General features: G+C 40.2%; 2 protein-coding genes across 2 annotated transcripts in view; both read left to right on the forward strand.

Annotated features, from left to right (window-relative positions):
- The first annotated feature begins 7,466 nt into the window (after positions 1-7,466).
- Positions 7,467-44,353, forward strand: ANKUB1 (ankyrin repeat and ubiquitin domain containing 1). Its single transcript, XM_036756842.1, has 6 exons — positions 7,467-7,556; positions 18,458-18,601; positions 28,941-29,157; positions 36,102-36,216; positions 40,425-41,363; positions 44,251-44,353. The coding sequence occupies exons 1-6, from the start codon at positions 7,467-7,469 to the stop codon at positions 44,351-44,353; spliced, it is 1,608 nt and encodes a 535-aa protein (XP_036612737.1).
- A 12,178-nt stretch (positions 44,354-56,531) lies between these two features.
- COMMD2 (COMM domain containing 2) overlaps positions 56,532-72,089 on the forward strand; it is a 17,095-nt gene continuing 1,537 nt past the window's right edge. Inside the window, exons 1-5 of the mRNA XM_036756844.1 lie at positions 56,532-56,702; positions 57,526-57,603; positions 63,079-63,161; positions 63,732-63,905; positions 72,082-72,089. The exon at positions 72,082-72,089 is cut by the window's right edge and continues 1,537 nt beyond it. Of these exons, the coding sequence (XP_036612739.1) occupies positions 56,636-56,702; positions 57,526-57,603; positions 63,079-63,161; positions 63,732-63,905; positions 72,082-72,089 (410 nt within the window). The 5' untranslated portion in view covers positions 56,532-56,635. The remainder of the gene's footprint in view (positions 56,703-57,525; positions 57,604-63,078; positions 63,162-63,731; positions 63,906-72,081) is intronic.

Genomic DNA, 72,089 nt, shown 5'->3' on the forward strand with positions numbered 1-72,089 from the left:
TCGTTAATTCCCTTCCTTAATTATTTTGAATGTACCAGTAGAGATGGAGACACACACATGTATGCATGTATATATACATAAATATATACATATATACATGTGTGTAAATACATATATACATTTGTGTGGATACATGTGTGTATATATACATACACATGTGTGTCTATACACACATATCTTTTTTCAACTCTTTGCCTCCCTAGAAATACTCTGAAATACTTCAAAGGAAACAAAAGTTACTAGTGAATTTTAGTAAAAACCAAAAAAGTTGTAGGTATCAATCATTGAGCCAAACATCCAGTAGCTACAATCTTGTCTCACTATTACTGGGCTTGATGATCTCTCAATAAGCCCTCTGCTGCCATAGCGACTTTAGTTCTTCCTCTCATTCTATTATCAGAGCCAGTACTATATATAACAGCACCACTGACTACATGATGAATATCAATATTATATTTATTATAATATATAATAGTATATAATTGTGATTTAGTATAAATGTAATAATAAATATTTGTGCTATGATATATAAAAAAGAAAAGAAAGCCAAAGGTAATGCCACCTCCAACAACCTTGAAAAGGAACAGAGAAGATAGGAAACCTGCAGAATATGGCAATGTGATTCCCTTTACTTTCCCAAAGGCTTGAATTTGCTAAAAAAGAAAAACGAAACCCTTTTTAGGGTTCAGCGATCTGAACTTGAGTCACTTTTGTAGCATTTTCTCAACAGAATGAAGTTCAGAAGGGACAGAAGCAAGTAGGGCAGAGTTAGCACAACCCTACTAAATATATTCTATACTTAAAAACAAGCACAACAACACGCTACATATAGTAGTTATGTAGTTTCATATACAGTCCTCTTTTTCTACTCTATGGAAATATTTGTGATTGTTGATGTTCGATAAATTCATAAATAAAAAAATAAAAGAAAACACATTTCTGATCACTTTCTGTTAATTTGCTTGGTGCTAAATGCTGCGGATTTGAATATAGTGGTCTGTGTTTCAGGTATGAGCCTGCCTGAAACAATTTTAATTAATTTGACATTATTCCAAACTCAAGCATTTTTCTGCTTGGAGAGAAATGTCCAAACTGGCAGAGTCCCCTCGTGCCCTCTGACGTGTCTTTGACAGATACTTCTTAAGTAATATTTACAGGATTCTTAAACAAAGAACAAGGAAAATCCCACAATATTTCACAGTTCAGGGTTAACATTCTACTTCATCTAATAGAAAATAGTACTTTGATCTCTCCAGAATAACCCTGGAGAATCATTCTCCTAAAACCACACAAATCCTTCTTGGCCATTCCTTTCAAGGACTCTCCAGAAGCTGGTCACAGGCCAGTCAGTCAGTCAACTAATATTTACTAAGTGCCTACTATGTGCCAGGCACTATGCTAAGCCACGGGAATACCAAAATAAATAAATAAATGCAATAAGACAAAAACAAAAAATAGTCCCTGCTTTCAAGAAACTTACAATCTAATGGTTACATGAAGTAGTCAAAAGATACCTTTGGCTTTTGATCAATATCCCAGTTCCTTCAGGAAATGGAAAAAGAGGTGATTTATTACTCTTTTCCCTTCAAGTGGATCAGTCAAAGGTCCATGGCCCCCTGATTGTTCTTGCTTGGTCACCATCTCAATTACATACAGGGATGAATCCTTCATGTACTTGATTTGGAGAGAGGGGAGCAGGACAATGATTCAGAATTGATAGTTAAAGAGTAATAAAGATTTCTCTTTCTGATTAGTGCAAAGGCTTCAGACTAAGATAATTTTTAAGTGCTTTCTTAATATTTCTAAAAGGTGGAGTGAGGTTCCACATGATTTATGTGAGATGAAATTACTTATTTTGTAGGTATAATTGGTTATTTGTATTTCTGAATGGTTGCTAAGCTTATGACAAAAAAAATTGTTAATGTACAAAGCCTTTTTCCTTCTCCCATTTCAAAATATCTTTATTGCTATCTCCTTGTTGACTTTACTTTCTCTCTTTGGAGTCAAGTAAACCAGGAAGAGATGACACATTAAAAAAAATTCTTTTGTGTTCTCATTTATTCCTTAGGAAGAGCATATTGTGCATAAAAAATGAGCAAAGGAAGAATCTGAACATGGCATTTGGGGTGATGATGAAGGTTGCCCCAAACAAACAAACATTCTGCTACTGCCCTACCCTATCCCTCAAATTCACAGCTGTTACTGTGTGAGTTCAGAGTAGAGAAAAAGAAGAAGCCATGACAAATAGAAATTGTATAAGATGGGAGTTCTTAACTGGGGGTTATAGACCTAAACAGTTTTAGGGGGTCTGTGAACTTGAATAGGAAGAAAATTACATCTCTCTTTTCATTAATCTTTGGATGAAATTTATCATTTCCTTCCTTTTTCATTCTGAAAAGGCATCCAAAGATTTCACAAGATGACCAAAGGAGTCCATGACCCACGCAAAAGAGAAGATCTGGCTTCATGGAACTAACTTGAGGGCACAGTCCTAGACAAGGTAGATTGGTCTTTGTGATGAACTCCTGCCAATGCATATGTTGCTCTAGAGTTTGACTGAAATTTATTTAGCCTGAAGAGGCTTCCCTTTGAAAAAAAATTCCAGGGGGTATTAATTCAATTCAATAAACATTTCTTAAGTATAGACAGTACTAGAGATAGAGGAGAAATATAGATAACTAAGAAGGTCCCTACCTTCAGGGAAATTATAGTCTATTAGGATGACCAAGCCCTGTACATAACTCAATAGAAATAAATAATAAATGTATTAAGGAAGTGCCCAAAATTTTCTTTGAAGTCATGGGGAGACATTGTGTGGTGGCTTTTTACCAAGCCAAGATCTGCAGAGATAGAAGTCATAGATTGTTGTTGTTTGTCCTTTGTTCTTGAAGAGGACCATGACATCAAGAACATGATGCCATGACTTGCAAGTGAATTGGATTTAAATGAGGCAGGGCTGTGCAAAGTCACCAGCCTCACTTTCTCCTCTGGAGCCATCTGGGTCCAGCAGCAAGATATAGATCAAGAGGAATGGAGATGGCCCCCAGTAGAAGACATGGGTAGAAGTTTAGACAATGTACATTTCCTGGGCAGAGGCTCCTAAGGTTGTATCACAGTTGGGATGCCTCTCACCACCAAAGCTGTCCTTTATTGCTTCCCCAAACCATAATCAAATAAATACTGCCAATGCTACTAGCAAGGTTCTGTCTCTCTACTCCTCTATGACTCCACTCATCATCTCTATAATTTCCCAAATGAACATACTCTTCCCTGACCACCCTTCCCCTTTATATGTTGTCTCCCCTTATTAGAATATAAGTCCTTTGATAGAAGAGACTGTCTTCACTTTCACCCATGGCCACACAAAACACAAAAGAACACAGACACAAAAAATTTGCCACCTAGGAAACCAGACTTCTGAGAGTGATGGTATTTGGTCATAAAGAAATCTTACCTTTCATTCCCCCTTATTCTTTGTACTATCAAGACAATAAACTCTCTAGTGCAAGACCCAGTTGGGAACTCCAGCCCAGAAATCTGTGCTAGCACTTTTATAAGTTGGCTACAGACAATCTCAGAAGGCAAGAAATGATTGTTTCCTTATTGGGAACCATCTTCACTTTTGTATCCCCAGCACTTTACATAATCTTTGGCATATAGTAAATGCTAAATAACATTTTTTCTTCCTTTATTTTTAACTTTATATTTCCTCCAAGAAGCTACTGATATATTAAGCTGGGCTATTTTCTCCACTGAGCTTCCATTGCTGCTTTTCTACTGAATCACTGCTAGGTTGTTTATTTAGCAAAGGCAAGTGTTTATTGTTCTTTTATGAGCCTGCCCATAGACTCAGAGTTATTTCAGCTCTTTTGTGAGTCAGAGCCCACAAAGACACTCTGCCAGTATATCAGTCCCTTAGGTTAAATCTATTTTTTTGACTTCATTTATTTCTCAATGGGAATTGTCCCAAGACCATTTGATACTTAGTTTAATGTGAATAAATCCCTTTAAGGTTCTATGAAATCCCAGCCTGTTTGTGCCAGGGCCATGCAGATTACCCTGACACTTTACTAGCTATCCTGAAAGGGAGGAATAAAGTTGGTGACTTTTGTCCTGAATTTGTGTAGCTATGTACAAGTTGTTGTCATTCCTACACAATTTACAATGAGCTTTCACTCATTTATAAATTTGCACAAATTAGTTCAGTGGGTTGGTCCTCCTGTTAACATCAAATAAGGCTAGCAGCACTAAGGGAGTGAAAGATTTGATTAGGGGAGGGGTGTAATTTTGGAGTCTGAAACAGTTTGGAATACAATAATAATAATAACACATTTATATAGCAAGACTATTCACATATATTATTTCATTTGATCCTCACAACAACCTTATGAGGTAGGTAAGGCAAGTGGTTTTATTCCAATTTCATAAACAAATAAACTGATGCTCAAGGAAGTTAAGTAGCAGCATAGAATACTAGAGCTTGCCCTGGACTCCTCAGACTGAAGGATGAGTAACAGAGTCTAAACTTTAATATTCAAAAGCCCTAAACTATAGCTGCCTCACTGAACCTCTTAAGGGCAGTCTCCTCATAAACTAAGGATAAGGATAATATAGATAATAAAATAAGTATAATAATGTGTGCTCTACTTACTTCACAGGTTGTTGCAGAGACATGCAAAGGTCCTATAGCCTTTGACTGCAAAGAATCCCAATGCTTCAGATACAGGTATACCTGAAAGAAATACAGGACTCAAAAATACATTTTTAAGGACACAGTTCTCTCTGATCTTGTGCTATAGTATCATTTCTGGTCAGTCACATTGGTATATGCTTTGCCTTAAGACCACAAGCAGCTTATAGTACCACCCACTGCACAAGACTGTCCCCAAGGCCACACAAAACAGAAAGAACAAACACAGACACAAAAAGGAAACCAGGCTTCCAAGGGAGATGGTGTTTAGCCATAAAGAAATCTCATCTGACCCTTTCGTTCTTCCTACATTCTTCCTCTCTAATATTAGACTCGGTTTGGTAACTGCAACCCAGAAGCCTGTGCTAGCACTTTTATAAGTTAGCTATGGCAGTCTCAGAGGGCAAGAAAAGATTATTTCCTTATTGGGGATAATGAGAATAGCTATTTCTTTCCTACCCCACAGATAATTGCCCTATCTTCCTGGTTTTGACAATATGAAAACACCTTCAGCATGAAATGACTGAAAATCCTGAGTTTCTGAGTAATTAATAATCAATTTATTAATAGGCTATCTGGTAATTAATAAATTGATGGTCAGTAGTAACCAAAGAAGCCAAGGAAGGTCCTGAAATGCCTTAAATCCTTTCTGAAAGGGAACTCCCCTGACTAGTGAAAATCAGCCCACACTGGTGGACATTTAATAAGGAGGAAGGTTAAAAGTCTTCAGCTCTTCCTGCTTGATCTTGAGACTCAGCAGCCTCAAGGTTTCTGGGCAAGCAGAAGCTACCTCCATCCACAGCTCTCTAATTAGTTTTCTCCTACATGAGCTGAGTTGCTCTAAACTCTAATGTAGGAGAACAAGAACAGGGAGTTCTTCCTCCAGGCAAAGGCTGGCCCAAACTTGGATTCTGTTTATACTCTAAGCAGAAATTAGGTCTCCTAGCTGGGTTGGGTCCTCTATGTGCCTTGATGTCTGGTGGCAATCTCATCACTCAGGCATGCCCTTCTGAGCTGACTGATCTTTTCTGGAGTTGGGTTTGAATGGAAATAAGAGGGAAAAGGATGGATCATAAATTAATTATTAGTTATTAATATGATAGTATAATATTAATTTCTCTCAAGCATTATATAAATGAGAACTTTTAAGTAACCCAAATGAGATAATATTGGTAAAGATTTGAGCTTATTTCCTTCCCTTGCCCAAAGTTACTGAATTAATAAACTCCAGAGCCTGGATTATAACTCCTATGTAAAATGAGGATAGGGAGAATTGTCTATTTCATATCTAAAGGACCTCTATGTGATTTTTAAAGAAAAGCAAAACCTTTAACATTTGGAACGTTTAATGAAAATATTCTTTTGAGTTTTGATGTCCCATGGTATATTTATGATCTATTCCTACAACCTATAGGAATGAACCGACCAAAATGACATATTCTCAATGATTAAAGAGATTTTTTTCTGTCTCCTTTCAATCTCTGTGTAGTATGGGTGAAAAATAAAAATAAAAAGACTTTTTAGAAATATAGAGATGAAAAGATTGTTAGAAACTTTGGAGATGATTTTATCCTCTTTACTGTGACTTTAAGACCCAAAGAGTGGAATTTCTAGCCAGTTAGTGAATGATTAAGACCCAAAAAGTGGAGTTTCTAGCCAGTTAATGAATGATTACCTATGTATATAATTCTTAAGAGTAAATTCCCTGAAAATAGGCAGTTGTCAGGTTTAAATCATGTACACCGCTTATCTATTCCATGTGTTTTCCACTGAAGGCCTAACCTTATAACCTTGTCTCAATACTACCCACAGGTATGCAACTGCTCCAATTCTAACAAATAGCACTTATTTACTGTATACGAACCTGGGTAACTCCCTAGCTTTGCTTTTTTTCTTGGTTCTTTATACAATAGAGTTGAAAACACTTTCTATTAACATCACAGTAGGGTTCTGAAGATGAATGAGATAACAATGGTTCAGTGTACTAAGTCTTATAAATACTGAACCATCCAGAAAAGCGCAGGAGGAAACACAGAGTAATATTGTGTTATTAAATGGCAGCTTCCACTGTGCAGAGATGGGCAGAGGAAACAATAGAATCATTTGCCCACACATTCATCTCCTTGGTGTAAGGCGTCACTGTTCTGCCCTCTGCAAAAAAAAAAAAAAAAAACCAAGCTTAGAAATGTCCGGGAATGAAGTGTGCAAAGTTGTTATGGAAACTAGAATGCTTTGGCTCAGAGTTATTTACAGAGTACTTTAAGGATTACCCCAGTCAACAAAATCAACCAAGAATTAGGCTGATGGTTGGCATGTATCCTTCCATCCCCTGTCATTCTCCAAGGATTTGGTGATCAGCTCGCTGTTCTCCACCAGCAAGTAGGACGCCAAGAACAAGTAGGTGTCACTTATTATAATATCAGTGAAATTTGGGCAGGCAGTGTTTGTATTTGTGCACTAAAAGGTGGTTCAGACTTGCTTTCACCAGTGAGAATTCAGTAGGTTCCCTTAATCTGAGCACAGGATGGTTTTGGTCTGCTCCCTTTGGTCCACTCCAGAACAATGTAACTACTGTCTGCGGTCGCCTGGTACTGTGGGACTTTCCTTGGCAAATCAGTCCTTTTGGAAGAGAAGCTAAGCTTTGTGGCTAGATATTTATAGCTGCAGCTGGCTATCATTTTTGCCCTCAATTGTGTAAAGGAAGACTTTTGCAAGTGTGTTTTGTTAGTTCAGCAAGATCTTTTGTTTTTTCTTTTTTTAAACAGGCAATTATAAAATGAGGATTTTCATCTCTTTTGAGGGATCTTTTGAACCTTTTGATGTTTTGGCAGAGGACACAGTAAGAGCTGTGAAGCTGATGATAAAGGTAAGTGCTTCATCGGTTAACCTATGAAATGCTGATTCGTTTGCCTTTGTCATTTAAGATTCATGAAATGCGGTGTATGAACAGACTTTGGCATTCTTGGAAAAAAAAAATAATGACCACAGACATTTCTAGAGTGCTTTAAAATTTTCAAATCACTTTACAAACATTATCTCATTTTGGTTTCAACACTACCCTTTGAGGGAAGTACTGTAGAGATAGCCAGGTGGAGAGCCAGAAGGGCCCTTGGACAACACTGAATCCAATTCTTCTCATTTTATACATGAGGAAACTGAGGCTAAGAATTTAAGTGATTTGCCCAGGGTCTCACAGCTCACGAAGTGCCTGAGACAGGATTTGAATTCAAGTCTTCTTGATTCTAACCTCAGCACTCTGTGGCACTCTAGTTGCCTTCTAAATTTTCCTTCCCAATAAACAGAAAATTGAAAATGTGAGAAATTCAAATTTTCTACTTGCCATATACCTTTTAAAAAAAAGTTTGTATGTTTTATTGATGCTCTTTTTTATTTCTACATCATTGTCACTTTATAATGACTCCCCTCCCCAACACACACACACACACACACACACACACACACACACACACAAAGGAGCCCTTACTTATAGCAAATTAGCATGCTTAGCAAAACAAATCAACTCATTGGCTGTGTCTGACAATGTGTGCCTCATTCCACATTGAGGCATGTTTTACTATTAGCTCTCTAAAGTTATGCTTCTTGTGATGAATTGAGCAACTCTGACTGGTAGCTCAAGGTCAAAACTGAAATGAGACATGGGAGGCACATCTGACTGGACCTTCAACAAAGGACAGCAGGGAAAAGACATTCAGAGCAAGGGAAAGAAATCCAGCAAGGACCCAGCATTGATTCTGTTGATTCAACCTAACCTGCCTAGGTGTTGCCCATGATGGTCATCCAGTCAGAAGCCCAAAGGAGGAGGAGGCCCTGGCTTTTGTACTATACTGATAGAATGGTCCATTGGTCTCAAAGTCTCAAAGACAGCCTCAATACATTTTAATGAAAAATTTGCCTAGCCTGGTGTGGGGTAGGGCCTTAACTCTTTAGCTCAGTCTGAAATAAGTAGTCAGAGAGGTAACTGAACAAAGTAAGGCCTTTTTGACCAGAACAAAATTCAACTCACTGCTTTTCTTTAGGAAATGTCTGAGTTGTGACTGGGGCTGTCCGGATCAGACAAACACTTCAGGGAAATGTAACAAGCAGAACTTCAAGAATAGGCCTGAGATTGCCAGGCCTCAAAGAAGCCCCTTAGTAAATAAGTTACATGATGACCCAGTAGTGCATTTCCTGGGAGAAAGTAGAATTTGATCCCATTGGAAATAGTGCATCACATGTACTGGTGATTTGATTAGGATTGTTAAGTTCATGAAGGCCAGAACCATCTTATTTTTCTTTAAAAAGCACAATACCTTATACATAGAGGGTGCTAATTAGATGTTTGTTGAATTGGACAACCTGAGGAGAGGACCTCGGGCCTACCCATACTTCTCTCTTCACTGCCATTGTCAAAACTGGGCCCCTGTTAAGGTCTCGACTGACCTCAGGTGCTTATGAAAGGCAAGTAAATTAACTAGGCTTGTGATTTACACAATGTTTATTCCAAACATTCTTTTTTTTTAATTTAGTGGTTTGTTGTTGTTGTTCAGTAGTTTCAATCACATCCAACTCTTCATGACCCTATTTGGGGTTTCCTTGGCAAAGATACTGGAATAATTTTCCATTTCCTTCTCCAGCTCATTTTACAGATGAGGAAACTGAGGCAAACAGGGTTAATCGACTTTCACAGGGTCCCACAGCTAGTAAGTGTACGTGGCCACATTTGAATTCAGGTTTTCCTGACTCCAGGTCTGGTGCTCTATCCACTGTGCCACTTAGCTGACCACAATTTAGGGACAGTAATGTTTAAATATTCAAATTGGGCAGAAGAGGACTTCTACCCAAGCATTTTCCCTTCTGCCACCTTGACCCTAGCTTTACTGGTCAGGGTCTACCACTGAGAGTTCAGTCACCTGAATAACTGGAGGTGCCCTAATAAAGAGATTCCACAAGCACACAATAAGCTGTGTCAATAAACAGGTGACCCAGTATGGGAAATAACCAGTTTGGTATTCCCATAGATACCAGAAGAATTATAAAAACAGCTTTACTAAAGCCAGGTGAAGCTGTCTAGCGAGCAATTGCAATGTTTGGCCTTGAATCCAATCCAGTCTAAAAGGCGGTGAGAAGTGGGAGAAATAGAATGTCATGAAAGGTTTAACGAGGGTCATTTTTAGATCAGGTGATTAAGGAAGGCTCCCGAAAAGGGATGTGTAAACTTGGAAGGACTTCAGCAAGCAAGAGATATGAGAGAAGACCCATTGCCCAAGACTCATTTCCCATGTTGAAACAGAGACCCTATAAATAAATGTATAATTTGGGGCAGGGGTTGTTGTTCATCCTTCCTTCTTGAAGAAGAGGACCATGACATCAGGGAGATGATGCCATGAATTACAAGTGAATTGAATTTAAGTGAGGCAGAGCTGTGCAAAGTCACTATCCTCACTCTCTCCTCTGCAGCCATCTGGGTCAGTGGCAAGGTAAAGACCAGAATGCCTGGAGATGTCCCTGGGACAGGGGAAGGGGTAGTCAGAATGGGAATGTAACCAAGTTTGGCTGAAGCATAAAATTTATTAGGTGGTGGTGTTGTGAAATAAGGCTCTAGGAAGTTTGGAGGAAGATTATAGAGGGCCTGGAATACCGGATTAAGGAGTTTTTAAAAAATTCATTATAATGGTGGTTTTCGAAGTTTTTGAGTTAGGAGTGAAAATTTCTATGGATTAGGAACCTTCTTTGGTATCTACTTGAAGGATGAATAGAAGACAGGATAGAATGAAGTCAAGGAAACCAGTTAGGAGGCTGTTGCAAGGGTCTTAGTCCAAGGTGGGAGAATTTGATCTAGGGTGACTGCACTGGGAATCAATGGATGTGCTTGCCAATATGACTTACTTAACATAGAAGAACATTTTGGATGCTGACTCAGACTTTTCACTTTTATTTCAAAGTCATTAAGTCTAATCTTAAGCTTCAGAAAGGTGAAATTCACAGAGTTCTTAAGCCTTGCACAGCTAAATTCTTTCATATCAATCAGTAAGCATTTATGACCTTTCCTTTTCCCCACCTCCATTTACAATTTTTTTGGGAGGCAGTTGGGGTTAAATGACTTGCCCAGGGTCACACAATTAGTAAGTGGCTGAGGCTAGATTTGAACTCAGATCCTCCTGAATCTAGGGCCAGTGCTCCATCCACTGCACCACCCCATTTACAAATACTTGTCATGTCTTGTCACTTCCACCTTCCCAACATCTCTTCCAACCATTCCTATCTTTCTACTCTGACAACCACCACTGAATTTGAGGGCTTTATCACTTCTCACCTAAACTATTGCAACCTTTTCCTAAATAGTCTCCTTCAGGCAGCTAAAACATTGGTTGATATTCCTAAAGTACAGGTCTGACCACATTAATGCCCTGCTCAGGGACCTTTTATGGCTTCCTATTTAGTTTCCTTCCTTCCTCTTCCTCTTCTCCTTCCCTCTTTTCACTCCCTGATTTCCCTCTATATACAAGGTATTCTCAAAGTCTGGACACACAGGCAAAAATGCATATTTTGAAATATTTGGAATATTAACAGACCTTAGCCTCCTTGACTTCTTTTTCTGAGGTATGCTAAAGGAGAAGTCGTACTCAATGAAAATCACAGATGCAACACACTTGATTGAACGCATAAAGAGTGAATGTACTAAAATTGATGGCAATGTGGAGTTACTGCATCGAGTTCATGTGAATCTTGCAAAGCACATCAACCTTTGCATCACAAATAATAAACCATATTGAAGATGTTATTTGTTAATATTCCAATTAAATAAAATGTTGTTGAAAATTTCATTCATTTCATTTCTTGAAAATATGCATTTTTGCCTATGTGTCCAGACTTTAGGAACACCCTGTACATAGGGTATCATACCCTCACCTGCAGGTGTTCTGCCCAAAGGAATATTGATTTTGTGCTGAAACTTTGCTAGATATCTTGAGGCCTACAGGCTAGATTTCTCTTTTAAGGACAGCTTTAAACCTAAATCACTCTGACTCTCATTGATTCACCAACAATAGGACCCTGACAAAGCCTCACTTGGTCATTTTTGGGGTTCTGATGGTTCCAAGTGAATGTAAATAGCTGTTGTTTCTGTTTTGGCTAGAAACCCTGAGGATCTTCCCCTCCCAGACTGATTTTTTGTAATAGGTAAAAGAGGCCATTTTTTTTGCCTTATTTCTTATTTAGTCTCAATCCCTGAATGGGCTTTGTTGCTTCAGACAAACTAAGACCTTACCTTAAAAGGGTCATCTCCAAATGTCCAGATCTGTATCTTGCCACTGGACTCAGATGGCCCCAGAGGAGAGAGTGAGGCTGGTGACTTTGCACAGCCCTGCCTCACTTAAATCTAGTTCACTTGCAAGTCATGAAATCACCTTCCTGAAGTCATGGTCCTCTTCAAGAAGAAAGGACAAACAACACCTTTTAGCTTCTAGGATAAAACACAACCTCTTCTATTTGACATTTAAAACCCTTCTCAATCTGCCTTCAGCTTATCTTTACAGGAAGGTTTCACATCTTCATGTTCTCAACTTTCCCAGGCTTACTTGCTATTCCCTATATATAACATTCCCTCTCCTGTCTCCCAGAACTTTGGATAAGCTGCCTTCAAATCCTGAGGCTTTTCCTGATCCCCATCCACCAGTATCCTCTACCTAGTACTCAGAACCCTCCCAAATTTAGCAGTGTTTCCTATATACTTGGCTGCTTTGATGGGTCTGTGATCTCAGTGAACCACCAAATCAAGGAATCATAAGATCTCTCTGAGTTGGGAAGAACCTCAGAGACCAAGCAGCCCAATTCACACCTAAATAAGAACTCTCTCTACCACATGTCCAACAAATGGTGCTCCAGGCTTTTCTGGAAGCCTTCTTGTGAGGGTTTACTAACACTAATTTCAGATAACTCTAATTTGGGGGAATAATTTTGTTCTATCAAACCAAAATCTTCCTCTCTGCACTTGCTATCTATTGCTCCTAGGTATCCTCCCTATACCACACAAAGCAGAGCTTATTCCTTATGCTTCTGTTAATGTATCCCAAGATGACATTAGCTTTTGGGGCCACCATGTTGCACAGTTGACTAATATTGAGATTACGATCCAGTGTACTCCCCAAATATTTTTTATACAGTAATACAGGTTAGAGAACTAACTAGAATTCTAGAATAGGTGGTTCAAAGGGTCAAGTATTTCCTCTCAGCCCTAAGAGAGATTTATTTGGACTGTTGAGTCCAAATATTTGAGCTGGGAGGTGGACTTGAGTCACATCCAACAGTTTTGAAAAAGGGAATTTAGTCTGAAGGAAGGGGACACTGTGAAGAAGGACCTGGGACTAAATGGGATAAGCAGAAGAGACAGTGAGAAAGACACTGTTTTCAGCCCCCTGCCAATTATCTAATGAGCTGAGCTAAAGAGAAAAATGAAAGTGGAGGAGTTATGGGTGATCAAATAGAAAGAGAAGACATTCATTATGATAAAAATGGATTTAAATAAGTGATGCAAGGATGTTTTAATATTAGGAAAACAATCAACATAATCATATTAAAATCAAAAACATTCAATACCATATGATTATCTCAATAGATGCGTAAAAAACCTTCAATAAAGTACAACACCCATTTATGCTTTTTTGAAAAAAAACCTTTAAAATTTAGATATAGGAGGGATTTTTTTTTTAATCATAAAAAGACTCTAAGAGAGGGGGGAACTGATCTGTGACAAAGAGGGAAGAGATCACAGTGTGTGGCTGGCTTCCTGAAGGTGCCTTGGAACAAAGGATTAGAACTGAAGCTTCTGATAATAAATATATTAGTAAGTACTTATTAATAATAAAATAGCAATCTTAATAAGCTTAATAAATACTTATTCCCTTCCCTTATAATCATTTCTTCAAGAATATCTATCCTTTTCCTGCTTCCCCTCTACATGTCTATTTGATAAGAGGAGCTGTTACAGATTTTTTTCTCGTTACTTTTTATCTAAACTGTTTCCTTTACATTATCTTTGTTTCATGAACATACCCACGCATAGTCATGAGAGCTTGCATTATACATCTAGATACTTAATATGATAATTTTTGTAAAGCACTTTGCATAGTATTTGGTACACAGTAGGCACTGTATAAAGACTTATTCCTCCCTTCACACACACTCCCCACCTCCCCGCCAAATCTGTGCTGAGAAAAAAAGAATGGAGAAAGCCAGGGGTTACTTGGAAATACAGCCAATTTAAATATTAGGTCAAAATGCAGGAATTATCCTAACTGGGGGCTTTTCAGTCTTACGATTCTATTTATCATTTTTCATTGAATGGAGCCAGATAGACATGAGGGCCATTATATTGCCCCTAGATTAAAAGCAAACTAAATATTGTAACATAGTGTGGCTGATGAAATCTCCAACCTTGAACTTGAAAGGGGGACTGGGAAGAAAAGATGGTGACCAAAGAGATAATCACATCCTGAACTGGCCCTGGTCTGGGGAAGAGATAGGAATGGTCTGGGGGGTATTGCTCCAATTCCTTCCAAAAGGGGTGGAGGGAGTAGAAAGGAGCAAGTACCAGTTGGCCAACTTGACTCTTCATAGCAACACCTACTGGTTATAATATGAAATGTTATCTAGCCCTAAATCCTATACATGGAAAGCATAAGATTATACTTCTTCCTAAGAGGCAGCCTGTTATACTTGGCATAATGTCTAGCACGTAGTAGGCACTTGATAGATGTTTGTTATATTGTGTTGTATGCTAGAAGGTATGCTTGAAGTAAGGAGGCCTGGGTAATAATCTCATCTCTGATGCTTGGTAACCTTGTGTTTATGGCAAAGTAATTTGACATATTTGAACCTTAATTTTTGAATCTGTGAAAAAAAAAGGAGGGGATAATATGTATGGTTGTGTACATGTAAAATTACAATATAAAACATACATACAAATTGTATGGTTGATATCAGAGGGTTAATGTGAGCAAAGCACTTTGCAAACCAGAGGGTGCTATATAAACAAGTTATAGTCTTATATGAATGATTACTATCATATCCATTAGAATAAATCTTATTAGAGAACAGAGATCTAAAAGGAAAGAAAACAATTTCTGGGGAAAACACATTATTGAATTCAATGAGTTACTTTTTTTCATGATGCATTTTTTTCTATCACCTAATAGTAGCTAGGTGGTACGGTAAATATAGCTGTAGGGCAAAAGTCAGGAAGACCTGAGTAGTAGCAGTATTACTGCATCATCAAAAGGTATGTAGTTTGATATCCAAATTTTGGCCATAGTTCTACATCATTCTCCGGAATGGTTGGACCAATTTACAACTCCACCAACAGTGCATTAGTGTCCCTATTTTTCAACATCCCTTCTAAAATTTATTTTCATTTTCTGTCATATTAGCCAATCTGATAGGTATGAGGTGGTGCTGCTGAGTCATTTTAGTTTGTATTTCTCTAATCAATAGTGATTTAGAACATTTTTTCATATGACTATAGATAGCTTTGATTTCTTCTTCTGAAAACTGCCTGTTCATATTTTTTGACCATTTACCAATGGGAGAAGGGTTCTTATTTTTATAAATTTGACTCAGTTATTTAAGAAATGAGGCCTTATCAGAGAAATTTGCTATAAAAATTCTTTCCCAGTTTCCTGCCTTCCTTCTAATTTTGGCTGTATCAGTTTTGTTTGTGCAAACTCTTTTTAGTTTCATGTAATTAAAATTGTCCATTATACTTCCCATGATCCTCTCAATCTCTTGTTTGGTCATAAACTCTTCCCTTACCAATAAATCTGACATACAATTTTCCATGCTCCCCTAATATGCTTATAAAATCACCCCTTGTGTTTAAATCATGTACACATTTTGACCTTACCTTGATATATGGTGTGAGATGCTGATCTATGTCTAGCTTCTGCCAAACTGCTTTCCAGTTTTCCCAGAAGTTTTTGTCAAATAGTGAGTTGTTGTCCCCAAATCTTGGATCTTTGGGTTTATCAAAAATTAGATTGCTATCTGTTGGGCAGCTAGGTGGTGCTTCGTGAATAGAGTACCAGATCTGGAGTCAGGAAGACTCATCTTCCTGAATTGAAATCTGGCCTCAGCCACTTTTTAGCTGTGTGACCCAGGGCAAGTCACTTAACCCTCTTTGCCTCAGTTTCCTCATCTGTAAAATGAGCTGGAGAAGGATGGCAAATCACTCCAGGATCTCTGCCAAGAAAACCCCAAATAGGGTCACAATGAGTCAGACATGACTTTAAAATGAACAGCAACAGATTATTATCATCATTTACTACTGTCAATTTTGTACCTAATCTATTCTACTGATCTGCCACTCTATTTCTTAACCAGCACCATTGTTTTTGATGATCACCTCTTTGCAATATATTGTGAAATCTGGTACACTAGGCTGCATTCCTTCACATTTAAAATAAAACTGATTCCCTCGATATTCTCAACCTTTTGTTCCTCCAAATAAATTTTGTTATTTTTTCTAGCTTGATAAAATAATTTTTGGTAGTTTGATTGGTATGATACTGAATAGGCAAATTTTTGATAGAATTGTCATATTTTTGATAGAATTTTGATAGAATTGTCATTTTTACTATGTTGGCTCCACCTATGCATGAGCAATTAATATGCTTCCAGATGTTTAGAACTTTCTTTGAGTGAAAAGTATTTTATAATTGTGTTTATGTAGTTGCTGGATTTGTCTTGGCAGGTAGACTCTGAAATACTCTATTGTCTGCAGTTATCTTTAATAGAATTTCTCTATCTCTTCCTGCTGGATTTTATTGGTAATTTATAGAAATGCTGATGATTTATATGGGTTTATTTTACAGCCTGCAACTTTGCTGAAGGTTGTTAATTGTTTGAACTAATTTTTTATTTAATTCTCTAGGTTTCTCATCATATCATCTGCAGAGGGATAGTTTTGTTTTCTCCTTGCCTATTCTTATTCCTTCAATTTCTTCTTGTCTCTCAAAAAGTATTTCTTATGTGCATACAATGTGCCTGGCCGAGTAACTCCTTTAGCTTTCTAAGCTCTATACAATCTTGTCCCAAGCTATTTTTCATCCTTATTGGACATTACTGTCTCTCCCACACTCTGCAATCTAGCCAAACTGGCTTTTTCCTTGTTCCTTACAACACTTCATCTCTTATCTCTGAGTTTTTGCACTGGTCATCCCCCGTGCCTGGAATGCCCTCCCTCTTTCTCTCACCTCCTTTTCTCAAAGTTCCTCTTTTCTTTTAAGATGCAGCTTAGCTCCCATCTTGTGTAAGAAATCTTCTCTATTAACCATAACTGCTAGAGGCCTCCTTCCCAAACCAGTTTGTATTTAACTATTGTATGGGTATATATGTCTGTGTGTACATTTATTGTAGCCAGAATGGACTTTGTTTTCTTTGAATGACTCAGCTTGCCTCGTTGAGCTTCCCTGGATGCTGGGGCTTGCTCTTCTGGGGCAGGACCAGAGCTTCCTGTGTGATGAGTCGTGGGGCTGGCTGAGGGGAAGTGTGTTAACGTGGTCTACGCTAGGGGGAAGGGCCAAGTCAAGAACCAATCGGCCCTGGTCGTTCAGGCGGCGCTTGATGATGTCAAAAACTCTATAAGAGGGGAGAGGACAGCTTGAAGATCCTCCTTTCCTTTTCCGGTTGGAGCCAGAGACACCTACAGCCGAAGCTGAGCTGCCGGTAGCAGAGCTGACTAGAGGCTAGTGGGTAATCTTCTTACCGTAGAGGGGAAGCATGTATACGATTTTGCCTTATACCATCTCACTTCTCTGTGGCCTCCTGGTTACCCTTGTGAGGCGGACTTATTGGGCCTGGAAGCTTTTGATGAAAATATCAAAATGGGGACGCTGGTTTGTGGGCTTGTTATTGTGGAGTGTAAATACATGCTTTAGTTCTCCTGCCTTCTGCCTAGAGAATTCCTTATATCCTGCGGTTCCGGACCTTTTAGGCACATATGAGATTCTCTTTGAAATCATAAATTCTGCCTTCCTAATATATTTATATACTTAAATTTAGATTATCAAAACTAATTCTCTTTGAAATTCTCCCATAATTTTAATACAAGTATTCTATAATTCTTTGGTAGGTGTGAATCACAGAATACTGTAGACATTGATTAAATATCACACACAGGACAACCGCCAAGGTTCCTGGTTATTGTAAGCAGGACATAATACATTACAAACTAGGAATTCTGAAGGAAAACCAGAGTAAAGGATGTTGTCAAGAACACATCTGAGTGAAAAAAGATGGTCTGTTAGGTAGTGAGAAGGATGGACAGATAGCCTGTGTGCTTTACTGGTACCCTCCCAATGCCAAGAGGAAGTGAGGAAAGCTCCCAGAACAGGGAGTGACTTCCTTTTGTCCAACTAAAGGGAGGACATGGACAAGTCACATAGGACAAATAGGCATGGGTGGGTTGCAATCTGATTCACTGAAGGGAATATACATATGGATTAGATCCCAGATCTGTTTGAGTATTTGAGTCTAAGTATTAATGCAGGGACAATATGTTTGCTATACCACAGTGCTACACATTTCACCATAACTATCTCAAATTTTGTTTTTTCTAGGTATAAACTGTCTGAATGTTTTGAAAACATGTATCTCTTTTCTATTTAAGGCTTTCTTTCTTTTTTTCCATTTTAATGTCTATTTTTGACTTGAAGTTTTATTAGAAATTTCTTGGAATTATCTTATTTTTCACACTCTTTTATTATTTGTTTAAAGGATTACTTCCATATTCCACTATCTGAGGATAAACAAGGCAAGAGATATCTACAACTGATGTATGCTGGAGCTGTGCTAAATGATAACTGGAGTCTTGCTGATGTAGGAATATCACTTGGTTCAAATCTCAAGTGCATGGTCAAGGTATGATCAGAGTAGTAGTTTCTGAAGTTGTCTATATCATGGTTTCCCTAAATCACAGATAATTTCCCTAAGCTAAGCCTAATGTCATGATTATTACCTATATTTAGTTCCTAAATATATCTCCACACATAAGAGTTACCTAATTAGAAAGAATAAGAAGTTCACTTAAAGGAAAGTCGGTGAGTAGAAAAGGTCTTTGAAGAGGTCTTTTGCAAGTTAATTGCAAAGTAGAAGGATCTCTTGTTTGTCCCCTAATTGATTTGGGGCAGTTCTTAGCTTAGGAACAACTCTATAAATGATGGTTAGTTTTACAGGCCGGCCCATAAAACCCTTTTTAACCAATGTACACTTCAATATTTCAACAATCTACCTTTGTCTTTGATGTAAGCAGTCTTTCTGAACATTTGGACTGAAAGCCTTTATGACTTGGTAGATGTTCTTTGAGAATTGATATAGCTGAAAAATTCATCACCCTGTAACACTGGTGATGAGCCTCTCCCAACTTGGACAGGTTACATACAACGTGTCACTGGGCCATACTCGACATCTTTCACTCTTGGGAGGGCCTGCCAGAGCTTGGACTCCACTGGTATAGCTTTTAAGAACCCAGGGTCAACCTTCAACAAAAGGAAGAAATATCAGAGAACTTCAGGGGAAGATTTAACCAATGATGTACTTGAAATGCATATGATATAGAACCTAATCACTGTTGATATCAATGGTTCTCCACCACCTGGTCCCCTTCTCCTCACATGTGGATGCTCAGAAAAGTTATTCCAAGTTTAAGACACTCTGCAGGTCAAGATCCACTAAAAACCTTAGCTCATGAACCCCCAGTATTGCATTTACTTTTATTAGCCAGCAAGAAGATACAGTAATTCAAAACAAGACATTTAATCAAACATCACAGCAAATGAGGTGAAAAGCAAAGATAACCCATGCACACATGGGCTATACTCTTACCATACCACTAGTGGAGAGAAGCATAAAGAACATATGCAGTCAGCACACATCAGGAATTCACAGACCTCTAGAACCTATGTGGCCAAGGCATGTTAAAACTCCAATGCTACAGAGCCGCTCATGTACTCTGATGGTATTATTTTGTTGCTCTTTGCTGCTTTTGGTTAAATACTGTATCTCTACTCCCCAGCACATTGTCTTTGCCAAGAATCACTGGTGATCTGTCAACAAGCTATTCTCTGATATTTGTGATATTTCAGTTCCTCAAGGTCACCTATTGTTCTCTGCTCCCAGGTGCTGAATTGAAATGGCCAGAAAATCTCTTCCTTATGAAGGCAGATTGATGCTCTTTTAGGCAAGGGTTGTCATACCCAGCTAGGAAATTAATAAAAGACAGCAGACTACTCCAGGCAAAGATTAAATCTATTCTTTTAACTTTCTTTTTCTGGTGCTGATCAGGGTCCATTGTCCCAAGCAACTCTCTGACTTGAGGTTAGAAAATTCCTTGCAACTCCTATTATATCACTGAATATGAGGTTTTAGGGGGAGACTTTTTCCCTTAAAAAAACCCCAAGTGTTTTGTGGGAGCCTGGGGTAACAAGGTTAACCTTACTCCAAAGGTCTTCTTGACATGTAAATGAAGCTAGGGGTCAGAACAAAAAATTGAATAAGTAGGTAGGTTCCATATCCCAGTCTTTATTATGAATATCTACTACATTCATGCAATTCCCTCTGACTCCCTCATTGTGTGACATTGGCTTCCAAACTCTCTGGGCCTCAGATTTGTCATCTATAAAATAAGGAAGTTGAGCTAGAACAGGGGTACTTCCCCTTCTTTGTGTCACAGATACCATTATCAGTCTAGTGAAGGCAATGGCCCCCTTTTCAGAATAATGTTTTGCTGCCTATATTCATAATTGAAAGAAATGATCATTTCACTTAGAAATTAGTGAAAATGAAGATTTTCTTTTTTCCCATCTAAGTTCATGGATCCCTGAACTCTATTCACAGATCCCTTAGAGGTTGGTGGATCCCAGATGAAAAGCCTCAGTTTAGATGACCTCTAAGGAGGCCCTTTCCATCCCTAAATCCTATAATCCCCTAAGAGATGGTAGGACTCCATGATCTCTGGAGCCACTTATAGCTATGAAAACTATTCTCTCCCCTGAAATCGCTGGACTTGATCAGTAAGGTCCCTTCTAGCACTAAGTCTCTGATCCCACTCAGACCACAGTCAGACCAGCAGCAGCAGCAGCAGCAGAAGCAAGATAGCTGAGGCCATATTCTAGCCTCCAGGGATGGAATCTTGCCAAGACACAGAATTTAATGAATACACCCAATATTTCATGGAATTTTTGCTGATCCCAATCATCACCCTTCTGTAGAGCTACCCTAACACCCTTTCTGGTCACTGGGTTCATGCAGCACAATACCACACTGTCTGAGAAAACACCTGCCATCCAACTCACAAACACTGGCCAATGCCAGCTTCAGCCTTGACTGAGCCCTTGCTGAGGTTCTGTAATAACATAAGCCAATGCTATAAGGCAGAAAAATCTCACATACATGTGGCAACAACCCAAGATGGGCAAACAGGAGCTATTTCTTCAAAAAAAGGACCACACAAATACATTCTGACATTCAAAGAATGCCATTCTGCCAGCTGTATACTTCTTAATCTATCTCAGGTGACTGAAGGCATGCCATATCTCAAAGCATAGTCCTGCATTGCACAATTGCATATACAAACCTTGGTGCTATTTACCCAATCAGATACAAGCTCTCCCAGGAAGCTGGTCACACCTAGATTCTAAAGAATTCTTCTGAGAATTTAGAGAAACAAAAGCCACTTTACTGGTTTTTTGGCAGGGCCAGAAAACATTAGTTAGCCTATGAATAAAATATCCTTCTAAGTGCCCCAAATGCTTGTGGGTAAGAACCCGTCCTTAGTACTTTCATCAAATGCTGAATACAAGCAGCTATTAGGTAGCAAGATATACTTGGAAAATATATGATTTTGTTTGTTGTCTTTTTTAATGTTGTGATTGTGTGAAAAGCTGGTCTGCCTTTTGACAATTTTTAAAAAATAGGTAGTGCCTTTACCAGTTTTACAAGGTTGTTCTACCCCTAAAGGTTTTCCATATCCTAAAGGTCCTTGTGAAAGACATTTTGTAACTATGTTAGGCCTTTGCAAAGGCTTTTTTTTGGTACAGTTCTTTTAAAAAGTATTACAGTTTTTAAGAAAAGAATCATAAATCCAGAAGGTACTTCAGAGACAATCTAATTCAACCCCCTCATTTTTTGTAGATAAAGTGAGGAGATTAGATGACTTGCCTCAGGTAACACAGGCAGAAGAAAGTATCACAGGGAGGATTTGAACCTAGATACTCTGATGCCCAGAGCAGCACACTTTCCACAGTACCACACCATCTCTTATAACAAATGCCCCTTAATAGTGGAGGGACCATGTGGAAGAAAAATAATAGAAAGTGTGAACCTGGATGTTGGTTAAAGGAAACAACAGACTAGATAATAAAAAGATTGTATTATTTATATATATTAATTCCCATAAGCATAGCCAACAGACATACATGTATGAGATTGAGCCAGAGAATGTCTGACTGACTTGTACAGAAACATGAACAGGTTTTATATTCTTTAGAACAATCACAATTCAGCATGTTACTTAAATTTATGATTCTCAAGTGTGTTTGACCATAAAGACAAGGATTTCCCTTAATGGAATAGATTGTAAATACAACAAATTAGATAGTTGTCAAAGTGTCAATTGGATTTGCAACCCCAGGATCTCTGTGTTTAAGTTGCCATTAACATTCCACAACATAGTATATGCCCATAAAATATTAAGATAAGGAAAAGTCACATAATTCAAGATAGTGTCTGGGGTCAAGGTTTTCATCCTTAATGGCCATGAACAGAGCAAGAAATGCTCCATCTGGGTTTGTTGATACAAGATAGAGATATCCCTGAGCTCACTCAGAGAACAAAGAGACCGTTAGGATCAGGCTTTTCTTCTGGTTAAGTAGTTCAGGTCCTGAGTCTTATTGAAATTACAAAAATGATATAAAATAGTATAATATTTTCCACAAAACAAAGGAAAAATAAATGTGATTTTTGGGTAGGGAAGGAGGGAATGAGATAGTTTGGGCCAGGGGTGGGGAACCTTGGGCCTGAAGTCCACATGTGGCCCTCTAAGTCCTCAAGTGCAGCCCTTTGACTGAATCCAAACTTCACAGAACAAATCCCTTACTGAAAGGATTTGTTCAGTAAAACTTGGGCTCATCAAAAAGTCACATCCAAGGACCTAGAAGGCCACATGTGGCCTCAATGCCCCAGGTTCCCCACCCCTGGTTTGGGCTATCATCTTCCAGCTAGAAGAGGGCTGTATTATGTGAGAATGAGGGAAACCCTTGTGAACCATACTTTTCAATTCATGCTTCTCATAACAAAAAGCCCTATGGCTGAGTAGATAGACAGCCAGTCTTGGAGTTGGGAAAACCTGCCTCTGACACATACTTTGGGTTTGTTTGTTTTTTAATTCCATCTTTCTCAATTTATTATTTATTCATTTATTATCTATTTATTTATAACAATTAAAAATTGATTTCTGAATTCTTTTCCTCCTTCACTCATTAAGAAGGCCAATAATAAGATACCCATCATCCATGTGACACATACTTTGAAGAGTCAAAGTGATACAGCAGTAAGAACACTGGACTTGGAATCAGAAGTCCAGGCCAGAGGTTCCCAAACTTATTTGTTTCACCACCCCCTTTAAAAAAATTACTCAGCACCCCGCTGAAATCTATTTTCTTTAATGCTTTAATGGTTTTTTGAAATTTGCATCATTTCAAAAAATATACAATTTTTTGAAATGATGCATCTTAAACTTAACAATTTATTGTAAATTTGTGGGTTTTTTCCTGCATTGAAATTTTGATGACACAATATTGTCATGTAAGTGTATAGTATCATATTGGAAACAAGTCATTACATGCACATATTTCTGTTGAGATGCGTGCTGGACTTCCCCAAAATGTGCAACAAGCTCATCTGTCAACATTTGCTTGTTAAGACCTGTTGGCGGACTTGACCATTGATGGGTTATAACTTGCATTTTGTGTGTTTATTTGGAAAATAATGTAATCACTATGACTTTACCTCTGTTACACAAAAGATGAAACATGTATGAACAATTTTTCAAAATTTTTCTTATCTTCTCTTCTTCCTTTGTGCTTTCATTGCCCTCTTTTATTTTTATTCAGTGCCCCTCCCCCACAATTGCACCCAAGGCTCCTACCCCTGGATCTTTAAAGGTCTCCCAGGGGACGGTATCGCCACTTTGGCAACTTATCATCCAGGCTTTAGACACTGCTTCTGCTATTCCCTGTATAGGAAGAGCCACAGAAGAAAAATTCAGGGAGTGCTAGCCGGGGAATTGATTCAATTCAACAAACATTAACTGAATTGTTTGCTGAACTGAACTGACAGGTAAACAGTGAGACAGGCTATTCCTTATGGGGAAATATACAAAGGCAGTCAATCTGCAGCAGCCCAGTAGCATTAGCTTTTCCCCCAGACCCAGGACATATGGAGGAACAGATTGATTGCACCCTCTCTCTGCTTCAGGAAAGGGGTTTAGGTGACCCAAAAGAAGAAAATGTTACCACACACAGTGGAAAGAATGAATCCTCTGGGGTCAGAGGTCTAATATTCAAATCTCACCTCTGCCGCTACCTGAGTGACATTGGGTTGGAGGGACTTGTTTTAAAAGGAAAATTCTTTATTCCAGCTTTTGCCTTGATTAAGGAGGCAAAACTTAGGATAAAGAGAATTAAAAGGAGAAAGCGTGTCAAGGTTGTTGTGTTTGTCCTTTGTTTTCGAAGAGGACCATGACATCAAGGAAATGAGGACATGACTTGCAGTTGGCTTGGATTTGAGTGAGGGAGGGCTGTGCAAGGTCACCAACCTCACTTTCTCCTCCAGAGCCATCTGGTTCCAGTGACCTGATATTCAACAGGATGACTGGAGATGACCCAGGATGCAATAGGAGACCCTGGCCCTTTTAGGCTCAGGTCTTTTCATGTACTCACTTAGAGTGAGGTAACATCCATTCATTGAATAGGCCTCTTTAAAAAGTGAGTCAAGGGATAGCCCCTTTAATTAGGAAAAAAAAGAAAACTCAAGGTGGGAGGGGAAGACCCTCAGGGTTGCTGTTCCAAAGAGAAAGCTACCATTGACATTCACTCTAAGCCAGGAGGGTCCAAAATCGAGCCATTAAATGGAGCTTTGGCAGGGACCCCAAACTCAAAACTTCAGAGTGAACTGCAGGAAGGAAGGAAGGAAGGAAAGAAAGAAAGGAAAGAAAGAGAAACAGTTACCATTGACATTCACTCTAAGCCAGGAGGGTCCAAAATCGAGCCATTAAATGGAGCTTTGGCAGGGACCCCAAACTCAAAACTTCAGTGTGAACTGCAGAAAGGAAGGAAAGAAGGGAGGGAGGGAAGGAGGGAGAGAGAGAGGGAGGGAGGTAGGGAAGAAGGAAGGAAGAAAGGAAGGAAGGAAAGAAAGAAGGAAGGAATCTAGCCAGTAAACCCTAAAACCCTAAGTGTCAAGCTAGCAAAACATTAACAGGCTTATCACTGGAGATCAGCAAGGGTTTCAAGATGGAGCCAGCTGTTTTTGATACCTTTCATAATGAGACAAAGACAATTCGGGTAAGTCCAGGTCGACAAAAGAGGATGGGCCATTGCACTTTTTGGGGTACCTCCCCAGTTGCCAATACTTGAAGGCTATGTGATATAGATCAGGGGAAACATCAGTTCTTTCTCTGGAGATGGATAGCATTTTTTATTATAAGTCCTTCAGAACTGTCTTGATCATTGTACTGCTGACAACAGCTAAGTCATTCACAGTTGACCATCATATAATATTGTTATTCTGTGTACAATGTTTTCCTGGTTCTGCTCATTTCACTTTGCATCAGTTCATGTAAGTGTTTCCAGGTTTTTTTGAGAGCATCCCCCTCATCATTTCTTATAGCACATTAGTATTCCATCACAATCATAGACAAGAACTTGTTCAGCCACTCTCCAACTGATGGGCAGCTCCTCAATTTCCAGTTCTTTGGCACAACTAAAAGACCTGCTATAAATATTTTTGTATATATGGGTCCTTTTGCCTTTTTTTTAATCTCTTTGGGATACAGACCTAGTACTGGTATTGTCTGGTCAAAGGGTATGCATGGCTTTATAACCCTTCGGGCATAGTACCAAACTGTTCTATGGAATGACTGAATCAGTATACAGCTTCACCAACAGGGCATAAGTGTCTCAATTTTTTCACGTCCCTTCCAACATTTGTCATTTTACTTTTCTGTCATACTAGGCAATCTGAAAGGTGAAGGGAGGTAACCCAGAGTTGATTTAATTTGCATTTCTCTAATCAATGGTGATTTAGAGCATTTTTTATATGACTATAGATAGCTTTGATTACTTTGTCTGAAAACTGCCTGTTCATATCCTCTGACCATTTATCAATTGAGGAATGGATCATATTTCTATAAATTTGGCTCAGTTCTCTATATATTTGAGAAATTAGGCCTTTATCAGAGAAACTTTAAAGCAGGTGATACCAAGGATGCAGACTGAGTGAAGCCTCCCCCAATATTGATTTACAAACAGGAATGAGAACAGTAGGTCACTGAGTCAGTATAACTTTCAACTGTTGGACTAGATGGTCTCTGAGGTCCTTTCTAGCTCTACGGCTACAATACTATTATGTGATATAGAGGATAAACTTCTTGATCTGTGGGGGCAGAAAAATGGCATCAACTCGCTGCCACAGCCTTAATAAAGGGACCAGCCTTCTAGGCTTACCTATTAGACTTCAATTACAGAGCTGAGTATGTCACTTTCTCTGTGTGTGTGTGTGTGTGTGTGCGCGCGCGCGCGCGCGCCCGCGCATCCTTGTGCTAAGCCACCTCTAAGGACAGCTCATGAATGCTCCTGACTGTGCTACAAGCAGCCCAGGGTCTTGGCAACATTGCTGGCTGAAGGATTTGGCAATGAAGATTCTGTGTTATCAAGTCAGGAGCCGCTGTGCCTTTGACAACACCTTCTGAGCCTTTCCCTCTTCTTAGAGGTGTGCCTATATCAAAGTCACCAGACCCTCCTGATTAGAGGTCATAGGACCTTGACAAATGCAATTTTGGGTCTCCTGAAAGCATCCCCCAACCAAAAGTATTTTCCTGAGACCTACTCTGAGACCTAAAACTTTTTTTTTTTTGCAGGGGGAAAGGCAGGGCAATTGGGGTTAAGTGACTTGCCCAAGGTCACACAGCTAGTAAGTGTGTCAAGTGTCTGAGGCCGAATATGAACTCAGGTACTCCTGACTCCAAGGCTGGTGCTCTACTCACTGCGCCACCTAGCTGCCCATTTTTTTTTGGACCTAAAACTTTTATCATTGTCATACTTTAATGGCATCTTAATTGGACTAAAAGCAACGGTGTTGTTGTTTTGTTTTGTTATCTCTGAGGGGTAAGAATTAGGTAGTATCATTGTAACCAAGGACTATTTTTTTCCTGATTAATCTGCTAACATTCACTTGTCCTATACCTGAAATCTAGAGTACATGATACAAAAGAGGGCTACAGTTTTTATGCAGAAGAGAAAGGTCTGTAGCATGGAGATGGGGAGGCAGGGAAATGGAAAGATTCTCAGTGCCTGGGAACAGCATGAGGACACTGGCTGTCTTAGGAGGTAGAGTGTAAAGGAGAGACTGAAAGGAAGTGTATATCTGGAGGACAAGCTTAACCTACCTCAAAATTTTGCCTAAAAAAAATTTCCTTCAAAGCACAACTTAAGTGTTGCCTACTTTTGGGACGGGGGGTGGCGGGAGGTGGCAGGGGCAAGCTTTCTTGATCCCTCCAGATTTAGTGTTTTGCCCCAAACCACCATCACTTGGCATAGCTTGGTATTTATTCCATATAGATTTTGTAGAGAAGGCCCCTGAGGCCATGTTTTTGTTTCAGGTTTTGTTTTTGTACCTCTTGTCTCCTAACACAGAGCTTCAAACATAAGAATACTTGTTGAATTGAAGTGAACTAAACTGAAGTTGACTCATATTATTAGGAAACTACTGTACTGCTTTGATGAGGGTAGAATGTCAAGGTTTGAGATTTGAGGAAGTTGACATGGGTTCCCCTTTCTTCAGAAAACCAGAACTCAATCTCTTGCTGCTTATTAACTTTTGGAATTTATAAGGGTGTGTATATGTGTGTGTGTGTGTGTGAGAGAGAGAGACAGAGAGTGTGTATCTCTGTGTGTGTATATGTGTATGAGGGTATATGTTTCTGTATATGTTTGAGTTTGTGTGTGTGTTTGTGTGTGTGTGTGTGTGTGTGAAAGAGAGAGTGTATATGTGTATGTGTGTGAGTGTGTGCTGTGAGCAGAAAGACTGGGGTAAAAAAAGAGGTCCTATAAATATTTTTGTCCATGTGGGTCCTTTTCCCTTTTGTATGATCTCTTTGGGATGCAGACATAGTAGGGGTATTGCTGGATTGCCCCCCAGCTGTACAGTTTCCCAGTAACCTTTCGCTGTTCAAGAGCCTTACCTACACTCATTTTCTTGCCTCATCTACCAATAGGGAACAAAGCCAGAAGTTTTTACAAAACTAAATGAAGGCCTAGGCATAAACTACATTTCCAATCAAACTGGAAAGAAGTTGGGCCATTTCCTAAACAAAATGCCACAAGGTTAAGTTCCCTATCTCTTTAATTTGTGGACACAGGGGGAAGTGAAATTGAGTTACTCTTAATCCTAACTGAATCAATTAGATGGCATAGTAGATGGAGCATTGGATTTGAAGTCAGGAAGACCTTGGTTCAAATCCTTCCTTAGTCACTAGCATGTCTCTGAGCAAATCATCTAACCCTTTTCCTCATCCCTAATGGCTCCAGAGGTGAAAGTGAGGTTGGTGACTTTTCACAGCCCTCCCTCACTTAAATCCAATTCACTTGCCTATCATGGCATCACCTCCCTGATGTCATGGTCCTCTTCGAGAACGAAGGACAAACAGCAATCTGAAGTGGAAGATAGCACCTAGCTCCCTGGGTTGTTGTGAAGACCAAATGAAATAACACATAATGTGCTTTACAAACCTTACAATACTATTTAAATATTAGCTATTATTATTATTAAAATAAAAAAGATAAACATCTCAATGACAGAAGAGTGGACTAGAGTTTAGTGGTCTTTGAAATTTGAATCTTTTCTTCCCTTCTCTGCTTCTTGGGCGGCAAGGCTAACTTACACCTCAAAATGAATACTACCTTTATTTTTTCCCCTCAATTAGAAAGAAAACAAACCAACCCTTTACATCTACAATGCAGTAACTCAAGAAACAATGCCAATAATGGGGAGCATTTACCTTCTTGGTAAAAAAGTGTCCTACCTGAAAACACTGATAACCTTGAGATGTGGCTTTCCAGTGAGTGTCTTCTGTCTTCGGACTCCTCAAGGAAAGGAGATGTATGACTGTAATACACTGATTGATTACCAAACAGATATAGGTACAGTATATTGCTTTGTTTTTTTTTACTTGGAAACTCTTTATAAAACTTGTTCATCACAGGTCAATTTCCAATACAACAAACTCCAAGATTCTCTCTGAATTATTTTTTTTAAACCGAAATTTGGCTTGAAGTTAATATTAAAAAAATAAGAATTGATATTTATATAGTGTATGTTCTAATACAACGCCCATTTTACAGATGAGCAAACTGTGGCTTAGAGAAGCAATATTGTATATTTATTGAAGTAAATGATTTGAAGATTGGAGAAAGGGAAAGGCTGGAGAGGGAAGACTTTTTAGTTATACTATATAAAGATACTTGTTTTAAGGATGTTGGGTTTGTGTTATGGGTACTATACAAGTGGGCTGTTCTTTGCTTCAGCTTTTTCTATAGAATTTATATAGCTATTACATAAATATTATTACATTATAATATTTACATACAACTTACATGCAAATACAAATTTACATATAATTATGCATAATAATTTGTTGCATATTATTTATTATATAATACTCAATTATATAATAAAACTTATTATTACGTAATAAAAATAATGAGCATTTATAGTGCTTTAAGATTTGCAAAGTGCTTTGCAAATCCGATCTCATTTTATCCCCACAATAACCCTGGGAGGTAGGTGCTGTCATTATCCTCACTTTACAAGAGAAGAAACTGAGGCAGAGAGTGCTTAAGTGATTTGCCTGGGCTTGCATAGTAAGTATTTGAGTATTTGAGGCCAAATTTGATTTCCTCGCTCTAACTCTAGTTTTGCACCACATAGCTGCCTCCTATCTCATGAAATCTTCACCAAACAATTATGAAGACTTAACATTTCTCCTTTCTGTAACTTATTCTTATTTCAGGACTTCAAAGTCTTTGAGATTTATTCATCTGAGCTCACCAAACATCACAAAACTCTGTAACAAAATTTTGTCTTTTCCAACAGGGAAACTGAAAGCCAGAGAAGTAACACAATTTGCCCCTTTTCTCTTGATGTATGGTGTAGCTTTTGTTTGCCCAGCACCACACTAAACATTAGGAAGCATTAGAAAAGTCATCCAGTTTGCCATCCCTTGTGCTAAAGAAACTCAAAAGCCACTTTCTTATCCCAAACATCAGAGCATCAATGACAAGCTGGGAATAGACAGCTTTGCTTGCTTTCAGGTGATCCTGCCAAGAGTTTAATATGACAACCCCTCTCTATACCTGTATAGCAATCATTCAACCAATACACTTTTTAAAAATTAAATTATTTGATTAATTTATTTTTAGTTTTCAACATTCATTTTTATAAGATTTTGAGTTCTAAATCTCCCCCACCCCCCCGCCCAAGACGGCATGCAGTATGATATAGGCTATATATGTATGATCATATTAAACACATTTCCACATTAGTCATGTTGTAAAAGAAGAATCAGAACAAAAGGGAAAAACCATGAGAAAGAAAAAAAGAGAGAGCAAAAAGGATGCTTCGATCTGCATTCAGACTCCGTAGTTCTTTCTCTGGATATGGATAGCATTTTCCATCATGAGCTTTTTGGAATTATCTTAGGTCATTGCATTGGTGAGAAGAGCTAAGTCTATCAAAGGTGGTCATCGCACAATGTGGCTGTTACTGTGTACAGTGTTATCCTGGTTCTGCTCATTTCACTCAGCCTAAGTTCATGTAAGTCTTTCCAGGTTTTTCTGAAATCTGCCTGCTCATCATTTCTTATGGAACAATAGTATTCCATTACATTCATATAACACAACTTGTTCAGTCATTCCCCAGTTGATGGGCATCCCCTCAATTTCCAATTCTTGGCCTCCACAAAAAAAGGTGCTATAAATATTTTTTGTACATGTGGGTCCTTTTCCCTTTTTTATCATCTCTTTGGGATACAGAGCTAGTAGTGGTATTGCTGGATCAAAGGGTATGCCCTTTGAGCATAGTTCCAAATTGCTCTCCAGAATCAACCAATACACTTTTATTCAATGACTACTGTAACTGTTATGTGGTTGGAAGACATGGAACACTATAATCTCCTAAGGATTGAAAACAAGTATCCACCCGAGGCAAGGAAAACACCTTTGTGGCTGTGAGCAGACTGAAATATGTAAAAAATAAGGAATTATTAAGAAGTAAAGTACAGATTATCAGGAGGCAACTAGGTAGTTCGGTGTATAGAATGCTGGGCGCGGAGTCAAGAAGGCTGGAATTCAAATCCAGCCTCAGATATTTACTAGCTGTGTGACCCTGTGCAAGTCACATAACTTCTATTTGCCTTAATCCATTGGAGAAGGAAATAGCAAACCACTTCAGTATCTTTGCCAAGAATACTCAATGGACAGTACAGTGCACACAGTTGTGAAGAGTGGGACATGATTCAACAACAACAATAACAATAACAGATTATTAACAAAAAAAATTTAAGAGCAAATGAGATCTGATGTTCATGTGGCAAGAACATATGATAACCAATGGAAAATCTGTATATTCTTTTGGTATCCAAGAGGAGGCACTGCAAAGTGAAGGCATTAGGGTAGATCTTCTGTGAGGAACTTATGGGAGGATATAGGATATAGATAAGAACTGCACCATAATCCTAGGATTCCTCCATCCTGAGACGCAATGATATGGTAGATCCAGTGCGGCTTTCTATAGGGCATCACATTGTTACTCTTTAGTGGATGTGTCCCTCCATTGTTCTAGCTGTCTGTGTTTCTCTCTGAAAACAGCTTTTGGGCCTTATCTCTTCAGGGTCTTCTGATTATCTCAGATGTAGTGACTAGAAAGCCTCTCTCTGATGAAGGCAAATTGATAGCTCTTCTAGTACCTAAAGTTAGCTAAAAAGAAAAAAAGAGGCACAGCACTCAATTTCTTCAACAGTAAAGTGGAGATAATGATAACACCTACCTCCCAGGCTTGTTGAAGGATCAAATGAGATGATGTTTGTAAAGCACTAGGCACAGGGCTCTATAAATGCTCGTCTTCTTCCTCCTGTGGTCACATGGCTAGTAAATACCAGAGGCTGAGTCTAAGTTGAGCACTCTAGCCATTGTACTATGCTGTTTCTCTTTTGCAGAGAGAAGCAAAGCAGCTTATTTGCTTTTATTTTCAAATAAGAAAGAGTAGAAAGCCATAGAATCTTAGAGGGAAAAAAGGACACTGCAGGCTATCTTTTCTAAATTAGTAGCCAACTTAGGAGTTGCCTTTATGTCTTTCCTGGTAGGTGATGCTCATAGCCTCTGTAATAGAAAATACAGACTTTGTTTCTTAAAGATCTCCTTAAGTTCTGATATTTTTTTAATGAGAAAGTCATCCTGTCTTACAAAGTACTTCATTCTGTTTCTGATAACTCAATGGTTATTAAGTTCTTTATATTCTTTATATACACCTAAACCCCAATTAATGTAACTAACCAGATACTCCAACCCTGATACCTTTTCAGGTGAAAACTCCTCTTTGACTGAATCACAAAATCAATAAACCAAAGGGGTAAATTAGGTGTGAATGAATCCTGAACAACTCTATTGACTCAATCAATCAATCAAACAATTCATCAGCTAAAGCAGGACTGTCCAACCTTGGGGCTTTATTGAAACAACAGACAATATATTTTGATTTGCCATTTTAGTGAGAGCTCTGAGGTAGCTGGGCTTCGTCTACTAAAACATTTATGTAAATTTCTATGCTTGTAGATGGCCGCATTTTGGGCAGCCCTGAACTAAAGGTATAAACTAGGTATGACTTGAATAAAAACTTATGAGCCACACAGGAAACATCTTGTGGTTAGTTGAAGAGAATCAGTCAACCTGTGGGCCTTGGATAAAATGACAAGCCATTTTGGAATCTGGCAATCCAATAGCAGGTCAGCCAAGTTCCTGAGAGGAAATCATTTGGGAAGGAGAAGAGAGTCTCTGTCTCCTTCTGTCTCTTCTCCTTTGACAAGAAGATGACCCTGTGAATTTTGAAAGGTCAGAAAATTTGGATTTCCCATGAGATGCTGGTAGCAGTATCCATGAAACGGCAGCTGATAGCAGCATCTACACTGGCAGCTAAGCACGAACTGAACCCACAGAAGAAAGCAGCTTCAGGACTCTACAAGGGCAGCAACTTTCAGGACCCAGCAGAAAGCTACAAACACTAGAGGGGATCTTCATGAAGATTCTGTAAAAGGAGAAAACGACTTCCAGAAATCAAGAACTCTGAATCACACCTTTGCCATATATGGTCTCTAAGCTTGAGTTTACTCTCCCCGGGGACCTTACATGTACAAGGGGAGACTGTATTCTCACTTTGGGGGATGTTTTACACAAACGTCTCTTGTTATACCACCTTGGTAAATCCCTTATTCTAAAAGTCAGTTCAGTCTGTCTGGATGGTAAACAATGGAGCAAACACCTGGTGAGGCTTTGTGAACAACAGTACTAAACAAACAAACAAACAAACATACTAGTACCCTGGGATCCCAATCTGCTAATTGGTAGAGTTAGTCCATAGAGAGTACTATATTTATACTAGGCTGGAAATCTATCTTGCATTGGTCTTAGGCCAGACCAATAGAGCTACATATTATTTTTGAAACAAAAGTAGAAATCTAAAGTGTGTGCTTTAGAAATTTAATTTGAAAGCTGAGAAGTGTCAATTAGTCTATATACCTCTGAAAATCCCTTGGACATTTGAGAGCTGCCCATTGTCTTCCTTCCTACCTAAGTGATCAGAGCTGATTCATTACATATGGACCAGTCTCGAAAGCAAGATCACCTCTTATACTTGCTTTTGGCCAGAGAGAAGTATAGTCCCAGATCCAATCCCTGAGTGGAGATGACAGGGAGTGAAAAAAAAATAAACAAACACCCTGAAGGGAAGGAAGATCTTCCTTTATTCCCTCTTTCTCATTGGCACATGGGAGAAATTATTCTTTCAATTCCACCTACCTCCTCACTCAGATAGATTCAAGGCCCTTCCAGTGGGCCAGACACGCAGGTCACAATAACAGAATGAAAGTTTGGTTCCTTAGTATCTTAGAAGTGACTGCTTCTGAATTCTCCTCTTAAATTCCTGCTCATAATTTTAAGTTCATAATGACCAAAAATATCATATTAGTGGTTCATAATGAATCCTCACTTAAAGAAACATTCTTTAACGGTGGACCAGAGATCGGGGTTCCCAGCCAGGAGCCCAGAAGAAAAAGCTTCCCAGTCAGTACCCTTCTGTGTGACTAAAACTAGAAGACCTATCCTGGCTTCCCCTGCATGTTCAGATGACAAACAAAGGAATGTAAGGAAATGCACATATCTAGGTCAACCATACATATTAATTAAAAGTAAAACTGGATTTATAAAATACAACTTTCATCAGAATAAATGAACAGTCTCAGATCTGAGTTCCAGTTGCATTGAGCCCAAGTAGGATAATGAGAGGGGAATGAAGACCATCAACTCCTACATATTGTCCACAATGCGCCTGATTTTTACTGGTGCTACAGCCACCACAGTAAGAAGCTACAGTCTTACAACTTGTCATTTACCACTTTAGCTCTTCCTTCCGCCTGTGGGCTTTGGGAGAGACCACAGTGCATGGCAGTCATAAGACTGACGCTGCTGCTATACGCTAGGAGAATGGCTTCTATTCCCTTTCAGTTTTTCCTCTTCTTTGTAGTCTCTCTCAAGTTCTTTCCCAATATTGTGCAATATTTCCTTGCATAGGAAAAAGATGAGTGAAAACTCAAAATCCCAGGCAATCTGCGTGGGCCTGGGTCATTCCTCCCCTTTGCAGAGGAGTTATTACACATAGAAAGGGAAGAGCATCAAAATATGTGTAATCTCACTATAAATTAGTAGTTTGTAGATAATTAAGTACCAGTAAATGAAATAATTGAATTTAGAGTGGGCTGTTAAAACTCTCTGCTTTCTCATGCCTATCTCTAGGGAAATTAAACATCTTAGAAAAAATCAAGAGAATAGGTGCCCTTTAATAAATAAACTGAATTTCCAATTATGGAGCTTTTGATAAGTAGTTTAATCAAAGCATTACTAAAGAACCATTGTGAAACTACACTCTCCTAGATACGAAATCACCATACTTGTCAGGGGACCCTCCTACTATGGTAGAGCTAATCTGAGTCAAGAGTCAGGCTACAGCAAACTGGGACAGGGAACACAAGATTAGTAACTATGGGGAGATAAATACAGCAAATAGGAAGGAAGGTCAAGAACACATGATGTCTAATTTAGGTTTGAAGCCAAGGAAGACTGGTAGGAAGTCAAGTTCTGCTAAACCAAAATCAAGATCACTGTGGAGCAGGCCGAAGAGGGTTAGGTTCAGTCACGTAGTCTGGGGTTCCCTCCTTGTGTAAATATATGCTCGGTTGCACATTTTCTTTTGACAAGGGGAGGAAAAGGCAAATAACAAAGAATGGGAAAAAGGGAAATAACAGAATGGCAAAAGGGGAGAGAGGAAAGGCAAAAAAAAAAAGAAAAGAGAGAGAATGGAAGACAGTGTCTTAGGTCAAATGAAAGGTCTCATATAAACTAAAATAATTATAGTAACACTTTTTTGCGGTATATATGCTACCAAGCATTCTTAATCTCCAAGATCAAAAGGGGTCCAAAAGAGCATTTTTTTCATATAGATGTTTATAGTATGCAATTTTTTTCTTTTGAAAGCTATTTATGTCTTTTGACCATGTGCATGTATGGGAAATTTAATCAATATTATAGGTGAGGTAAAAGAAACACTCTGAAGTCAGGGTAGCATTTCCAAATGAATGACTGGGCTGGAAGCAGAATCCCTCTAGACTAATACAGAGGCTAGATCTGCTTTCCGGGCAGGAACACACATTCCATCACAACCACAATAGCAAACCACCTTCATTTTGGTCAAGCAAACTTTGTGAACTACAAATCACAGTCAAAGACGAGGAGGATAAAATGTTATTCATCCTCACCCACAGGAACAACACTTCGCTTAGATGTATGGGATGGATGGAAAGAATTTCTGACTGGTTGTCTCCAAGGACAAAAGCTTAAAGTTCAACGGTATCTATCAGAAGAGGAACCAGTACTCAAGTATGGCTGCTATAAAAATAAATGTTAACTATATTAACAAAGCTTATTTTCCCCCCATAAGCAATACTCACAAGAACTGCTTTTCCTAATAATCCTTGACACAGACCTGCAATGCTACAGTACACACACACACACACACGTACATATATTTATGTATGTGTATATACATATATATGCATACTTACATCTATATATACATATGTAAACACATACATATATAATGAATATACATATATACATATATATAATATATATATTATGCTCCATAAAATTATGGGCAATCCAGAGATGGAAGGAATTGCAGAGATCATCCTGTCCATTTTCTTACTGTCTGGGTCTCTACCTTTATCATACAGAGCAAAGTGAGAGAGCTATGCGGTTAATGATTCATAGCCATAAAAGATGGTATCTCAGGCTTTTTACTTGTGTGAAGAAACTGTCATTGGTCAGTACTTTGAAACTTTCTGTGATGTCCTGGCTTCGACTTCAGCCTAGATTTTTGTTGACCTTCTTGGATATGATAGGTCTCCCTCTCAATTGCCCCTTCCCCACAGAAAGTCTGTTCGTTCTTTCCCTCCTGGCTTCTTGATTGCAACTAGACTCAAGCAATCCCTACTCTTCCATTCTCTCCATCTCACCCTCACAGGAAGAGTAGGAACTTGGCAGGACAAGTGAATGATACTCAGGCTCAACAATCTAGGTTGGCTTAATGTCTTCCCACCAGCTACTGGATTCCTTCTCCACTACACCATTGCCCTCTGCTGGAGCTGTCTTCCATTGCTAGGACTTCTTCCTTAAAGCAAGGATGGTTATCTTTAGTCATGTCCATAGCCACATCCAATCAGAACAGAAAAGAATCTCCCAGGTCAACATCCTTCTGACTACCTCACTTCCTCACTGCAGAAACTCTCCCAATTTGCTTGGCAACTAAGTTGCAGTGAGAAAATTCTTCTCAACTCCCACCACGCCCCTGGCAGATGGAGCTGGGGTATGGGCAGCTAGGTGGCACAGTAGATACAGTGCCAGACTTGCAGTCAGAAAGATTCATCTTCATGAGTTCAAATCTGACCTCAGACACTTAACTGGTTGTGTGACCCTGGGAGAATCACTTAACCCTGTTTGCCTCATTTTCCTCTTCTGTAAAATGAAGTGGAGAAGACAGTGCACAGCCTACAGACAGTGTATATCACATCCAGCTATAGCCCCAGACTGAACCTCAAGCCAGAGCTTCCTCCCCTAGATAGGAATACAGGAGTACATTTAGTGCAGTCGATGCACAAGCAGGATTGTCACTCTTGCCTTACAACTACATCATCAATCTGGTCCCAGAAGCACCACTTCTAGTCTGGTTAATCTATTTATTGACCAGGCCCAACATTCTGCATGAACTGTTAGAAAGGAATCATCTGGTCCTTCACCGTCTCTTAAGATTCTAGCGCTCCTCAGCCCGGCATTTAAAGTCCTTCACCAGCTGGCTTCTCTCTGCCTCTCCAGGCTCATTCCCATGACTCCCTTTCCCCCGCACACTCTGTTCTTGTCAAGTTGCTCCATTTGCTGTTTCACAAACTTGGCACTTCATCTCCTATCTCCATGCTTTGAACAGGTTGTCCACTGTGCTTGGAATATACTCTATTCTCGCATCTGTCTCTTAGAATCCCTAGCTTCCTCAAAGGTTCAGCTCAGGTGGTAGGAAGCCTTTACTGATCCCTGTAGTTGTCAGTACTAGCTCCCTATTTCTCTTCAAATTGTCATCTATATAAACTCATCTGTTCATATTTGTATTTCCTTCCCCCTCCTCCATTAAAAAGTAAGATCCTTGAAGGCAGGGACTTTTTTTTGCTTTATCTTTGCATCCAGTGTCTAGCCCGGTGTTTATAGCACAGTAGATACATACTAAACACCATTAGGTTGGATTGCTGGATATAAGATTCCTAACTATAATTTTGTTCAATGGTCCTCTGATTATCATTCAGACCATAGACTTAGAGATGGAAAGGGCCTTCGAGGTTATCTGTTCCAGGTCCCTCATTTTACAGATGAAGAAACTGAAGTCCACTGAGGTAAAGTGACATGTCAAGTAGTAAGTGGCAGAGGCAGGATTCAAGACGTGACTTTGATTTCAAATCCAATGTTCTTTCCATCACACCATACAATGCTGATTTATTTACTTTTGTGGTGAAGTGTATAAAATATGGAAATGCAACCTCTCTAATGGGGTTTTGCCCCTCTTATGGAGGATTTCCTACACAGTACTCAAATGGAAGAGGAATTAATTCCCTATGTATGATGAAGTCCTCCAGATAGTCCTGTTTACTTCAAAGGTGATCCTAATATTTAATAACCCACACAGGAAAAAATAAATGGACAAAGAATGCCTTCTGTTTGGACTGTGACATTATGTTGAATGGGTAGTCCACTGATTTCACCCATTGATATCTGTATCCTTCATAATCACGAGATGGACCCAGACTTGAAAAGGAGGAAGCGAAAGGGCCATTTTGCCCTTAGAAAAGTATGGCCCTTTGAATGATCCCACACCGCTTCCTGACACAAATATCTCTTTTTAACATCAATATTATTCTGTCTCTATGAATGCTACAATCCTCAAAACATCAAAACTGCAGATGGCCCAAAGAGCAATGTCAAGATGCATAAGTGAAGTGTAGCATACCACCGACAATGACTGGATCACAAGAAGTCACGTCAATGTTGTCATCTAGGAAATGTTTGATGGGAAAAGGCAATGCAGTAGGACTGAAGGTTAGCAGGTGGACAATACGGATGTGGCATTAAAACCCCCTAAGTTTTAAAGGAGCTCAAAAGAGGCCTCCAGTATTGTCTTTTGAGAGAATATAGACAAGAATTATACAGGATCAGATAGCATAGGTAGATTATGATCTGTACCTGTGAAGAGGATGCCCGCATTATTGAGCTCATTTACATTCCGAAGCATAGTTAAATGAATCTCTTCTGGAGTTTTTCCATTGGTATAATCCACTAGAATTGCCAGTCATTTAACTTTTCCCCTTTTTGAATTAGAAAGATAAATAACTACCCCAACGAATTGTTAATAATTAGAAAGATAAATAACTACCCTAATGAAACTATGATCTCAGCAACATGGGTATTCTTTCCAATGATTCGGATCAAATCCACTCCACCCCTGTCCACTTTGTACAACTTTCATCCACGTCCTCCCAGGGATCTACACAATGTATTAACAACTATACTAAAATTCATTGGACATTGTAGGGATACCAGGAGAATACTAGGGCTGTCCACTGGTGTCTCACTCCAACTACAATCATGTAATGGATAGGGTACTGAACTAGAAGTCAGAAAGCCCCAAGTCCAAATTCTGCCTTAGTCATTTATTAGCTGTGTGACTAAGAGAATCATTTAACCTCTTTGCCCCAGTTTCCTTATCCATAAGATGAAGGGACTCCATGGCCTCAAAGGTCCATTCTGGCCCTAAATCTGTGATCTTATGATCCTTTTCACTGGTTCTATATTTCTCTGAAGACATTCTTTAAACCCCTTTTCCCATATAATTCCTTATTTATGGTATGTTGCCTCCTACTCATACCTAACATATTACCTCTGGGGTGATCCTCAACTTCAATTTTTTGAAGACTAGTAGTCTATGATTTGAAGCTGTATACTATCACTGAAGGAACATTGCACATGGTATAATATTTACAAATGGGACCTGTGTGAGTCAAATGACTTATTACTACTCACTTTGTCAAATGTTAATTGCTATAGTATTTAATAGGAATATTTTTTGGCACACTTCTACCTAGCAAGAGATAAACTTTTTTAAAAAAAGTTATTTATTTATTTTTAATTTTCAACATTCATTTCCACAAGATTTTGAGTTCCAAATTTTCTCCCCACCTCTCCCCTACTCCCCACCCCAAGATGGCATGCATTCTGATTACCCTTTCCCCCATTCTGCCCTCCCTTCTATCACCTCTCCCCTTATCCCCTTACTCCTTACTTTCTTGTAGGGTAAGATAAATTTCTATACTCCATTATCTGTATATCTTATTTCCCAGTTGCATGTAAAAACAATTTTTAACATTTGTTTTTAAAACTCTGAGTTCCAGATTGGCAAGAAATAAACTTCATAAGAATATTTAATGTACTGGGTACCTACTTTTATCAGCTTTTTAGATTAACTCTCCTATTTTGTTATGTTCACTCAGGTATCAGAAGAGGGTAGCACTTTATATGGCTGCATTTTATGGATATATTGAGCTCACAGAGTGGACCCTACAGCAAGGAGCAAGACCCAATGAAGCAGTTGGCATACATCCCTACCGAGAATGGTGTCATGAAACTTATCATCCGGATACTATTAAATGTCCCATTCATGCAGCTGCAGAAACAGGCCAACTATTGATACTTAAGACCTTTATCAACTACAATGTCTTGTGCCTGGATTGTAAGAATACAGTGGGACAAATCCCACTGACAATTGCTCTCAAACACAGGCATAAAGACTGTGTGTTATATTTGGTGGCTAAGATGTGGTCCATGGTTTCTTATCCTAAAATTTCAATCTCCATGAGGATCTATATTAAAATAAAACAATGGCTTCTAAGAGCTCAGCATCACATCCTTCAGAGAAGATGCCACAATGGGACTCAAGTGTTCAGAACACGTGTTGGAGATTTTGTCATGGTGGATGGCTTCACCCAACCAAAAATGACCTCCAAAGAATGGAGTAAAGCTGGGAATAAGGGCATAAAAAGTAAAGTTTCCAAATTGCCAAGTTTCCATGAAAAAACCCAAAGCAGGAAAACTTCAGATGCTTTGACAGTTCCACAGCAGCAGAAAAGTGTAGGACGCATAAAATTGCCTCCAATAAAGGAAGCAAATAAGTTTTCAAAATTACAAGAATGTCACTCAAGCAACCAGAAAAAAAAGATGGCTACATCTAGGAAGAAGGAAATGATGACAATGAATCTGTACTCAGCCCAAGTTCCTCTTCCTTCACTTGCTACTAGGGGCTATTCACATCCTCCTTTTTACTATGTGACACCTAAGGCGGCCCACTTCCTAACTTCATCCCTTGAATCTTTCTTAGAATACAGTGGGAAGACTGCGAGAGAGAATGCAATTTACTGCTTAGCTACTGCCAGGTATTTTTCTTCTTTAACCATTCATATTGGCTGATATTTAAAATTGTGCATCCTAGGTCAAAAATTATCATCATCATCATCTGTGTAGTACACGCTCTGAAGCACTTATCTCTGCTCTCCTCATTCATGAGTTGGGTTCCCAGAGCTTAGGAATGTAGCCTTACAGTGAAGAACACTTGGAATCAAGTCTTGCTCCCTGCCTTCTAGTTTAAAACCATTTCCACTGCCTCAATGGAAATGACATAGGTATGGGCTTATGAACATTTGAACTCTGATGATGAGGAGGAGGAGTGAGTAGTCAGCTACCCTCTGGGGACCCTGCCTTAAGTATGAGTGTCCAGTTGGGAGATAAGCCTAGAGTTGGTGCTAAATTTGTATTATAGCTATATCTTATCATAGGTCCCCTACAAACTATAACACCCTATTCTCCTTGTAGTTAAGGTTTATCTTACTAATGATTATCTGGTTACAATAGCATTCTTAGAAGGGTTTTTAGAACAAAATCGAGTTGTGTGGGTCTCATGCCTATTCAGTATACCATATTTTCAACTGAGTTAAATGTGAATTAGAAATTCTCTAAGCCTGTCAAATAAAGTTATGTGAGGTTCTGCCAAATTCTAGTTTAGGTTCTCAGTATAGTATTGCATAAGTCAAACATGGAGCCCTTTCCTCTTGGGGAATTTTCATAAGTGCTATGGAGTTTCCCAGTGAACAATTGAATATTAAATCACAAGGTCCTTTGGTTGTTTTTTTTAAGACAAATAGGGAATTATCAGTTCCACACATTGTGTTTAAAAGTGTTTCTGTAAGTGAGAACAGAACAAAGAATTTGAAAAACAAGGGGAAGAAAATATTAAAAAAGCATCAGTCTGGAGTCAGCAAACTATAACCCTGGGCCAAATAATCCAGAAGCTGCCTGCTTTTGTATAGCCTGAAAACTAAGATATTTTTTACAGTTTTAAATAAAGTTTTATTGTATTTTTAAATGTAAAAATTATTCTTACCTTGAGGGCCATATAAAACAGGGTATAAAGTAATTAGACAATAATGCAAATGGAAGCAAATAGGTAAATAATTGAGTAGTAAAGTGACTCAAAATGAATTAAGCAAAGTAGTGAGATGAAGCTCTTGGAGATAAGATTGGACGGGATGAGAATACTGGATGAAAGTGATAGTATCTGGTGATAAGCAACATTATTTGAACCAGATGCTTCTGAGACATTACTTATCAGAAACACCCACACCCACTGGTGACACACCGTGATTCTGTCATTTCCACTTCACGTAACTATCATGCTATGAGTCTGTGCACCTGCTCCTTACTGTTTGGCAGATTGCTGCCACCTAGTGGTGGTAATTTGGACTGGACAAAGTTAGGAGCCAACCTAAAAAATGACGTTAACAATTCACTGTGTCATAAGTTTTAGAGTTGAAAGGATTTTTAAAGATTGATCATCCTTTGTTTTACAGATGAGAAAACTGAAGCTCAAAAACATTTCAGTGATTTTTCCCAGGCAGTACAACTAAGTAACACAAGCAGTATTCAAACCAAGGGATACCAATTTAATTCAATTCAGTTCAATAAGAATCAATCAAGTGCCCACTGCATGCAAGCACTGTGGGAAGTGATTCAAGGACAAAAAACCAAAACATTACCTGCTCTCAGTGAGTTTACATCCAAATCTAGTGCTCTTGCTATAGGTGAGGAATTAACCTACTTTTTTCCCCCCTACTGAGGTATCTGTGAGTAGAATTTTTCTTAAATGACCTTCTAGGACACTAAACAAAATTCTAACAAGTTGGATGATGAATTTTAAAATTATTATTATTTTTAAAATTTTTTTTAATTTTAAAATTATTTATCCTCAGATTCACGATGCAAAATGAGAAACAAAACATGATTTTATTTTACCAACAGATGTTTACAGGAAGGTCTGCTAAGGGAGATCCCAGCTCTGCACTAGAAGGGGTCGCTCTCTTCTGTGTGACTCCCAGAACTGTCCCAAGCCTTCATGCTGCTCATGACACCAAGAAACATAAAAACAGGGCCAACTACAAGCGTTTATGAGAAATAACATTAGATCCACCGAATTCAGTCTTTAACACAATTTTTAAAAATGACACAATTAGAAACAGGTGCAGTTGCACCCAGATGAAATAAGGAAGGTTTAAAGACTGCCAGTTCTTCATATCTACTTTTCCTCTCAGTGCTCCATTGAGAGCAAGAGAACAAGTGCCTACCAAAAATAAAAATAAAAAATACAGTTATATGCCTCTTTGCTTGTCCTTTTGTAGGTCACCTCTCATGGTCTTCTATGTGGAGGGTTGAGTTTGAAGAAGGGGACTACAGATGCTGCTACCAATAGTCATGTTCCATGTATTGGGGGTCCCTCTCACTTCAATCTTCTCTCTTCTCTTTTCTCTCAAGAGATCTCCAAAACTCTGACTGTACAGGGAGAAATCTTGCCTTCTAGTCTTTATCTCAAGTTAGCTTTCTTTCTTTTCAAGCTGGGAAAAAATATGACTTCCCAAGGTCAGCAAAGACTGTTACATGTTGAGTTAAATGAAAGTGACAGGAACATGAACAAAGTTTTAACTGCTGAAGATTCTACATTCTACTGAATTGATTTTTTTCCCAGTTCCTGAATAGTGGTATTGCCATTATCCCCACTGTCTCACTTAAGAACTATATATTTACAAAATTAACAACTGATATGAGAAAGATCCGAGGTTCTTTGCAGACTTTGTGTGCAGATCTGATATGCAATCTCTGATTGGAAAGGTTAGACTAATGGACAACTAAAACTATGGACTGCGGGGTGTCCCTCATATCTAGATCTAAACAGGGAAAGATTAGATTTCATCATAAATTGTTATTTTCTTGCAGTGCATTTAAAGAAAAGCGATGGCTTCAGCAGTTAGAAATCGCAAAGACCATGGCAAAGAAGAGCATTTATAATCTAACTCCTGAAGGCCTGACTTCAAAATGAAGATCCTTAGGAGGCTTTCCTTTGAGAAGGGAAAACTCCATTCATTTGTGTCTCTATAGCGCAGACATAATTCCTCATTGCTGATGCCAACAAACCTCATGCAACAGTAGTGAGAAAAGGCTCATAAACAGGTAAAGAGGCTTTAACACTGAATACTGCGATATCTGAATGTTGGCAACTTGAATTGCCAAATCACAGACGCTGAGTTGGAAGGGACATCCATCAGAGGCCATCTAGTTCAACCATGCCTGAACAAAAATCTCCAGTACTACCTGACAAGGGGTTGCTCAGCCTGAAGAATTCCTGAAACAAGGAACTCACTAGCCCCTCAGGTAGCCAATTTCACTTTTAAAGAGCTCTCGTTAACATGTTTTTCCTTATATTGAGCCCAAATTTCTCTCTGTACTTCTTCAACTAATTTTACCTAGTTCTAACTTCTGCAGCAAACCAGAGATAATCTGGTTCCTTTCCCACTTGATATCCTTTAAATACTTGGAGACAGCTATCATCCCTCCAAAGTCTTCCTTCAACCCAATTGTTGAATGCCTGACCTGCTCCACCCCGCCCCCAGCTATGAATTGCCTGAGGATAACTGAAACTAGTTAAAAGAAGAACATCAAACCAATTTTAAAAAGAATCTTAAATGCAGACACCAGAAGGGGCTACCTGACTTTAATCCCAACTGAACCCATGATTGGAGCAGGTTCAAACTGGTTTCCCCCACTGCTACACAGGGAGTCTGAGCCTGCGATTCTGGCCACATGTCACCCCTCCCACCAGCTTTCCTGACCTTCTCTATGGACTTTTGATTGTTATGAAAACAACTTATGTAACAGCTTCTTAAGGTTTAGCCTCCTATGAGACTCCCTCCCTTTTGAAATGTATTTAACTCTGCCCATCTTGAGCACTCCAGTATCCTGGTGCTGTGTGGTAATCCTGAATTGCAATTCCCTTGTCTCCGATAAATATCCAATTTTTTGCTTCTTTGGTAGTCTTCTTTATTTCAGGTTGACATATCTGGTGTCAGGAAGCAGAATTTGAAGGCTCCTGTTTTAAACCTTAGAAACCAGGTACTAGCAGGGACCCTTTGTGTTCCAGTCTGGATTTGACTCTGTGGTTCTGCCTGGATGAGTCTCTCAAATTTCCTGAACTCCTGTCTCTTTTCTTGGCTTTTTAATCAAGGGTTTGTTAAAAAGATCCATGGGGTGAGGGTGGGAAGGGAGAAAAAACATTTCTTTTTAAAAGTGCACAGCAGAGAATTAAAAAAAAAGCCTAGAAGGCATCAACCTTCAGTGTTTGGTCTAAAAAGAGACAAACAAAATTAAGTCATATATGCTGTTTATTCTCTATAAGCTAGTAGAATCATACATGTATGGGAGCTTCTATTGTTTATATTTTTGCTTAATTTGAAGATCTTCCCATCCATTAATAAGGCCATGTGACCTGTGTGAGTGACATGGAAGTCTGAGTTAGAGTCTGTGGTGGGAGGACCTTGCTGAATGGGAGAAGCAGGAAAGGTGGAGCAGAATGGAGGGAGTTGGTCAGAGCAGTTAGAGCTGAGGGAGACAGAGGAAGCACCTAGCTGTGAGTTTTTGTTTGTGGGAAGGCCATAGTAGGGGAAGGCTTTGGGATGGTGGTACTCTTTGCAGTGATAATATATATTAACTTCTTTGTTGCTATGATGAACTGGGTTTTCTAGTGTTGGGATCTGGCTTTCTAGTGTTTGAATAAATGTTTTGGTTTTGTTTTCTACATAGAGTGTGTTTTATTTTGCGATTCAGAACTACACCAGCATATTCATAGTTGCCATTGGCCCTGTGAATATTGTGTTGGCTATACAGAGCTCAATTAGAATGGGCTCAAAGAAAGGTTACTTGAAGGAGATTATATGCCCATAGAGTAAGGAAGTGCTCCCTCCTCCCTTCTGACTCAGGATGCCTGTATCAGCCAAAATTAAAGTTTCCATAGAATGAGAGCACCCTCCAGGATGTCTGGTTTCTGTCAGCCATAAACAAGGGAATTTCATAAAATATGAGAGTGTCATAGCAAGAAAGGACCATAAAACAAGATAAGAAAAATACCACTAATAGAACTAGTGTCTGGTTCAAGGTACCTGGTCTTTCTCAGTGATAAATAGAAGAATGCTCCCAGTCAGCTTCATCCAGTCTTGTGATTGCTGACGTAGCAAGAGAATCTTGGGTTCACTCAGAGAACATGGCAAGGCGCTACTGGCAGGTTAACTTGGAGCCAAAATGTCTTTTTCTGAATGACCAGTCCAGGTTTTTGGCCTTCTTTGGGTGATGAGGGGCTTAAGCAGGTCTCACAAAGGAAACACAGAAAAGCTAGATAGCTTTGAAAAGAATGTATAGGATTTATCACATAGGTTTTTGTGAAGTGGAGATTTATTGCTTTATACTGAATCCACTCATGTTCTGCTGTGTATATGGAAAATTTTTTTTCTTGTTTTGTATTTAAGTTTAAAATGAACTTTTAAAAATTAAAAAGAAAAACCTCAAAACAAAATTTTAAAAAAGGCCCAGAGGCAATTTGGGGTCCCTTCTGTGTAGGACAGCAACTTCACCCAAAATTGAACCCAGAGGCTTCTCAAAGTAGAAAGAAATTTTATTACCATCCTGGCGGGAAAGGGAGGTCTTCGAACCTCGATAAACAATGGTAGGGAGAGGCAACGCCCAGAAAGCAGAACTCAGTTATATACCCTCATGCAAACAATCCCCACCCCACCACTGACCTTTTTCCTCTCATTGGTGGAGTTCAGGCTCACAATCTAAACTCGGAAATCTATCCCAGGTACAAGGAACAAGGAAATGTTAATTTAGCCAATACCAACTCTTAAGAACACTTTTATCCTTATTTGGCGAGGGCACAGTTCAGGTGATTTTTAGTAATTCGAAACTTAGGCCTAGCTGTCAATCAGAAACCCTGACCCATGCTGAAAAGTCCTCACTTTTATTTATCCCACTCAATTTACAGAAAGGCTGAGATTTGGATTTTATGAGAGGTCTTCACCATCCCACTCACTTCCAATAGGTCCCCCTAAAAAAGGGAAAGTTGCTGGGTTTGTAATTATGGACCCTATGTGGCTGCTGAGGTCAGATTCCTGAAAGTAGTCTGAGTGTGAAAGAATTCACTTAAAGGGTTGTAATGATAATCAGGACAGGGCTTTTTGCTATTCTTTTCTTAAGTGCCTTTAATGATTCTGGCCTTTGTTTGAGGGGCTGGTAAAGTGGGATCTTGTCTTGGAATGTTTCTCAACACGAAGACAATTGGGAGTCATTGACTGGAAACCCTGTATATGGTGGTACTAGGGATTAATTAACTTTCCCACACCCTAAATGAGACTTTTCACCTTTCTTTGTTTGAGTGCTTCTAGCACTGAGGTAATCAAGTGCTCCAGGGCCTTGAGACAGGTATATATGATCCAAGGTTGGCGTTTGACTTTTGGGGGTACACTCACTGAAGGAATGTGGGTGACAGACTCTGGGCAAGTCACTGAACCCGCCCCCCACCCCCGCCCCAGCTTTGTAACCCAGACAAATAGATATTGGTGTTTCTCTGGTAACTATGAATTGTGATTTGAATCAGACAAGGTCTGTTGGTATTTGTAATTTCTATTTGTATTTGCCTTGAAGTTCAGGGGGCTGATCTTTTCCCCTGAACTATGTGAATGATATATGTATGTTTGACTAAACTGAGATTGTTAACCCCTTAAAGTTGCTTTCCTTAGAAAAGCAGAGCAAAGAACTTGTGTTAGCAGCCTTCTTGTTGGTCTTCCAACCCCGTAACAGCTGCTAGCAAGATTGTTGCTACAAGGGTTTCTGTAGCCCGTGCGAACTTTATTACATGAAAGCACACAGGCCTTCTTAGCAAGAAAGCTAATTAAGGCCCTGATATTTGGGAGAATCAGGTTTATATAGAGGTTTCAGAATAATGATGTAATTTTAGGGTTTTTTATGGGGGCTAAAGATCAGGGACAGGATAAGGATGAATAGGATGAGGAAGATTGCTGCTTACAAGATAAGGAGATATTTTTATGACACAGGATGAGGAAGATGGTTAACAGGATAAGGAGGACAGAGGGACAGGATAAGGGAGAAAAAGCAATTCTTTTGGTCTTACAAGATAAGGAAAAGTTTTATGGTATTTCAAGATAAGGGGAAAAGGACTTTAGGACACTATAGGAGCTACAGAATAAGCCCCAACCCCCTCAGGAGGGGGCTTCATAAAGTACTGGAAAAAGTATCCCTTAATAGTCTTTTTAACCCTTAGATCACTGTATGCTGTATCCAGATCATGGCGACTCTGACTGATCCCTCTAAAAGGACGGCTGCTGGGTTTATGCTTTGTACTTTTGTCTATCTCAGTGGAATGCCAAGTGTGCCATTGTGCATTTATGTAAAAAGCAAGCCTCGTTTTTCTTCTCTTCTTGGTTGGAGCACCAGGGGAGGTAGAGGATGTGGTAATAGCTGTACACCTGTGTTTGGTTCTAGCTGTAGTGAAAACTAAAAGGTTTAAGCCTAGGTTGTCTTTGAGAATTTTTACAGATAATGGGAGCCAAAAGTAGTAAAAACAACAAAGAGAAAGAAACAGTTTGAGACAAGTACTTGATGGCTTTTCCCTCAAATTCTCCCTTTCCCCTTGCCAACCAATTCGTTTGAGTAAGTCCCTTCCTTTGATAATGTGAGGCATGCAAATATATCTGCCATACAAAGCAGAATTGTTAGAAAGGTGATATTGGCAGAGAGGCAATTAGAGGGTGACTACAGCTTGATTTTTTTAAACTTGTTTTTAAGTAATTTGTTTCTAACTAACTAACATTTTAATTGGGAATTAAGTATTAGAAATTGTAAATCCAGGTTTAATGGAACCCCTGAATTAAGATTGCTGATTATGTTCAATTTGAATCTGGGGAACTGTCTGGCTTCTTCCTCACCAAACTGAGTTTTAAGTATTAACTCATGGAAAAGGGAAAAGTTTGTGTGAATTGGGAACCAACTAAAAAGTAAATAGGATTTGATCAGCAAATCTAATCTCTCAAGTATCCACTTGAGAGTTTCACCAATTAAAGTGAAGTAGAAGTCAATTGAGAAATAACTTGAATTGGTATGTATTTTGAACTTAGAAATTTTGCTGTCATATATGAGACTCTTATCCACTTTTATAATAGCCTATGTATTTGAGTTTTTGAGGACTGGTTTGCTTCTTGCCCACAAAAAGCAGCTTATTTAGGAAAGCAAATTGAAATTTACATGGAACTTATTCAGATAATTGCTTTATGTTACTTCTCTAAATAATATGCCAGAACTTAATTGTTATTTGAATAGACCAAGTTTTTGTAAGCTGTTAAAGTTTTTATAATTGCTAAAAACATCTTAAATGATTTTTGGTATTGCCATCTCTTAGGAAAAATAAGATACACAGGCAATGGGGCATAGACATTTATCTCACCCTACAAGAAAGGAAAGGGAAAGGGGATGGGAGATGAGTGGGGTGACAGAAGGGAGGGCAACCAGAATATATGCCATCTTGGAGTGGGGGGTAGGGTAGAAACGGGGAGAAAATTCTTAATTCAAACTCTTGTGAAAATCAATGCTGAAAACTTAATATATTAAATAAATTTTAAAATTTTCTTTTTTTTCCTTAAAAAAAATATAAAGCATGCTCTGTAGCCAAATGGATTCTAAGTAAAAGTCTTTAATAAGTCATTGGTTTTGTTTAACAACAATGTAGGAATTCAGTACAGATTAGAGAATAATGTTTCATCATTTTTCAGTTGTGCCTGACTCTTTGTTACCTCAATTGGGGTTTTCTTGGCAAAGATACTGTAGTGGTTTACCATTTCCTTCTCCAGCTCATTTTATAGATGAGGAAACTGAGGTAAACAGGATTAAGTGATTTGACCAGGGTCACACACTGTCTGAGGCCAGATCTGAACTTAAGAAGATGCATTTTCCTGACTCCAGGCATGGCATTCTATCCACTGTGCCATCTAGTCTGAAATACCATTGAATAAACAAGAAAGGTGTGGGATTTCAGACCACAGGAGGGATGTATACCCAAGAAAAGATGTTGAAAGAAAAGTTTGAAGGAAGTTTTGGCTTTAAGTGGGAAAGTTGTATGACCATTTGGGAAATAGATCCAGGTGTAGTAGAATTTATTCTGGTCTCATTTTAAGTGAAATATGTCTCCTCTAATAAGATGCTTTTGATAAGTCATAATTTATTGTACTATTTGGTATTAAGACAAAATGTTTTTTAAAAATGCATGGATCGGGTGGAGCCAAGATGGCGGCTAGAAAGCAGGGAGTAGCATGAGCTCCCGAACCAAGTTCCTCCAAAAACCTATAAAAAATGGCTCTGAACCAATTCTAGAACTGCAGAACCCACAAAATAGCAGAGGGAAGCAGGGCTCCAGCCCAGGACAGCCTGGATGATTGCTGAGTGAGGTCTATGGCTCAGGGAGCTGGGAGCGGAGTGGAGAAGAGCCCAGAGTGGGCCCTGCAGACCAACCAGACCAGGAGCCTGGCGGAGCGTGCCCTAGCGCCCTGAATCAGTGAGCTGTGGCAGTTGCCAGACTTCTCAACCCACAAACACCAAAGACAACAGAGAAGAACTGCAGAACCCACAAAATAGCGGAGGGAAGCAGGGCTCTAACCCAGGACAGCCTGGATGGTCTCTGGGTGAGGTCTATCGCCCACAGAGCTGGGAGCTGAGTGAAGCAGAACCCAGTCTGGGCGGCAGCAGGACCAACCAGACTGGGAGCCTGGCAGAGTGGGCCCTAGCGCCCTGAATCAGTGAGCTGTGGCAGTTACCAGACTTCTCAACCCACAAACACCAAAGACAACAGAGAAGGTCAGTGGGAAAAGCTGCTGGGGACAAGGTGATAAGAGTTCCCTGTTCAGCCACAGCCCCAGGGGCAGCAGAGGTGGGGCAGCTACAGAACTACAGCTGCAGTTGTTTCTAGCCCCAGGCCCACCTGGTGGGAGGAATTAAGTGGCAGATCAGAGCAGGAGTGCAGAGCCTGCTGAAGATCTGAGTCCAGTTCGGGGTGGGGGTTCTTAGGGAAGGAGGAGGGCTGCTGTGGCAGAGCTGGCTGTATAGAAACAGCTCTGAAAACAACAGCGCATCCCCTCAAGCTTGGAACAAAGTACTCTTTACAAGAAGTCATACCCTGCTGAAAAACTCAAGGGTCAAGTAAGTTGGCTGGGAACATGGCCAGGTAGCAAAAACGGACTCAGATTCAGTCTCAGACTTTGGAATCTTTCTTTGGTGACAAAGAAGACCAAAACATACAGCCAGAAGAAGTCAACAAAGTCAAAGAGCCTACAACGAAAGCCTCCAAGAAGAACATGAACTGGTCTCAGGCCATGGAAGAACTCAAAAAGGATTTGGAAAAGCAAGTTAGAGAAGTAGAGGAAAAATTGGGAAGAGAAATGAGAAGGATGCGAGAAAACCATGAAAAACAAGTCAATGACTTGCTAAAGGAGACCCAAAAAAATACTGAAGAAAACAACACCTTATAAAATAGACTAACTCAAATGGAAAAAGAGCTCCAAAAAGCCAATGAGGAGAAGAATGCCTTGAAAGGCAGAATTACCCAAATGGAAAAGGAGGTCCAGAAGACCACTGAAGAAAATACCACCTTAAAAATTAGATTGGAGCAAGTGGAAGCTAGTGACTTTAGGAGAAATCAAGATATCATAAAACAGAACCAAAGGAATGAAAAAGTGGAAGACAATGTGAAATATCTCATTAGAAAAACCACTGACCTGGAAAATAGATCCAGGAGAGATAATTTAAAAATTATTGGACTACCTGAAAGCCATGATCAAAAAAGAGCCTAGATATCATCTTTCAAGAAATTATCAGGGAGGACTGCCCTGATATTCTAGAGCCACAGGGCAAAATAGAAATTGAAAGAATCCATGGATCGCCTCCTCAAATAGATCCCAAAAAGAAATCTCCTAGGAATATTGTCGCCAAATTCCAGAGCTCCCAGATCAAGGAGAAAATACTGCAAGCAGCCAGAAAGAAACAATTTGAGTATTGTGGAAACATAATCAGAATAACCCAAGATCTAGCGGCTTCTACAGTAAGAGATCGAAGGGCTTGGAATACGATATTCTGGAGGTCAGTGGAGCTAGCATTAAAACCAAGAATCACCTACCCAGCAAAACTGAGTATCATGCTCCAAGGCAAAATATGGATTTTCAATAAGATAGAGGACTTTCAAGCTTTCACAGTGAAAAGACCAGAGCTTAATAGAAAGTTTGATTTTCAAACACAAGAATCAAGAGAAGCATGAAAAGGTAATCAAGAAAAAGAACAAGAAAAAGAAATCACAAGGGACTTACTAAAGTTGAACTGTTTTGTTTACATTCCTATATGGAAAGATGATGTGTATGATTCATGAGACCTCAGTATTAGGATAGCTGAAGGGAATATGCATATACGTGTGTGTGTGTGTGTGTGTGTGTGTGTGTGTGTGTGTGTGTATGGGGGGGCACAGGGTGAGTTGAATATGAAGGGATGATATCTAAAAGAAATAAAATCAAATTAAGGGCTGAGAGAGGAATATATTGAGAGAGGGAGAAAGGGAGAGATAGAATGGGGTAAATTATCTTGCATAAAAGTGGCAAGAAATAGCAGTTCTGTAGGAAGGGAAGAGGGGGCAGGTGAGGGGGAATGAGTGAATCTTGCTCTCATCAGATTTGACCTGAGGAGGGAATACCATACATACTCATTTGGGTATCTTACCCCCCAGAAAAGGAGGAAGAAGATAAAAAAAGGGGGGGAGATGATAGAAGGGAGGGCAGATGGGGGAGGAGGTAATCAAAAACAAACACTTTCGAAAAGGGACAGGGTCAAGGGAGAAAATTGGATAAAGAGGGATAGGTTAGGAAGGAGCAAAATATAGTTAGTCTTTCACAACATGAGTATTGTGGAAGGGTTTTACATAATGATATGTATGTGGCCTATGTTGAATTGCTTAACTTCTTAGGGAGGGTGGCTGGGAAGGGAAGAGGGGAGAGAATTTGGAACTCAAAAGTTTTAAAAACAGATGTTCAAAAACAAAAAAAAAAAGTTTTTGCATGCAACTAGAAAATAAGATACACAGGCAATGGGGCATAGAAATTTATCTTGCCCTACAAGAAAGGAAGGGAAAAGGGGATGGGAGGGGAGTGGGGTGACAGAAGGGAGGGCAACCAGAATATATGCCATCTTGGAGTGGGGGGGAGGGTAGAAATGGGGAGAAAATTCTTCATTCAAACTCTTGTGAAAATCAATGCTGAAAACTTAATATATTAAATAAATTTTAAAATTTTCTTTTTTTTCCTTAAAAAAAATATAAAGCATGCTCTGAAATGCAAGCAAATTATAAGAGTGGAGAGGATTTGGGAGCTTTGGTCTATGTGTTTCATTTGAATATGACATTTTTTCATCTTTTAAATAATTAGCCATTCAACGTAGGCAAAGAAGTTACTTACTTGCAAAAGGCATTGTTACCTATGTGTTCATGTTTATTCTCCTGGGGGGGCGGGGGTGGCAGTGGTGAATAAGCAGCTTAAAAGTGAATAAAGTACATGTTTCTCACGGGATACAAAGGTGTTGAGCATGTTCTAATAACAAGTTGTAAAAAACTAAGTTAGAATTTTCTGGAGGCCAGAGGGGAGAGCTACTCCCCAAACCTTCATTTAAGGAGAGAGCCCAGGCAAGCCAACTCTTCATTTCCCACCAGCTGCCCTCCTTGGGACTTCTCCATTATTTCTACTCATCGTTTTCCCTTCCCATACCCCTTTGGTTTTTCTGTCTTATCTTCCTCCATTGGATTGTGCACTCCTTCAAGGCAGAGATTCTCATTTTCATATTTGTATCCCCAGTGCTTAGCACAGTGCCTGGGATGTAGTTGGTGTCTAATAAATGTTTATTGACTGATAGATAAAACAAAACTTTCAAGCAAATTTTTTTAAAAGAATTGTAGTCATAAATGTAATTTAAAATATTTTTATGACCCTAAAACAATTTTAAAATTATATTTACAAAATGTGGCACACATATGTGCTAAATAAAATCTTTCAAATATTACCATTATCCCATATAACATAATATTTGTGTAGGATTAGGTCTCTGCTTAAAGAAAACTCCCAATCAATGTATTGCTTGGATTATGCATCTTAAAGAAAAATATTTCCTTAAGTCTATCAAACATTTTGCTCATAAATCTTTTGAGTCCTCTCCAGGGTGTGAAATACATGACTGCATAAAATAAATTAGATTCCAAGTAGATACATTGCAGCTATGCACCCCTACAGTGCAAGATAAGAATCTAATTCTCCCCTTTTTTTATCAATAGAAAATGCTCTGAAGGAAACATTAGAGCACTCACTATCTGCATAACTGAAATAATCTTACTTCACACTACTGCCATTTTACTGGAGTCTTCTAATGATTAATTAGCTAATATTTGTGAAGTTTATTTAAGGAGATGCACCAAGTGTTGTTACTGTATTTTACATAGACAAAAAGGAATTTCCTAATTCTTAATAAAATCTTAAGCTCGTGTGATATGCTGGAAACTCAATCACCTCTGCCCAGTGCTCCAAACATTACTAAATATTATTCCAGCTTTCACAGCTGGGGCTCAGTACTATTAGTATTTATTTACTTTTTTAATATCTCCACTACTAATTCATGCTGTTGGGAGCCAATCTCAGACACTTTCACGAAGGGGGCGGCACACATATATGAGGGTTGTCACTATGCTTTTGTGTCCTTGTCAGGGCAGTGAGTCAAGTTGTGATTATGGTAAGAGGGGAAAAAGAAAAAGACGTTTCACTTGCTATTAGGACGCAGGCAGGGAAATGAGAGCCAGGGACCTGAAATCGCAAAGAGAAAGAGGCAAGGGCAGTGGGGGAAATGCTGGGGCGGAAGGTCCTCGATCCTGTTTCTTTCTCAATTAACACCTGGAAAAATCTGAGAGTGTAAGAGTCTCCCCTCTTCCACACCCTTCCACCACTTCATCCCCATTAGAAAGCTGGTATGGTCCCCGGCAACAAGCATTGAAGAGATCGCTATTTAGTGCTAGGCATCGTTAAGTGCTGGGGACACAAAGAAAAGCAAAGTCTCCACCTCCAAGGAACTCACATTCCAACTCCAGACACAGGATGCAAAAAGAGGCACGAACAAGATGCAACGTCAAATGCGAGGTCACCTCAGAGTAGGCGGCCCGGGAGTGGTCTCGGGTAGAAGTGGGGATTTGAGTGAGTCTGGAGGGAAGCCAGAGGGTCAGGTGGGAGAAAAGGATTTTGGGGGGGTGGGGCCAGAAAAGCATTTGCAATTAGAGAGCTCGCTATCTGCTTAATACAAATATAACCTTTCTTCACACTATTGCCATTTTACTGGACTCTTCTGATTATTAATTAGCTAATATTTAGGAGGCTTATGTTAGCTAAGGCACCAAGAGTGGAGGTGGAGGGTCCAATGCGAGGGACCGCAAGGCCAGCGTTGCTGGATTGTACAGTGCGGTACTTGGAGACGGGCCAGGCTCTGAAGCGCTTTAAAGACCAGAATTTCTATCGGAAACTGAATGGAAAGTCCCTCTAATTAGAGGCGGTCGGGGGGGCCAGTGGCTGGACCTGTAGACCAAATTCAAATCCTGCCTCAGATACCTACTTAACCTGCCTCGGTTTCCCCAAGTGTAAGATGAGGACAATAGCCCCTACTTCCAAGGCTGTCGTGGAGACCAAGAGAGATACTATTTGTAAGGCGATCCGCAGAGTGCCGGCACATAGTAGGTGCTTAACTCCTTAGCAGCTGGGAGGGCGAAGGGGCGTTTTGCTGTTACAATAGTCCAGGCCGGGGTGGGTCTGCACCAGGGGCCATGCGAGCAGAGTCAATCATCTCAGTAAATTGTTACACACCAAGTGAAATAGAGACTAATTAAGGCCCGCGGCCGTACGGGCTTGCGGCGGGTCACTTCTCCCTCGGGTCAGCTACGGAGGACACCGAAATAAAGCCTCGGCTCGCAGACCAGAGGCGGGCAAAGCTGCGGTTTCGGGCGCGCGGAGAAATGCGGGGGCGGGGCCGGGAAGGCAGACGTCGTCGGCCGGAACCCCCGCCTCGGGAGGACAGGGCATCGCCGGAGCGGTCCGCGACGGACCGGCACACGGAAGCGTTCCCCGGAAAAGGCAGGCCTACATCTCCCAGCTTCCGCCGCTGCCGCTGCCGGGGTTCGGGCCCGTGAAGGGGGAGGGGAGCTGGAAAGATGCTTCTGGAGCTGTCCGAGGAGCACCGCGAGCACCTGAGCTTCCTGCCCAAGGTGGACTACGCCGGTGAGTTCGCGCGCTCGCGTGCGTGAGGAGGGAGGCGAGCCCCGCCTCGCACCCAGCCAACACTCCCTATATCACGCGCCCCCGCCCAGTGATTGCGCTTGCGCGGCGCGCCCTACCGACCCTAAATGCGCCTGCTCTTTCCGAGCCTCGCGCGCCCCCTACTGATCCCCCCACCTTCTGCCCAGTGTGCCTGCTCCTTTCCTTTGTGCATCCCGCAGTGCTCCCTCAAGCGCTTTTCCCACACACCCTTTGTATAACTTGCCCCGGTCACTCGCCCACTTCCCTCCAGTTCTTTCGACCACTCGTTTCTTTCCTCTGCCCTCGCCCTCCAGTATCCAGTGAGCTTTCCCCTTTTCTCCCCTTCCCTCGGCTTGCGCTTGCGTGCTCCCAACCGCGCCCCCTATTGTTGGTTTTCCCTCCCTACCTCCCCCGTCCCGTGTTCTCGATACGCCACGTCTTCTCCGCACTTGCGCGCTCCCAGCCTGGCGCTCCAGGCTCTTTCCGCCCCCTCACCCTCGCGCTAGCGCGCTCCCTCTCAGCCTCGCAGGCCACGCCCTCTCCGCACCGTCTTCCGCGCGCTTGCGCACTCCCTCACAGCCTGCCTCTCCAGGCCCGCTCCGCCCCCTCACCCTTGAGCTTGCGCACTCCCTCCCAGCCTCGCGCTGCAGATCCTCCGCTCCCCTCCCCCACTCCCACCCCGCCCCGGCCTCGTCACCTTCGCGCTTGCGCGCTCCCTCCCAGCGGTGCGTGCCAGGTGAGCCCACTGCGGTCTGCCGTGTCCTGGTTCTCACGCTGACTCCGCCCTTCTCTTGTCCCCTCGCAGTGGTCGCCGAGTTCGGCCGGATTGCCCTGGAGTTTCTGAGGAAAGGGTCCAACCCGAAAGTCTACGAAGGAGCAGCCAGTAAGGAGCGCGCAGCGCCCGGGCCCCTCCCAGAGGCTGCCAGACCCTTCACGGAGTTAACTTCCTTAAGGAGTTCGTGGTTCCCAGGCCCGCACTCGGAGGCCCTTGGGAGGAAGCTTGCTAGGCCTCCCCTCCTACCAGCTTACGAGGGGGAAACTGAGGCTCAGAGTGGTGTAGGAGGCACGTGGATTGCGACAGTAACCCCCGAATGAGGGGCCCTGTCTACAGATCCAGGGGTTTCTCAAGGATACCCCTCCCCCCAGACAGGCCTGGCCTACGCCCTTGTACACAGCAAGCACTTAATAAGTGCCTGGCATCGAGGAGGGTGCAGCTGCCTGCCCCCATGCCTTGGACAGAGCAAGCACCTAATAAGTGCCTGGCAGCAGAGTAGGGTGCAGCTTCCTGCCTCCACTCTTCTCTTTAACTGTGGTGCATGTTTATAACCCAACCTTTACCTCCCGTGTTACCGTCATGCTGGGGGGGGGGGGGGGGAGAGGGAGGAGGCCTTGCTGTTTCATGGCCTCTTGGGCCTATTTTCCTTGGCCTGTGATTAGTTTGTTTCAGTTCATAGGTTTCCCAGAATGCCAGGGTCTCCAAGAAAGATTGACTGCAGCATTGTAATTTAGAGCTGGAAGGGACCTGGGACAGGGTTTAGCCCTCACTTAAAACAGGAAGAAATGGAGGCTCAGAAAGTGTGACCCAAAGAGCCAGGTGTCCACCTAGGAAGTGCCAGAGCTGGGATTGGAACCATCTCTGGTGACCAGTGTCCTTTCCACAGCTTTTGTGACCTTAGGCAAGTTTCCTCACCTCTGGTCCAGAGAAAGTCCCGGAATAAATTGTACCAGACCCTCTATCTTAGATGGCAGGTGCCCTTAAACTTAAAGAAATGGGAATGGTCAGAAAGGGAAGAGCATATTTTTGTCACTTTTAACCTGGCATACATTAGATCACAAGACAGCAACTTGTAGTGTTGTGGTCTTAGGGCAGTTGGCTCTCATCTACAGACGTTAATGAAGCACCTACTGTATGTAAAGCCTGTGCTGGATGTAAGAATACAACAATGAAAAGTGACATCTTGCTCCCTGTAATCCAGAGGCTTTTGTCAGTTGCTTTTGGATTCCTGATTTGTGTCCCTTCAGCCACAGCTTTATTAGACTCAGAATAACTGATGCCTGCCTTCAGGAGGGGGACTGTAGGGGGGAAAGTTTGTTCCATTTACGATTGGAAATAGGGCCTTTCATGAAATTTTAATTTGGTGTAAGTTGTATTAGGGCAAATAGGTGGCACACTGGTTAGAATGCCGTGCCTAGAGCCAGAAAGACTCCTCTTCCTGAGTTCAAAGCCAGCTTCAGAAACTTGCTAGCTCTGTGACCCTGGGCAAGTCACTTAACCCTGTTTGCCTTAGTTTCCTCATCTGTAAAATGAGTTGGAGAAGGAAATGGGCCACTACTAAGGTAGCTTTGCCATGAAAACCAGTCAGACATGACTGCAAAACAACTGAAAGTTGTGTTGGATCAGAGGAAATACAGCTGTGTGGTTGTCAGGGGAACATTTTGAGAAGGAAGACTCGGGCAATGGGATTTGGGACTAGAAGAGACCTTATTGGGCCCTCCTAGTCTTGATTGATGAGGACACTAACGTTTTGACTAATTCATTAGTTTTAATTAGGTTCACATCCTATTCTTTTAGACACCAGTTGTGTGGCCATGAGCTTTACTTCTCTGAGACTGGTTTTGCCCTGTTTCTCAAATGTGCCTAACTCATAGTTCTTGTAAAACTCAAATGTGATAATCATTCCTTTTTTTTAAATAAGAATTTACCAAATACTGACTGTGCCAGGTACTCTGCCAGGTGAGGGGGATACAAAGGGAAAAACCTAAAATTATTTGTGGACCTGGAGAGGGGTATCAGGACAGGCCTTGTCCTGGAGGTGTCACTTGAGCTGAATCTTGAGTTCCCTCCAGATGAGGGGTGGTGAGATCCAGAGGTGAGGAGGGAATGCATCTTGGGCATGGCAGCAAGACGTGGTGTGTCATGGAGGAGGAGAAGGAGAATCATAGTGAATAGGAGATAGAGTAGTGTTCAGTGAGGTTGGGTAGGACTTTGAAGAGCTCAACAGAAGAGTTTATACCTTATCCTAGAGGAAGTAGAAAGCAATCAGAGTTGATTAAATGGGAGAATGACCTGATCAGATCTCTCTTTAAAGAAACTCACATAGATAGCTGTATATGAAATGAGACTGGAGTAGGGAGAGACTTGAGGCAGGGATACTAATTAAGGGACTGGTAAAATAATTTAGGCAAGAGGTAATGATGCTAAGCTAAAGTGGCAGTTAGGAGTAAAGAGAAAGGGTTAGATTTGAGAGAGAAGGTAGAAACAACAAGGTTTGGCAATTGATTGGATTTAGAGGGGTAAAGGAAAATGAGGAGTTGATAATGCTGAGGCTGTAAACCTACAAGACTAAAATTATAATGGTACCTTTGGCAGAAATAGGATCTTTGAGGGAGGGAAAAGTTTAAGGGGAAAGACAGAGTTCAGTATTGGACTTGTTAAGTTTGAAACGTGTCTGGGACATTCAGTTTGAAGTGTCCAATAGGTGATTGGTAGTTCAGAACTGAATTTCAGGGCAAAGATTGGGGCCGAATAGATAGATCCATTAGTCATCTGCATCTGCAAAGAAATAATAGTTAGAACCCATGGGAGCTGATGATATTATCCAGAGGGAGTATAGTGGGAGAAGGAAGGAAGGTCTAGGTCAGAACTTCAGGGAGCACCACATTTAGAGGATGTGATATGCATGAAGAGCCAACAAAGATTGAAAATGAACAGTCATTGAGGGAGGAGGCAAACCAGGAGAGTTGTGTCACAAAAACAGAGGGGAGAGTACCCATTAAAAAAGAAGTGAGCAGCAGTGCCAGGTGCAGCAGACAGGCTGAGAAGGATGACTGCTAAAAAAAGATCATCAGATTTGGCCATTTAAGATCATCAGTAACTTTGGAGAGAGCAGTTTTAGTTGAATGATGATGCTGAAAGTCCAATTACAAAGCGTTGAGGAGTGAGAGAGGAGTGTGTGTGTTGAGGGCTTTTTCAGGGAATTTGGCTATTCAAAAAGCAGGGGAGATGTAGGATGTTAGTCTGGGGGGATGGTCAGGTTTATTGACAGTATTTTAAGCATTGGGAAGACAGGCAGCTGAAAGGTTCATCATGAAAGAGGGACAATTGAGATTGAAGTCTGCTGGAGAAGATGGGATAAAGTACTAACAGTTATACTACGTGTCACTTTAAGGTCCTTTACAAATAGCACTTTTTCTTCACAACAACTTTAGGAGATAGGGGATACTATTATTCCCATTTTATAGATGGGGAAACTCAGGCTGAGAGAGGTTAAGTGATTTACCCAGGGTCACATAGCTGGAGCAGCGTTAGAACTCAGGTCTTTCTGACTCCATGTGTGTATTTAGACAGTTTTGCCTTTGCCAGGAGAAGGGCCACCTCTGTCAGAAACTGGGAGAAAGGAGGAGAGTGGTGGAGGACGACACTTAAGATGTTTTGAGATGAAGAGAGGAGGAATTCACATTACATGGTCTCAGTTTTCTCTGTGAAGTAAGAGACAAGGTCCTTAGCTGAGAAGGAGGAAGCAAGAGATGTGGGAGGCTTGAGGGGGAGGAAGAGGTTTAGAATAGCTTCTTTGGAGAGTAAGATAAGGAATCCATTTAGAAGGAAAAAAAGGATTGCCTTGTTGCAGTGAGGACCCAGTTGAGTTTGGATAATGTGCATTTAGAGTGTGCTCACTGGGCATGGCTGTGAGACTCTCCAGCAGGGTCCAGCAGCTTATAATGATGGGTAGTAATTCAGCGCTAAGAGTTGGCAAGAGAAGAATGTCTGTAAGTCAGTGGTGAGAGATTCAGGAGCTGGGGATGGTGTAATAGCTCACTCACTGTTGGGTTGATGTTGGAGGAGGAAAGTGAAGTCCGTGCTTAGGGGTGAGAGGTGTGGAAGGCAAGGAACTAGTTTAGGAGGGTGAAGGGAGGGAGGCAGAGGATTATAGGTTGCAGTCAGATAAGGGAATGTGAATGTCTCTAGTTGGGAAGTAGAACATTTTTCAGTAATGTTGAAATCAGTGTGTGACCTCCCTGTGTGTGACTGAGTTAGGGTGAAGGGAATAGTTCATGGGATTTAAGGAGTCTGAGGAATTAGGAAGTTAGAGGGTTCGAGACGATCAAATGTATACTTTTAATTAAAAGTTCTGTGGTAGAAGGGCAACATTTGGGCAGGAGAGGGAGATGGAAAGTCAAGTGCTGAACTCCTTGAGAACAGAAGGAGAATAAGGAAGGAAGGGTTATATAATAAGCTGCCATCATGTGGATTGGATGGAAAACTGGCGTGAATGGACTTCACTGGAGCAAAGGTTGGTGAGTGATGGAGTTAGAGAGGAGAGTCTGGAAGTGACAGTGAGGCTCAAGGGATGGTCCTCCTCCTCCTCCAGGACCAGTACTCAAGGAGGTGTGAGAGAAGGTACAGCTAGTATGGATTAAGAAACTGTGTGGATGAAAGATTGGAGAGGGGGTAGGCTTGGAGGAGAAGGCCACTTCAGTAGATCTGGCAAGAGGTGATGAGGACCTGAACTAGAGAGGATGGGATGCATGTGAGAGATGGCTTGGAGGTAGATTCTACAGGAAGATTTGAAGGGGGGGGCCAGAGGAGAGGACCTGAGGACCCAAGTGACTGGAAGGATGGTATTGCCATACATAGTGGTAAGAGGAGGAAAGGATGAGGGGAAGGGGTGGGGTGAAGTGTTGTTGGGACACATTGAATTTGAGAGAGGAACATGTAGTTGGAAATGTACAGTTAGTGATACGGACTGGAGCTATGAGGAGAGGTGAGGACTGGATACTTAGAGAGGGCAGCATGTGGTAGCTGATGAGGTCACCAAGAGATGGGGTTGGGAGAAAGAGGAGAAGGCCTAGGATGAGGCCTTGGCAGTGCACTCATAGTTAAGAGGGCATGATATGGGCAGTGATGCAGGAAAGGGCACTGAGAAGGAGCAGTTGGGCAGGTAAGAAGAGGACCAAGAGAGAACACTCAAAAAAAAAATAAAAAAAAATAAAAAAAAATAATAACCATGGAGAGAGGGATGTGTCAACAGTATCATATTGCTGAAAGTTCAAGAAGCATTAAGATTTAGCTGTTGAAAGATTATTGGCAACTTTGAGGGAGTAGCTTTGAGTGACAATGTAGGAACCAGGATTGCAGTGGTTTGAAGAGTTAAGAGAAGAGAATGGAGCCAGCTAGACTTGGCTTTGTAAAAGCCTGTATAATTTACAGTTTTCATCATAATTGAGGTGAGTGTAAAATTTAGGGCCTTGAATAATAGATATATGACTTAAAATTAGAAGGTAGAATGACATTGTAAAAGGGAATATTTTACAGGAAAATAACTTACTGCATTGTGGTTGCCTTTTGTTCTGCCCTCAGGAAAACTCAATGTTAGTAGTAACACAGTCCAGCATGGAGTTGAGGGACTGACCTACCTACTCACCGAAAGCTCCAAACTCATGGTAAGGCTGAGTTGGGAAGGTGGAGAACCATTTCTACTTCATTTTATGGAAGTGGTAAGCAGCTTCCTGTCTTGTGTATAATATTCTCTTCAAGCATCTGTAGAAGTTGGAGAGGTAGATTTGTGACTGGTAAGTAGTGGCACTATGCGAAGAAATGTCTGAATTCTAATAGAGAAGCTTGTTATGGTGGAACACCTTATCAACCCCATTGAAGAACCATGTGATTCTGGCATGTTCTTCCAGTGCTTTGGGGGAAGGTGTTGGCTTATTTTCTTTCTAAGTTAATAATATGTGAAACAGTAGAGAGAACTTTTCATTGTGGGACATCTCATGGGTATCGGTAGAATTCTTTCCTCTTCATTCCAAAAATTGAAGAATCACTTGTATTATTCACTTAAGTTTTGTAGGGATGGTCAGGAATTGTGATTATTATTAGTTGGATTTTTGATTGAACACAGAATAATACTTTCTTAAACAAAAAGGAGCTGAAGAGGTTGTATCTACTGTATTTTCATATTTAATATATACTACTTGTTTGTCACTATATAATACTTCCCTGTATTCTTCCAGATTTCTGAGCTGGATTTTCAAGATTCTGTGCTTGTTTTGGGATTCAGTGAAGACTTGAATAAATTGTTGCTTCAGCTTTATCTTGACAACCGAAAGGAAATCAGAACAATTCTGAGTGAATTGGCACCAGTGTTCCCCAGTTACCACAATCTTGAGTGGAGATTAGATGTACAGGTAGGAACATTTATGATATGTTGGAGATTTAGCTATTATCCTAGGCTTATCTTCCTTTGCTTCATTCTTTAAATATCTTTACCGTATTTATTTTGTAACAATAGTGTGTTTTGTCATGTTTATTTTGAGGCTAATTTGTAAATAATTAATTGGTAAATAGTTGCTTCATTTTTGGTAAGCATCTTTTTGTATTCAAATCAGGAAAATTGATTAACATGAAATAAGGTAATTGCAAAGATTTTTAGGTGAATTTTAAAAATAAAACAGTTTATGGCAGTCTAAAAGTTGTTTTGAAGACAGTTGGAAATATTTGTTAGAAGGTAAAACTTTAATCAATAGGATACTTATTTTATAGTACCAGTCCAAAAGAGCTGAATAATTAAGTGTTAATTGTTTGATTCATAGAAGGAGACTGGAAGTTAAAAGGAGTACTCCTTTGTAATGCTATATATTTTATGCATTAAGAGCATTATTCTGATGTGGGCCTGGTGGCTTGTACCTGTAATCCTAGCTTCTAGAGAAGCTGAGGCTGGCAGATCTCTTGAGGTTAGAAGTTCTGAGTTTCAGTGGGCTGTGCAGACTGGGGAGGCTGCATAAAGCATAGGGCTTGGAGTCAGGAAGACCTGAGTTTAAGTCAAGGCTCAGATGCTTACTTGGTATGTGAGCCTGAGCAGATCACTTAACCTTTTTAGCCTCAATCTGACTAGAGAAGGAAATGGAAAATCACTCCAGTATCTTTGTCAAGAGCACCCTACAGACAATATTAGAGTGCTCTGGTCCACAGGGTCAAAGAATTGGACATGACTAAGTGACTGGATGCAGATTGGAAGCCCCTGGGAGCAGGAGGACCAGTGGGTTGTTTTAGGAGGGCAGCCTTGGCTGAAGACCAAGAGCAGGTCAGAGCTTCCTTGTCTATTAGTAGTGGGATCTAACCCGTGACTAGCCTCTGCATTTCCAACCTGGACAAGATGAAGAAATCTAATATTAAAACAAAAAGAAAATCATTATTCTGAGAACGGGGTCCATAAGTTTCACCAGATTGCCAAAGAGACACATACCAGAGCCCCAGACGGTTAAGAACCACGGAGTTAGATCGTAGAAAGTCCATCCAGAAGAGTTGTTGTGGATGATAGCTAGGTCCTCGGGACGAGAATGACGTGAAGAAGGCTGTGGTTGGGGATGGCTCATTTGACAGGAGGGCATAGAAGGGAGCAAAGTGAAAGGAGACTAGAAGCCCAGGGAAGTATCCAGAGGCAGTGCAGGAATGTAAATGAGGCGTGCATCATCCCTTTTCACCTCTCAGAGGCTGCTTTGGGGTTAGAGGCAGTGGGAATTGGGAAGAAGTAACAGCTGAACCTGATCGATGCCTGGACTCCAGAGGTGGAGGAGAGGGAACACAGTCTGGTTTTTCTAGCGTGGTGGAAAGGGAAATGCCTTCAGATGCATTCAGTCAAGGAAAAGGCAAAGTCCTCCAGCCCCAGAGTAGCAGGTGGCAGGGGTCACAGCTGTAGCTCCTGGGATGGAAAGAGCAGTGTTAAATAGAGGATTTGGGGTTCAGGTGGAAGGTCGGGGGTGGGGAAAGCTTTTGGCCCGATATTTGGCCTGATAATGCCATTTTTCTGTAGCTTTGAGTCCTTAAGTCATCTAATTCTGTAGATAAATGTCATGATAGAGTGGAAGGAGCATAATTCTGGCAGTCAGGACCTGGGTTTCAGTTTTTGCTCTGTTCTTTCACAGTCTGACCCTGAATGTGTCCTCCTACTTATTGGAGCCTCTCTTTGAACGTCAAGTTGAGAGGGTTGGACCAGATCTTTACTAAAGGTCCCTTTCAGCTCAAATCACATGACCTCTAAATTTCAGCTTTTATTTCAGACCTTGATTTTTCATTTAAATGGAATTGTGGAAACATGCACCATTAAGCAAATTTATAACTTAATAACAATCATAACAAAATGATCTTCCTTTTCTTTATTTCTCTCCTTTGCATAGAATAAAAGTAGCTTCTTTTGAGTATTTTTTAAAAAGTGATTGATAAATGAATATGCCTTTATTAGCAGCCAGCATAACAACTCCAATCAATCAGCAAGTAGTTAGGGAGCACTGGCTATATGCCACCCTGCAGGCCACATGTTGACTTAGAAAACCTCAAATTAACATTATTTTTGTTGTATTGTATTTTAATTTATTTTGTTAAACATTTCCCAGTTAAATTTTATTCTTGTTGAAGCAATGCTGGGGACTTCTGTGGGCAGTGAATTTGGCATCTTTGCTGTGGTGGATAGAGAACTAGCCTCAGCCAGGACGACCTAGGTTTAAGCCTTGCCTCTGACACATGCTGCCTGTCTGACCCTGAACAAATCACTGAGTGTTCTAGGGAGATCTCTAAGACAAAGTTGTGGAGAAAATGCTGATCTGCACTGGGAGAGGCTCATAAGGTCTAGTCTCTATCCCTTCCTACGGGCTAGGCACCGTTTGAGGTGCCAGGTCTACAAAGACAAAAATTAAAAAGTTTGCAAAATGGGACAGATGCATGGCTGATTAAATAAGACCCAATTCTAAATTGTGTAAGATGAGGATTATTGCAGTTCAAAATTGAAAATCTGTTGTACTGGTTTTTATTTTTTAATGTTAAAATGCTTCAAAGAGATAACTGAATTTTTCTTAAATTTGCTTTTAGTTAAAACCCTTATTGAGAGATTTTGAGCTAAAATGGATTCTTCCACTGAAGTAGAAGGAAATGTGTCAGATGAAGAGACCAGATGGGTCAAAAGACTAGTAACAAGATACAGAGCCTTTCATTTCTAAGTAACTGACTTGGCTCCACTGAAGTTGGTAATGAGTAAACTTTTACTATTTAATTAACGTGCAGTAGCTTATGTGGAACGAGGTAATGGTCAGCCTGGTTTCTAGTGGAAAGATGCCCAGAATAAATCAAGAGTACAATTTATGCCCTTGTTAATAACAATAAATTGAATGTTTCAGACTGAAATTCCCTGTTACTTCAGGGGTGGTCAGCATTAGACAGCCTAGGAACATATTACTCTTATTCAAATTAACTCTGTCCTGTGTCTGTGGTTAAATAGAGAACTTAGTACTCCAGAGCTTTTAATGTGTGCTATCTCTCATAAACTTAACCTAAAAAGAGTTAGTGTCAAATAAGATTATCTTCTATTTTATATCCCTTATCAGGTTACTTTACCTCTTCCACCTTGATGTATATAGCCTTCCAAATGTAAATACATTTCTAAAGTTGGCCCTGATGCATATAATTTATTTAAAAATTTTTCAAATTATGAGAAAGCATTGTAGGGCAGAGCAAAACAATTTTTCCTTTTAGAAAAACAAGGTCAACTTGTGCTATTAACGATAATCTTTGCTGTTTTCTTGCATCTTACAAGTATGGATATGACTGAGCTTTTTTCTCAGAATAAATTAATAAATTAAAGATACAATAACATGTTTTATTTGACTCTGAAAGTTTACCAAAGGAAGTAATGAGACAGTATGATATAGAAAGGCCATTGGTACTTGGAATCAAATCTTGGATCCGTTGTTTCTTATCTGTGTGATCTTTGAAAGTCACCTTGTCTCTTGGGGCTTCATTTTTTCTGCTTTGGAAGTTTACACAAATGATCTTTGAGTTCTTCACTAGCCTTAAATCTTATGGTCACTAAGAACAGGTTGGTACATACCCACTCTATCAAAATTTTCCAACCAATTCAAATCATGGTGGCTGTTGTATACTAGCCCCCAGGTCACTCTCTTTTCTCAAAGAGTTTAGCACCTGGCTCAATATCTTTCTCGCCTCAACTCCTTCAGATTGATGATGCTTCCTCAAGCTCTCTAAACTCCAAATTCTATAGGCTTCTTAAATCTCATGATCTGTTTCATTCCATCTCAGCCACACTTAGAAACTGAGACACACCAGATCTCACCATTACCCATAAATGTACCACTTTCTTGGTTAGAAGCCCTGTTGTTCCTCTGTCTGAAAATGACCTCTTAGTCCATCTCTTCTCATGCCTCACCCCTCCTATACCTGTTCTTCACCATCATTGAGACATCTAATTGTCCTGCCCCGAAGTATTTTTTTATGGCATTGCCCCTGCTCCAACTTCACTTTCCTCCCTTTCTAATCTGAGCCCTCTTGTTAGTCATTTCCATTCTAGACTGAACTCTGCTCAAGAAATCCCTGCCCCTTTGTCTTTCTGCTCATAATCTCTTGCCATGTTTCAACCCTGGATTACTGTCACCACTGTGTGCCTCCTCTGATCCTGCTAACAAGCTACTGAATGGAGCCAGAGGAAGTCTTACACTGTGCTGACTGGGAATTTTCTAAATTCATGTGAGCCAAAATCAACTGGACCTTCACAACAGCATGGCAGTCCTTTTATTCTTCCCTAATTGGTTCCCTAGTTCACGCTCCACAGAAGCTATTCGAAACCTTCTCTTCCTTTCTCAAGCCCCTCATACCTCTTCTCCTCTCCTCTCTCTTAGAGGAGGACATTGTTTTACAGAGAATATTGAGACCATTTGTCTCAGCTCCTACTTCTCCTATTCCCTCTATCTTAAAACCCCCTAACATCATCCTCCATTCTTTCCCTTTCCCTGGTCTCTGATAAGAAGGGGCCTTTCTTGCACAGATAGCTCTTCTACATATGTATTTGACCCCATCCCCTTGCATCTTCTCTGTCAGATTGCATCCTCAGTCATCCCTACTCTCAGATCTTCGTCCTCTTCCTTTTTTGGTTCCTTCCCTACAGCCTTCAAACATGCCCAAGTCTCACCCGTGCTTTAAAAACTTTCACTAGATCCTATCATCCACTCAAGCTGATAGCTTCTTTCTCTCCTCTTTCTTGACCAAACTCCTTGAAAAAATTGTCTGTACCCACTTCTACTTCTTCCACTTTCTGTCTTCTCACTCTTCAACCTTTTATATTCTGGCTTCCAGTCTCCTCACTCATCTGAACTGCCTCTCTCCAAAGTTGCCAATTACCTTTTAATTGCCAAATCTTTTTAGTCTTTTCTAAGTTCTTGTCCTTCCCAGTCAGTCTGCTGCATTTGGCCTTGCTGGCCACTCTCTCCTCCTAAATTTCTAGGTTTTCGTAATGCTGCTGCTCCTGGTTGTCTTCCTTTGCAGTCCCCATTGCTGGTTTGTCATTCATGTCATGACCCATAACTGGTGTTTCCCAAGGTTCTATCATAGACCCTCCTTTCTTTCTGCATTCTCTCAGTAACCTCAGTTCCATTAGTCTAACTGTCACTTTGATGCAAACATGTCATAGAACTATTTATCTAGTCCCAGTATCTCCCCTAAGCTTCAGCCCCTCATCACCAGTTGCCTCTTGGGTATGCCATCTAAACTCAACTGGTCCAACACAGAACTTGTTATCTTCTTTCCCACCTCCCAACCCTGCCCCACTCATAGACTTCCTTATTTCTGTCAAAGCTGTCACCATTCTTCCTGCCTCCCAAGTTCATCGTCTCAGTATCATCCTTTACTCTTCATTGTCCCTCACACCATGTATGCAGTAATTTGCCAAATCTTGTTGTTTCTGCATCTTACACATCTCTTACTGCTAACTCCTCACATAGCTCTCACTTTAATTCAAGACCTCTGGCCCATATTATTGATAGAATTTTGTTAATTAGCTCCAAGAAAGAAAGAATTATGTTGGGAGATACATATATGATTAGAGATAGGACAGAAAGTGAATGGAAATGGAGGAAGTAAAATTAAATTACTTGATTCATGGAACCATACGTTGGATCTCTGGCTTTTAAATTTTGATAAAAACTCAGGGAAATTATTTTATAAAACGTTGTGTGCAGAGTTAGTAATATTTCAATTTAATAACCTTTTATGTATGCCATGGTTAGTTATATAGTTAAGGTGTAAGGTGTTACACTTTTGAACATGGCCAGTATGGGAATGTGATATTGCTTGACTATGCATATTTGTTATTAGACTTTTGTTTTTCTTTTCCTTTTGGGGGTGGGTGGGGAGGGAGGGGTCGGAGAGAGAAAAAATAATGCTCGATTATTAAAAAAAATTGATTAAAAAATTAAGAAGTAGTCAGCCTATGAAATTCAACTCAGGGTTCTCTAGGTAGGTATTCTGGGAATTCCCAAATCTTCGGTGTCTCTTCAGTACCTACTGACCAAAATCCAAACTGTTTACTTATAAATCTACTTTCAGCCAACCTAAACCTCTTGCCAGCTCTTGAGTACCTAAAATAATACTCTCAAATCATCTTCACTAACACCATGTTACATCGTCATTACTATGTTTATTGCATACTTATTATGAGTAGGAACTGTGCTAAGAGCTAGGGATGCAAGAAGATGGTGTGGGATATAGCACCTGCCCTCTAAGTATTAGCAAACTATTCGAAGAGAGGAGAAGCATAAAAATATGATAATACTAGGCATGGTGTATTCTGAAAGAATTAGAAACTGTCACCAGCTGAAAGAAGTTGAGATTTGTAAGTCACCTGGCTTAATTCCTCTCATTTTAGGGTTTAGAGAGCTAAGGCTCTAAGAGCTTGTGCCAAGCCCACAGTTATAAACTCAGACTGTTTCTGACTACTTTAGCATAAAAATTTTATCAAGTGTACATGTCGTGCTGTAGATTAGGACCAGTAACTAAAGGAGGATGGTACCAAGGTGGCTTAAGAACTATTAGAGGGAGAGAAAAAGAGAAAAGTAACAGTTGATCATGTGTTTTCTAGAGAAGAGATAGAAAAATTAAAAAGCAAATTAGGAGTTGTAAGTGGTTTAATAATTTATAGTGATGAACCTTAAGTCACCAAGAAAAGTGATATTCTTAAGAATAAAAGCAAATGAATAATACATTTCTTTGGAGAAAAAGCTGGTTAAAGTGTGATACTTTTGAAGAAAGAGACTTCAGTTGCCTGGAAATTTCCCTTACATCAAAAATCAGCTTTGCATGTACAAAGTGAGGGAATCATTGCTAGATAGCCTAGCTAGATCTAGCCAGTCTGATGGATTTCAAACTCCTTAAGCATCAGCGGTGTGACATGGCCACCAAGAATGTCAGTGTGATTTTAGCCTGTGTTAAGAGAGGCAAAGTGTCTAGTAGGAAGGAGATGATAGAACCTTAGTGCTCCTCTTTGGCCACACTGCAGTTTAGGAAGACATTGATAAGCAGGACAAGGGTCCCCAGGGGACAGCCAGGATGGGCAAGGGCCTTGCATTCATGCCATGAGATAATTGTTTGAAGAAATGGAGAGGGAAGGTCTTTATTCTGGATAAGATTCATGGGGGACATGATAGTTGTTTTCAGGTATCTGAAGAGCTGGGAAGAGAAAAAAAGATTAGACTTGTCAGCCTCAGAAGACTGAACTAGGAGCAATTGATCGAGGGTTTAAAAGAGGCAAATTTAGGCAGTTAGCACTATCCATTCACTAATAGAATGGTCCTCCTGAGCTCAGGCACAGTGGAGGAGTGGAGGCCTCTCCTATAGGCTGTGTTGTAGAGCAGAGGCATCAGATACTTGGCCAAAAAGCTGTTGGCCAGTATCTTTTTGTGTGGTCCAGTGGCCCCATTTTTAGATGAGTTTGACACCCCTAGTGTAGTGGAGGCCTTTTTTCAGGTAATATTTGAACTTAGATGACCTCTAATCCAACATCTCTAATAACTGAAATAATTTGTCTCTGCTTGAAGACCTCGAAAGCTAAAGAATCCTCAGGGGCGTTTGATGTCCCATTCCAACATTTTATCTGCTAGACAGTTGATTTTTTTATGTCCAACTAAAAATTTATCTGTTTTAGTTTAAGCCAATTTCCCTTTGTTTAGTTCTGTACAAAAACGGAAACAAAAGAATGAATTGACATATCCCTCATTAAACAACCTTTCATACATTTGAAGGACAATATTGTTGCCTCTTACTCTCCTTTTCCTAGACTAAACCCCCCAGTTCATTTAATTTTCTCTTTAGATTGAATTTTTTTATTCCTTTACTCATTTTTGGTCTGTATTGTAGTAGTACTTTCTGGACTAAGAGTTGTTGGTAGGATCAAATAATGTATTTTAAAATGTTGGTTTTAAGTACTTGGGAGTTAAAAGATTTCTACATGTTTTCTTGTGTGTATTTTGCATTCATTTTAATGTGTATGAATGTTTAATTCTGCTTCCCTTCCATTTCAATATCTAGCTTGCTAG

The sequence above is a fragment of the Trichosurus vulpecula genome, chromosome 4 (assembly GCF_011100635.1).
Source record: "Trichosurus vulpecula isolate mTriVul1 chromosome 4, mTriVul1.pri, whole genome shotgun sequence".
NCBI lineage: Eukaryota > Metazoa > Chordata > Mammalia > Diprotodontia > Phalangeridae > Trichosurus > Trichosurus vulpecula.

Bases quoted from the DNA above. Each gene is read 5' to 3' on its own strand.
- ANKUB1 (XM_036756842.1), top strand. From the start codon at position 7,467: ATGAGGATTTTCATCTCTTTTGAGGGATCTTTTGAACCTTTTGATGTT. The intron at 18,602-28,940 runs GTATGATCAGAG...CCCCTCAATTAG, and splicing joins ATCTCAAGTGCATGGTCAAG to AAAGAAAACAAACCAACCCT. The intron at 41,364-44,250 runs GTATTTTTCTTC...ATTTTCTTGCAG, and splicing joins TACTGCTTAGCTACTGCCAG to TGCATTTAAAGAAAAGCGAT.